The sequence below is a fragment of the Schistocerca serialis genome, chromosome 1 (genome assembly GCF_023864345.2).
Source record: "Schistocerca serialis cubense isolate TAMUIC-IGC-003099 chromosome 1, iqSchSeri2.2, whole genome shotgun sequence".
Classification (NCBI taxonomy): domain Eukaryota; kingdom Metazoa; phylum Arthropoda; class Insecta; order Orthoptera; family Acrididae; genus Schistocerca; species Schistocerca serialis.
In genome coordinates this window covers 309,450,865-309,522,953 of record NC_064638.1, presented here as the reverse complement: position 1 = coordinate 309,522,953, position 72,089 = coordinate 309,450,865, and the positions used below count along the sequence as shown (strand labels likewise).

The 72,089-nt window shown below is 42.1% G+C and overlaps 1 protein-coding gene across 1 annotated transcript; it reads right to left on the bottom strand.

Annotated features, from left to right (window-relative positions):
* Positions 1–18,956: 18,956 nt before the first annotated feature.
* Positions 18,957–60,562, bottom strand: LOC126469692 (trichohyalin-like). The gene is made up of 3 exons (XM_050096899.1): positions 60,340–60,562; positions 42,402–45,061; positions 18,957–19,019 (listed from the first exon to the last, which is right to left on the bottom strand). Exons 1-3 carry the CDS (start codon positions 60,560–60,562, stop codon positions 18,957–18,959), a joined length of 2,946 nt encoding a protein of 981 aa, XP_049952856.1.
* Positions 60,563–72,089: the final 11,527 nt, after the last annotated feature.

Sequence of the window (72,089 nt, the reverse complement as noted above, 5' to 3'; positions counted from 1 at the left end):
ATTGTTTATGAGGGTAGCATTTGGAATGTTTAACCTGAAGTACTGAAAAGTGTCACTTTGCATGCATGGGGGTAAACTATCTAATGTCATGTGATTAGCCAATATAGTGTGAAGACTGAGCCAAGATTGATATGTGCTGCCTGTGATTTCTTACTGTCGCAAACTGTGAAACAACTTCATTTTTAGGCTAAGGAAAATATTACAGAAATTTCCTGAAATTGCTACATCACTAACTCATTTGTTAAAAAAGGGTTCAAAATTCCGATGGATAATCGACTGCCAAGCCATATTTGAGAAACTGAAAGAGGTGCTATCAACCAGTCAGGTGTCAGTATTCCTGAATTACATCTTAGGTGAGGACAATTTAGACAGGCTGAGTGGAGAATGTTGCTGCAGGTCGTAAGATGTACTCTAAGTCAGGATATGAATGGCAAGGTACACCCAGTAGCCTGTCCATAAATGCAGGTGAATGGAGACAAACAGAATTGCTCAACCACACAGAATATGTTGAGTGTCATATACAGTATTACACATTTTTGTTGTCACCTGTATGGTAGGAAGTTCAAATTTATAACAGATCATGAGGCATTAAAATGGTTATTAGAGGTGAAGAATCCTTTGAGCAGATTAAACTCATCTGGTATTAAAGTTAAGTGAATTCGATTAAGAGGTAGTTACAAACCTAGCAGGAAGCACAGCAATGCCAATGGCTCATGTAAAAAGATTGGGGCCATACAACTGCTTGGCAGAAGCTTTTTAAAGTGGCAGATCGCTGATGCAAACCACCATATATTCAGGACACAGCCACAGTTCACTATGCACGATGGGCTGGTGTGTGGGATAATGAGGTATTGTGGTACCTGCAGTGTTGAGTGATGAAGTGTTGAAAGAAGTACCCAATCATGTATTAGCAGGTCACAGAGGATTAAGTACAAGTGATCGTCAAACAGCTGGACATTACTCGTGTAGGATGAGAAGACATGATGCTGATCTGTATGCAAGTAGTTGTACACAATGTCCCAGTCTCAGTCATCAACCAACACTGGTGCAAAGATTACTGAAGGCATCCAAGCTATATGAAATGGAGGGAATAGATATTTTGGGTCCAGTCAACCTAACACTGGCACGTAACCGCATGTGTTAACCAACATAAACCACTTTTCGCATTACATTGCAACGGTTGCAATCCTGAATCAACAAGCATGAACAGTGAGACAGCAATGGCAATCTGGAACTGGTTATTGAAGTTTGGCACTCTAAACAGAGAAATTACGTATTAGGGCATCAACTTTGCATCTGAGTTGATTAAGCAGCTGTGCCATGTACTGTGAGTCAAGAAGCTAAGATCTACACTCCGTTCCCTCAGTCGAATGGAATAATGGAACACAATCATTATCCTACTGGAAAAATGTTAGGTTATTATGTGAACTGCCCAAACCTATGTCATAGCTACATACAATTCTACACTGCATGACAGCAGTCATGCTCTTGCCATATGAAGTGGTATGTGGTAGAAAGAGGCTGTCCCCTTTTGGAATGATTAATGATTACATCTTAACTTGGTACAAAATGGGGAATCAGCAAAGAAGTTTTTGGAGAAACGTGTAATGAAAGGAAAGCATTCGAGCAGCAAGAACAAATGGTATAACTCATTATTAAAGTATCTGAGCATAAAATCAGTCCAGTGGCTTATAATGGCGAATCCTGACACACTAAAGAGTAAAACAAAAAAATTCCTTATGTGATACATTGGGCTAAACCAAATCAGAAATGACATCACCAATGAATTACAGTTACCGATAAGAACTTCCATTGTTCCTGGAGGACACCTTAAGCCTTTTAAGGGTACTTTAGGCATTTTACTGTGAGTGTCAGTGTTGTTATCTGCAGGTAAAGTTAAAACTGAGAATGGAAGGAAGGAATGGAAATTGATGAGCAGTGTGTATGTGGAATGCCTTACAGTCGTATCATGTCAACAGATATTGACTTATTAGGGAAATATAAATGGTTCTGTGATGAAAAATGTGATTGTTATGTCACTGTCTTATTGTAGTGGGTTAGTTGTGATTTAGGGAGTTATGTTGCACTGTTGTTAAGTTTTGTTACAGATAGTTTGAAAGTGAATGGGAGTATGCTATGGTGACATGGAGCTTGATGTAGTAATGAACCATGTATGACCAGCCTTGCAATAGGGGAAGAAGGGTGATGTGAATTTCGTTCCCATGTGAAATTTCCACACTGCACCTCTTTAGTAAAGATGTAATGGATGTACTACAGAACCAATGGAACAGAGTTTGTCAACATTTTATCGTATGGCAACCACAAGATTAATACCAATAGAGCTTTGCTTTGTGCATTAGCTTGGTTCCCAGTGGCAAGTTTGGATGTGCATTACCAGTGTCCATGATCCCCATCTACACGGTGAAATGGGAAACCAGGGACAAATTTGTGATGGATAAGCTCCATTTCTCTCTCTCTCTCTCTCTCTCTCTCTCTCTCTCTCTCTCTCTCTCTCTCTCACACACACACACACACACACACACACAGAGAGAGAGAGAGAGAGAGAGAGAGAGAGAGAGAGAGAACTACAGTATGATCAACCAGGATGGTTCACACCAATGTGCAAGTGTGTGAAATGCACTTGTTCCTTTACTGGCTACAGCAGAATTTGTAGAATGCCAAAGGGATGTTCTGATGCTACCCTTACACTTTCAAGCGGTAGGTATGCATTAGTGAACTGTTATTAACAGCTTATAACCAAGGTAATGACGAGGCTTGTATTACAAAATAGTGGAATATTAGTCAATGATCTGGCCCTGCAATATAGTGTGTATGGCATTCTGTCTCGCATTCTGTCTCCCAGTTACCATCACTGGAGAAACCATAGTGAAGCTGACACAATGCTCACAGAATTGGCCAGAAAAACAATTAGATGTGTTCACAACCCAGAACCTGACCTATTTAAATGTCGCCCTAAAACCAGACCTAATTCATTCACTGAATGAATTTATAACTTCACAGAAGGGCCAAATTATGACTGAGCAAGCATTACACAACATGTAAGGCAGTACTGTGATAAGCAGCAAAATAACATTATGATCAAGAGAATCTCAGCAGCTAATGGCCTGGATTTCATTGTAATTTCATTCTTTGAGAGCTGCAAGATCACCAATGGCATCTGTTCTTTCGGACATGTCCAAACGAACAGATACTATATTCATATACATAAGTCTTACCAGCCAATGATCTTCTTCAGTGTGGATTCACTAACAGTGCTCAAGCTCTTACGAGAATCGGTAGATTGACTGCTGTGAATAATGATTATAGTGGGTAGGGGCACTACATATGTAGTGTGTAGACAGTAAGTTGGAAATGTGGGTCTCATGGGGAGCGTGCCAGAGATAAGTCCCTGCAGTCGCACTATCCTCTATGTCCTCGATGGCTCAGTCAGTTAGAACGTCTGCTATGTAAGCAGGAGATCCTGGGCTTGAGTCCCGGTCAGGGCACACATTTTCATCTTTCCTAGTTGATATGAGTTTCAGGGAGAGCATAAGGGAAATATTGACAGAAATGGGAGAAAGAAATACAGTAGAAGAAGAATGGGTAGTTCTGAGGGATGAAGTAGTGAAGGCAGCAGAGGATCAAGTAGGTAAAAAGATGAGGGCTAGTAGAAATCCTTGGGTAACAGAAGAAATATTGAATTTAATTGATGAAAGGAGAAAATATAAAAATGCAGTAAATGAAGCAGGCAAAAAGGAATACAAACGTCTCAAAAATGAGATCGACAGGAAGTGCAAAATGGCTAAGGACAAATGTAAGGATCTAAGGATGTAGAGGTTTATCTCACTAGGGGTAAGATAGATACTGCCCACAGGAAAATTAAAGAGACCTTTGGAGAAAAGAGAGCCACTTATATGAATATCAAGAGCTCAAATGGAAACCCAGTTCTAAGCAAAGAAGGGAAAGCAGAAAGGTGAAAGGAGTATATAGAGGGTCTATACAAGGTTGATGTACTTGAGGACAATATTATGGAAATGGAAGAGGATGTAGATGAAGATGAAATGAGAGATACGATACTGTGTAAAGAGTTTGACAGAGCACTGAAAGACCTGAGTCAAAACAAGGCCCCGGGAGTAGATAACATTCCATTAGAACTACCGATGGCCTTGGGAGAGCCAGTCCTGACAAAACTCTACAATCTGGTGAGCAAGATGTATGAGACAGGCGAAATACCCTCAGACTTCAAGAAGAATATAGTAATTCCAATCCCAAAGAAAGCAGGTGCTGACAGATGTGAAAATTACCGAACTATCAGTTTAATAAGTCACAGCTGCAAAATACTAATGCGAATTCTTTACAGACGAATGGAAAAACTGGTAGAAGCCGACCTCGGGGAAGATCAGTTTGGATTCCATAGAAATGTTGGAACATGTGAGGCAATCCTGACCTTACGACTTATCTCAATAGTAAGATTAAGGAAAGGTAAACCTACGTTTCTAGCATTTGTAGACTTAGAGAAAGCTTTTGAGAATGTTGACTGGAATACTCTCTTTCAAATTATGAAGATGGCAGGGGTAAAATACAGGGAGCGAAAGGCTATTTACAATTTGTACAGAAAACAGATGGCAGTTATAAGAGTCGAGGGATGTGAAAGGGAAGCAGTGGTTGGGAAGGGAGTGAGACAGGGTTGTAGCCTCTCCCCGATGTTATTCAGAAACAACAGAAAAATTCGGAGTAGGTATTAAAATCCATGGAGAAGAAATAAAAACTTTCAGGTTCGCCGAGGACATTGTAATTCTGTCAGAGACAGCAATGGACTTGGAAGAGCAGTTGAACGGAATAGACAGTGTCTTTAAAGGAGGATATAAGATGAACATCAACAAAAGCAAAACGAGGATAATGGAATGTAGTCGAATTAAGTCGGGTGATGCTGAAGGAATTAGATTAGGAAATGAGACACTTAAAGTAGTAAAGGAGTTTTGCTATGTGGGGAGCAAAATAACTCATGATGATTGAAGTAGAGAGGATATAAAATGTACACTGGCAATGGCAAGGAAAGCGTTTCTCAAGAAGAGAAATTTGTTAACATCGAGTATAGATTTAAGTGTCAGGAAGTCGTTTCTGAAAGTATTTGTATGGAGTGTAGCCATGTATGGAAGTGAAACATGGACAATAAATAGCTTGGACAAGAAGAGAATAGAAGCTTTTGAAATGTGGTGCTACAGAAGAATGCTGAAGATTAAATGGGTAGATCACATAACTAATGAGGAGGTATTGAATAGAATTGGGGAGAAGAAGAGTTTGTGGCACAAGTTGACAAGAAGAAGGGACCGGTTGGTAGGACATGTTCTGAGGCACCAAGGGATCACAAATTTAGCATTGGAGGCTAGCCTGGAGGGTAAAAATCGTAGAGGGAGGCCAAGAGACGAGTACACTAAGCAGATTCAGAAGGAACTAGGCTGCAGTAGGTACCGGGAGATGATGAAGCTTGCACAGGATAGAGTAGCGCGGAGAGCTGCATCAAACCAGTCGCAGGACTGGTAACAACAACAACAGTTGATATTTATCAATGCCTGTAAGCAGCTAACGGTCTGGATTTCATTGTAATTTCATGAGTCTAAAGTTGTGTACTTAGCACCCTCCAACCAGCGGATCAAATGGTGGCATTCAGATCAAGCCTCAGGTTATGCAGCAGCTCACCTACCTTCATTTGTGTGGGAGAACTTTTTGCTGCCCACCTCTGCTTGTGTGGGCCCCCACTGCTGCTGCTGCAATCAGTCTCATCCCTTCTGGGTTCACAGTGTGATTCTGTGTCCCTTGGCACACCCCATCCCAGTCAGCCAGGCAGCATCTAGCCTGCATTGTGGTTCAGCACCCATTGCTGTGGTCGGCATTTTTGCCAGTTTGCTGCCATCATCACTACAATGGTTATGCGATGCTGCAAGGTGCCGGGTCACCCGCTGCCAGCCGCACCTCTTCAGAGGATGCCTTCAGCTTATGTCCTGCCATCTTGGCTTCTCCAAGTACCATCATGAATTTTGGAATTTGGTGAGCAACAAATGAATGCTTTAACAAAGATGTTTTCATGATAGTATGTTGAACAATTACCAGATATCCCCTCACTGCATCACTCTTACCCTGCTTACGGTGGTGAAGCACTGCCCTTCTGGCATCTGTCAACCGTTCCCACTAACCACCACAGAGGTCTGTCAGCCTGGTCTCTATATTTCCAAATTAGTTCCTGTAGCATATCAGCCTGACCTTGAGAAGCTTTAATTTCTTCTGTAATGATTAACTGATGAGAACCCATACAATATAGCAGTATTATACAACAGGCAATACCAATTTCCTAAACGGGTGCACTGGCTTTTCAAAATCTCGCACCAAACTAATATTTCATTTGTCTTTCATGTGTGGCTTGATCGACATGTGGATATGTGACTGGCAACAAATCCACTCAATCTTTTAATCTATGGCAATGAATTGTGTTTTGGAAAAACGCCAAACTGAAGAATAGTTCAGACTCAATGTTAAACTTTAGGTGCCCTCCACCCCGCCCCCATTACAAGTGGCCTCTTAAGTCTGGAGAAAGGATGAGGTCTTGCAACACACTTCAGTGTGAGCACTTGCCTTTTCGATTACCAATCTGATGCGCTCATTCTATTTCATGTCACTTTGGAATGCTATGCCTAGGTACTTAATTAACATGACTGTGTCAAGCAGAAGATTACTGCTGTTGTATTTGAACACAACAGGATTGTTTTTCCTATTTATCCATGTTAATTTATATTTTTCTACGTTTAAAGCTAGCTCCCATTCTTCTTTTGAAGTCATCGAGCATCCTCCTTCAGTCACTCAATGATGAAACCTTTGCATATACCACAGTATCATCAGCAAAAAGCTGTAAATTGCTGCTCATCTGGTCTGCCAGATCATTTATGTATTTAGAGGATAAGAGTGGCCCTACCACACCTCCCTGGGGTACTCCTGATGATACTTTTGTCCCTGATGAACACTCACCATCGAGGACAATGTACTGTTTTCTATTACTTACAAAGTCTTCAAGCCACCGACATATCTGGAAACCTAATCCGTATGCTTGAACCTTCATCAAAGCCTTTAGTAGGGCACCATGTTAACCACTCCCTGGAAATCTAGGAATATAGAACCTGCCCGTTGTCCTTCATCCGTGGTTTGTAGGATATCGTGTGACAAAAGACCAAGCTTAGTTTCGCAGGAGTGATACTTTCTAAATGTGTGTTGATTTTGAACAGAAGCTTTTCTGTCTGAATTAAATGTATTACATTCAACCTCAGAATGTAGTCAAGAATTCTTCAGCAAACCGATGTTAAGGATATTGGTCTGCAAATTATGTGGGTCCGGTATTTTATCTTTCTTATATACGGCAGTCACCTGCACTTTTTCCAGTCGCTTGGGACTTCATGCTGGGCAAGAGGTACGGGGCCAATGCCACAGAGTACACTGCATAAAACCTCTTTGGGGTTCCATCTGGACTTGGCAACTTATTTATTTTCAATTCTTTCAGTTGCTTCTCTATGCGAACATGTCCAGCATTTGAAAGTCTGTGCAAAAAAAATTTTGCTTTCCTTTTGCTGTTTTCTATTGCCACACAGGACTAGCTGGCGAGTAACTAGAAAGAGGTCTTTGATCCACTTAGTGATTTTACATATGACCAGGTTTTTCTTAGGTTCTCAGCAAGATCTTTTGCTAAGGTATGATGATGCAAACTTTGATCTTTGATACGCTTTACGCATTGACCTTCTAATGGGTGAACAGATTCCTACTAACTTTTGCTAGTTGATGTTTGCGCATTCTTTTTTTTTTCACTGAGAGCAGAACATACTCTGTTTCCTCAGCACTTTCACTTTCAGAATGTGATTATTAAGCCATGGAGAATCTTTTCAACCTTAATTCACTTATCTTGCACACACATATCCATATTGTATTAACTGTGTGTTTAAACTTCACCCATAATTCCTCAAAGTCCATTGTATTGGAACTAAATGATGTCCATTCACTGTTAGTGGGAGCTTTTTTAGCATTAATACTCTCCTGGCCTTGTAGATATTTTTATTGACTTCAGTAACTATCTCACTATGATCATGATCCCTTATCCCTGTCTGTGCGGAAACTGTCAATAGGGTAACGCCTGTTTGTAGCTTAAAGGTCTAAAATATTTCTTTATTGTGTGGGCTGTCTAACTTGTTGTTCAAGGCAGTTTATGGAAAATGTGTTCAACAATACATCACGGGACTGACTGACTGTACCATCTGCAGTGAATCCATATACACCCTAGTCTTTACTCAGTAAGTTAAAGTTGCCTCCAGCTAATACTGCATGACCTGGATATTTCTGCAGTGAACTTTCTTTGAATGGTTCTACAACTGTTATGGCAGAATAAGGTGGATGATCAAAACAACAGATAATTAACGTGACTTCACCTAGGCCTACTACTCGTGTCCAGATAACTTCATAGTTAAGACTCAATTTCGACCTCAATAGCCATAATATTTTTGTTGACTGCAAGGAACGCTCTCCCTCCTATGGCATATACTCTGTGTTTTCGATATATGTTCAATGCCTTGCTAAATATACATACCAAAAAAAATTTTGCATCACCTTGATTCCGAGAATTCTGGAACCTGTACAGAAAATTGGAAGAGAGATCAACACAAACATAATTTCTGCAATTTTATTGCTCATGAAAACCACACATTGCATGTTGTACCACCTTCAGAGGTGGTGGTCCAGATTGCTGTACACACTTGTACCTCTAATACCAAGTAGCACATCCTCTTGAACTGATGCATTCCTGTACTCATGGTGGCATACTATACACAAATTCATCGAGGCACTGTTGGTCCAGATTGTCCCACTCCTCATCGGCGATTCAGCGTAAATCCCTCAGAGGGTCACATCATCCATAAACAGCCCTTTTCAATCTATTCCAGGCATGTTCAATAGGGTTCATGTTTGGAGAACATGCTGGCCACTCTAGTCGAGTGATGTTATCCTGAAAGAAGTCATTCACAAGATGTGCACAATGGGGGCGTGAATTGTCGTCCATGAGGTTGAATGCCTCGCAAATATGCTGCTGATATGGTTGCACTATCGGTCGGAGGATGGTATTCACATATCGTACAGCCATTACGGTGCCTTCAACAACCAGCAGCGGTATACGTCGGCCCCACATAATGCCACCCCAAAACAGCAGGGAACCTCTACCTTGCTGCACTCGCTGGACAGTGTGTCTAAGGCGTTCAGCCTGACTAGGTTGCCTCCAAACACATCTTGACGATTGCTTGATGGCATATGCGACACTCATTGGTGATGAGAACGTGATGCAGTCCATTCGGAATGTTGCTGGGACCATCTGTACCGCACTGCATGGTGTTGTGGTTGCAAAGGTGAACCTCGCCATGGACATCAGGAATGAAGTTGCACATCACGCAACCTACTGCGCACAGTTTTAGTTGTAACACAACGTCCTGTGGCTGCACAAAAAGCATTATTCAACATGGTGGCGTTGCTGTCAGGGTTCCTCCGAGCCATAATCCTTAGGTAGCGGTAGTCATCCACTGCAGTATTAGCCCTTGGGTGGCCTGAACGAGGCATGTCATCAACAGTTCCAGGAACTCCTCCATGTCCGAACAACATCGCTTTGGTTCACTCCGAGACGCCTGGACACTTATCTTGTTGAGAGCTCTTACTGCCACAAAGTAACAATGCAGATACATTCAAACTGTGGTATTGACCGTCTAGGCATGGCTGAACTACAGACAACATGATTCGTGTATCTCCTTGCTGGTGGAATGATTGGAACTGATAGGCTGTTGGACCCACTCTAATAGGCACTGCTTATGCACGGTTGTTTACATCTTCGAACAACTTTAGTGACATCTCTGAACAGTCAAAGGGACTGTGTCTGTGATACAATATCCACAATCAACACCTATCTTCTAGAGTTCTGGGAACCGGGGTGATGCAAAACTTTTTTTGATGTATTTTGAGTTTCTACTTCATGTTTCAGCCAGCTCATGGTTTCAAGGATAATTCGAGAGTGACAACTTTCCTGGTGGGCAACAAGTTCAAGAACTTTGTTACAAATACTTTGACAATTTACTGTTAAAATTTTAACAGTCAAAGTATGTCTACTTTGTATGTGATCTGATTTTGCTCTCTGTACATAGATTAGTGAGTGTTCATCAGAGGTCTTAAAACTACCGATTAGCCTGTAGAACTCTCATGTGCACAACATGACCACTCTCCTACCCAAGTAGTTGCTTTCTTTGTGTAGTGCACCCCACACCTATCAACGGGAGTCCTATAATTCTTCATCCATAATGTAGGTCTAAAAATTTGCAGCCAAGACTTACACAGAATTGATGAAGCCTTTGTTTGAGACCCTCCAATTGGCTCCAAACCAAGGACCCCTATCAATTCTAGGAATGATGCAGCAAATTATGAGCTGTGCTTGCAGCCTGCGCCAGCAGTCTTCGCTACTTCTGTCACCCACTTGTAAGAACTGAGGATGACCTTAGAACCCAAGCAACAGACGTCACTGGTGCCCACATGAGCAACAACTTACAGATGAGTGTATCTTTTAAGTTCAATAGCTGCAGGCTGGGCTGCCTCCTCATCTCAGATGAGGCCCCTCGGTAGACATACAAAGTCCACATTGGATTTCTATTCAGCCCTGGACACTTTTTCTCTAAGGAACTATTTAACATGTCTAGCATTGGAGCTCCCACTAACTAGTAAAATTCTCCCCCATGTGTTTGCTTGGACCCTGTTGAAGAGCAGCTACCTCTCCACTTGCAAGGTGGGTGGGTGAGACCAGATGGTCAGTTTCCACATTGACTGTCAGCATCAAGTGATGTGAGAGCATTACAACCCGCAAATCAGCATATGGTGAGTACAGATCCCTACGATGGTTATGCCTCAGCAACAGTGTGTGCCTTGGCAGTAGAGCCCATCGGCGAAACAAGCAACTTTTGAGGTGTCCCATGGGATGCACCAGATGCTCTGGCCTCACTACACCACAGCAGCTTGCAGATGGCTGACCATGATCATAAGCATCTTTGGCTGCTTGCAAACTGTGGTCAACTCCTCCTGCATGCACACACTCTATCCATCATACTAACTAAAGAATCAAACCTTGAACGAACAGAAAAGCTATGTATGTGACCTGCTAAACTCCTGGAGTTTCAACAACAGAGGCTAGCAGCTCACTGACCTTTGGTCAACGATTACTGGCAAAAAAGTCTGCTGCACTAAGACTAAATGATTGAGCACATTACTGCTACTAAAATGCGATATTACACCTCTCAAATATAAAAATACACAATAAATTTATGAACTGAACTATGCAAGTACACAAAAGCAAGCAAAGACTTTAATAATTAAATTACGAACACAGCAGAAAATGTGACTTGCTAGTCACCTATGCTTCACCAAAGAAGGCTAATGGCTGACTTAGAATGTGTTTAGTAGTAGCTTTTCATCTGTTGTGTACACAGACGATCTGTACATAAAGATAACATTATGAATTAAGAAAGGTTGCTACTCACCACGTAGGAAGGGGTTGAGAGGCAGACAGGCACATTCAAAACTATATTTGAAAGCAGACTAAGCTATTGGATAAAGCCCGTCTTCAGATTCAGAAAAACACACACACACACACACACACACACACACACACACACACACACCTCACACACACGTGGCCTCTGTCACCTCCAGATGCTGGTGCCTGACTCCCAACTGTACAAGTGCAGTGAACAGCAGTTTTGGCTGGGGGAGAGCGCTGGGGTGGGGTGGAGATGAGGCATGGAGTGAGGAGGCGGTATAGCAGGGTAAGTTTTGGGAAAGATGCTATAACGCTGCTTACAGGAGTGTGGGAGAGTGCAAGGACATTTTGAGGAAGGGGCAGCATTGGCGGGGAGAGAGAGAGAGAGAGAGAGAGAGAGAGAGAGAGAGAGAGAGAGAGAGGGGGGGGGGGGGGGGGGAAGAGAGGGAGGAAAGCTGATACTGGTGGGGAAAATCTAGATAACTCCGGTAATGAAGCACTCATTGAAGCTGCCTCCTGGCCACTGTTTGGTAGCGGCCACTGATGAGGAGAGACGGTTGTCAGTAGTCACGTCCATGTAGAATGCTGCACAGTGGCTGTAGTGAAGTTCGTATATCACACGGCTGCTTTCACAGGTGGCCATGTCTTTGAAGGGGTAGGAAATTTTTGTTGAATGGGAGGATGCAGAGGACATGCCTTGCCTGTAAGTCTGTTGCAGGGACATAGGCCACGGAGTAAGGAGTTGGGAACAGGGTTGGAATAGGGACATGTACAATGGGTTGACACAGGATTACTACTCTTGGGAAGGTGGAGAATATATTACTCATTTCTGGACAAAATGAGAAGTAGTCAAAACCCAGGTTCAGAACATGATTCATTTGCTTCAGTCCTGGGTGGTTCTGAACCACAGGTGTGATGCTCCTTTGTGGCTGGTCAGTGGGTGTGTGAGGGATGGTAGGTGACCGGGGAGACAGGGCATGGGAAATCTGTTTCTGGGCAAAGTGTGGAGGCTAATTTCAGTCCCTGAAAGCCTCAGTGAGACCCTCAACATTTTTTGGAATGGGACTGCTCATCACTGCAGATGCAATGACGACAGCTGTAGAAATAAAGGTATTCCGAGTGTTTTTTTGGTTTGATGTGGACAGAAGTACTCGTGGAGCCATCCATGAGACAGAGTTTAACATTAAGGAAGGTTCCTAGTTATCCGATTTCCTCTCCAATGCCTTCATGAACCTAACTTTTCCTTCACACCTTGTCCAGAAGTAAATCTCCAGTTCCTTGACTCCCCAGTTATCTACCAGGATGTACACGTCAACAAGAAAATTTTTTTTGCGGGTTTCCCTACTTAAAAATACACTTTTCTGAGGTGAAAATACATTTTTTCCATGTTAAGTGACAATATAATTTCCATCGGATCTGCCGAACTTACCAATCCTTTAAATGGTAAAGTTTTCATACACCAGCGTAGAGCTTCCCAAGACTTTAGGAAACAAAACTCAGCAAAAAACAACCATACTTTGGAAAGATATTCAATACGTGGCAACATGTACACTGCATACTTTCATATTACGGAACTGTAAATATGACCTCCACCGAATACGGCACGGCAGCTTCCAAAGCATTGAAATCTATCATAGCTCCTGCCATGAGGTCTAGCCAGCCAATGAGAGCCGAGACAGCTGCACGAAAAGTTAAACGTTCACATACAATATTGGTCTTTTTTAATGCGTATCACCCTTTAACACACCCTTTCAGTTATATCAAACACAAATGTGGCAGTACATTTTAAGGGGATACGGAATCGGATTTTGGGTTAAAAAATCGAATTTTTTTTTATTGGCGTATTATATTCTGCCATGTTTCCTCTTTAAAATGACGTATCATACATAGCTCTACTACAATTATAACTATTTTATTTTTATATATTTGTGAGAACGGGTATTGCGCTTTAGTTATACACGTCTCTCGTGGCTGACCATGAACTTTTTGGCAGTACCTTTAAAGTGACATGAATTCAAATATCCCGGTTTCCAGCGACTATTTATACACTAGTTGCCCGAAAATGTTTCTCTCTGGTTTCCTCAAGTTACTCTTTGACTTTGTGGCGGGACTGTTTTGTAAACAGTGTGATATAAGAAAGTAGTTGTTGTTGAGTTATTTCGTATTTAGTGCTTCATTTTTCGCAGTGAAAATGCCTAGAGCTAAAGCAAAAGTATTTAAAAAGCGTGTGAACTGGCAAAAGAAAAGAAATAATGATTCATTAGCAAAGCAAAGCAGTTCATCATCATCACTGTTGGAAAATGTGAATCCACTTATTACTGATTTGCCGAACGAACTTACACCAAATGAAAACAGTGCTTCTCATAAAAAACTAAGAGATTTGGAAGAGAAATATAATTTACTTGATAGAGGGAATGAAGTTTTTGAACTCATTGATACGAATATATTGTGTGAAGCTCTTGAAAACAGTTTGTGCTGCAAAAAATGTCATGGAAACGTTTCTCTGAAAGTAGAATCCCATGTTGGCCTGGCTGCCCAGTTTAATTTAATATGCAGTGTTTGTAAATACAGCTGTAAGTTTCCAAGTTCGGTTTCAGTAACTGTAAATAATGGATACAAGAAAACTGAACTTTATAGTGTAAATATTAGGTTAGTTTATGGATTGCGAGCAATTGGTAAGGGCAAAGCAGCTGGTGATATGCTATGTGGTGTTCTAAATCTTCCAAGTGCACCTTCAAAGTTTGAAGCTTACAATTATGTACTAGGATCTGCAGTTGAAGATGTAGCACAGAAGTCAATGCAGGTTGCTGTGGAAGAAGCAGTGGAAGAAAATGACGGCAGTCGTGACCTCACAGTGGCGTTTGATGGCACGTGGCAGAAAAGGGGCCACACCTCCAACAATGGTGTTGTAACAGCAACTAGTGTTGATACTGGCAAGGTTATTGATGTTGCAATAATGTCTAAATACTGTAGGTGCACAGGCAGGCTGAAAAATGAACACAGTGATGACTGTATTGCTAATTATTATGGTAGTAGTGGTGGCATGGAGGTTGCTGGGGTGAAGAAAATTTTTCATCGCTCTTCACAGTGGTATAATGTTCGCTATGTCAAATATCTGGGAGATGGTGACTCTAAAGCATTCAAAGAAGTTTTGGAAAGCAAACCATATGGGAACAGTGTAAATATAAGCAAACTTGAATGTATAGGACATGTGCAGAAGAGAATGGGTGCCAGGCTGAGAAGGTTAAAATCAGTTATGAGAGGGAAAAAACTAGATGATGGGAAAACCTTGGATGGCAGAGGAAGATTGACTGATTCCATAATAGACCACATTCAGAACTGCTATGGCCTTGCAATCAGGCAAAATACAGGCAATCTTGAAGAAATGAGGAGAGCTATATGGGCTTTATATTTCCACACCGCATCCACGGATGAGCATCCACAACATGGTTTGTGCCCCAAAGGTGAAAACAGCTGGTGTAAATACAATAGGGGACTAACAACAGGAGAGAAATACATTCACCACCACAGTCTACCATCAGCCATCATGGCAGAAATAAAGCCCATTTTCAGAGATCTGGCTGACAGAAGTCTTCTGATGAAATGTCTTCACGGAAAAACGCAGAACCCCAACGAGTGCTTGAATAGTGTGATATGGCATCGTCTCCCAAAAACAGTGTTTGTTGGAATTAATACACTACATTTTGGTGTGTATGATGCTGTGGCAACCTTCAATCTTGGAAATATAACTAAATGCCAGGTCCTTCAAAAGTTGGGTATGTGTGTTGGTTCCCGTACGGTACGTGCTATGTTCTTTTTAGATCAGCACAGACTAAGGCATGCTGATAATATAATCAAGACATTAGTGAAAAAAGCAAGACAGGTGCAGAGGGGTGCCAAAAGAAGACTTGAAGATGATTATGAAGACTGTGAAGGGGGTATTAGCTACGGATCAGGAATGTTTTAATCTTCTTTCTCCGTTTCCCGTAAGTTTACTTTTTACTTCATCTAGGAACATTATCTCAGGTACTGGTCAACCTAGAAGTCTGAAATTTTTATGACGTAGTGACATAGGTCCCTATTACATACTGAAACAACGATTTTTTAATTACTTGATTTACAAAAGACTTAGGGGTGATAGTCTAGTAAAAAGCGATGGAAAAAATTTACTTAAAAATAAATGTACAATATCTCTGTAAGAAAATACTTTGACAATAAACTGTTGTTTCAGTATTGTTGTAACATATGAATGCACATACAGTAAAATTTTTACCTCTCTGTCTCCAGTAGTTTGTGAGAAAATGTTCCCTATAGTAGGCATATATTAACATTGCGGGGATAGGTGATTCCGTATCCCCTTAAATAATGGCATAAATGGCTGATCTTCTAGGTCGAAAAGTTTTCTAGATGGCTCATCCTCAAACTGTTAAGTTTTGAATGAGAGTCAGATGATCTATGATTTAAGACATTCATTGCACATTCTCTCATGTAACGTAATTCATACTCCATAACAAGAAATTTATTGTTGAAGTAACGCTTCTAAAACCAGCATTCAGAATATTTTCCCGTGTATGTTAAGAGTCCCACACACGAACAATGGAATTCAGTGATCCCTCAAATGCTATACTGCTTGTAATCTGAAACATTGACACCCCACACACAAGTGATTTGTCAAGCAGTTCCAGTCAGTATTATGGATGTCACCCTCTCAAGACATTCTGCTAAGGAAAATGAATTACTACTTTTAGCAGCAGTTGTAGCTGATTTCTGTATCCCCAGGAATACACCCAAATCATAAATTTAAAATAAATGAAAATTATAATTTATTAAATTTGCTTTGAAACATTTATCTTAGGAACTATAGGTTACTTTGCATAATATATTACATTTCCCACTGATGCCAAATGGGTTATGGACATTTTTCCAGTGTGTCAATACAATTCATTTCATGTTTATTTGTCTTCAGTTCCTTTTTATTAATTTGTGTTATAATTTAACTGCAAGTATTTACATAATTTACTCAATGTTTCTATAGGGATGATGTCAATTACAGCATTACTGGCACCCATAATCCTTGTTGTGAATTGTGTGAAGGAGAGTTACACTTCATGACAAGGGATTTGAGTATAACTGTATAATAGATATGCCCCAAACATTTAAATTAATATGTTCTCTTAACATTACAGTAGGTACGCATGTGATTCTGTTTAGAAGTTAAGAACCTTAATAATGCATATAATTATTTCATAAACAACTCAAAATTTTAAGAGAGAACCCATTGGGCAATGGCTATGAACTTCCCATCATTTCTACTTCAACAGAGTGATTAAAAAAAAGTTTACAAACTGACATGGCACATCGAGCATACAACAAGGATCAGTAATCACATATAAACATGGAAACCTGGGCCTAGAAATGCCTTGAGAGGGCATTACAGTCACGAGAGGGTTGGTATCATCAGAGATTGTTCAATTGGACCACACATACTCCCAGACCGACTTGATGGTCACATGTATCTTGTAAGTTTCAGCCAGAAATGCTGAATGATGTTTCCACACTTATTCGTTGCTGCATTCGATTTCAGCATGATGGAGCCCCCACACATTTCAGCATACAAGTTAGGGAACATCTGCACACAACCCTTCTTGGAAACAGGATTGGTTGTGGTGGGCTAGTCGCATGACCATCATTATTATCCAGCCTGTCCCCAACTAATTTTTTCCTGTTGGGGTCTCTGAAGGGCCTTGTGTATCAAACACATTGCCGGAGGACCTAGTGAACAGGACTGGTGCAGCAACAGGATGTCTTCAAGATACACCAAGAATCTTTGATGGAGTGCCAATGACAGGTGGGTCTCGACGCATCTGGACAAAACAATGAGCATCTCCTGCAGTGGGCGTGCATTTGTAGCATGCAACTAAATAACTGCAACACCACTGAGGAGCCTTTGGATAACCTTTGACCCCCACCGGTAATGTAGGTTAAGGTCTCATGTATCACACAATGTAGCCATCCAACCTGGCGGGCTCTCGTTTACAAGCAACTGATAGGGAGGGGGGAATCTGAATTTTATGTGACACTCAAAAGCTTAAAAAAAAGTTTATTTTTATAGTGTGGTATAGTGGATAGGCTAACAGCCATGTATACAGCAGGTTGTAGGTTCGTGTCTCATCAGATACACAAACTTTATTTAAATTTTTAAATCTTCATCAAGATGACTCGGATCATCATTTTTACTGAATTAACTGATTTAAATGTGATTTTTTAATTCAATTCCATTCCTTCGTCACACAATTTTAATCACAGTATCAACTTCTTCATTTGCTCTCATTTTTCTTCCTATCATTCTTTCTCCACTTCAAATCCTTGTTTGTATGTTTTTAATTAATTTTACGTATTAATTTTGATTTAATTTCTTTTGTTGTGTCCCAATTTTTTCATCCACATTATTGCATCCATTATATCTATTTCTCACCTTCCTTGTATTTCGTTTTAATTATAAACCCGTCTTCCGTTCAAATCTTCATCTGTGTTATTTTGTCCAGAGTGCATAGGTATTTAGGTTATGTTTTAAATGTTTGCATCACAATTGCTGAGCAAAAAAAATTGCACAATTGTGTGTGAGTTGTGCCTGTGTTATCCTAAATCTGAAGGAGGACTTCATCCAATAGCGTAGTCTCCTTTTGAATGTTCCTGCCTGCTGTTAAATGCATCGTCCAGTTGGTGAGTAGCAATTTATTCAAATTTATAATGTCATCTGTCCTGGATTTTCCACGGGTTGATTCATACTCAAAGACAGATTTGTGCGGGGGGAGGGGGGTGAAAAAGAAATTGTAGTTACAAGGTAGTGCTGTATGTGTGAAGAATGAGTCCAACATTGTCAGGGAATTTGACAAAAAGAAAATGCATAGAAATAAAAAAAAATAAAAAAAATAAAAAACACTCAGGATATGGCCCAAAGTAGAAACAGCAGAACAGGATAAAAGTGAAATCAACATTGAAAAACAAGCAACATTTCAGTCTTGACCTGCTTTGTTGTATATACCCTGCTATGCAATACTAGAAAATTGCCTTTCTCAGTTTCTGAGGAAATCCCTTTCTGCTTTTCTGCAAGTAAAAGGAACGTCGGACATCAAACATAATCTTTTATGTGTGTATTTCTTTGGCATCCTTTCAGAATAAACTTCTCCAAATTAATGTATTGTGTTATCATTTTCAAGATCTATTACTTTACAAAAACATTTGAAACTTTATTGCACAACACAATGCCTTGTTGGGACAGGCATTTAATATAAACTTGTGATTTCTTTTGCTTAAATACTGACTAATTTAGTTGCTGTAAACTTTCAAAATATGGAAAAAAACACTAACCTGTTTTACTTAATTCTGACAGTAAAAATACTGATGAGTGTTCTTTAAGTTCTTTCTCCTGTAAAACAAAAAGTAAAAACATGTACAATTAAAACAATTAAATTTGTGAGGAAGAGAAAATATTTAAATTTGTTGAATGCTTGTTCCAAATAGAGAAAACTGTGTGTGTGTGTGTGTGTGTTTGTGTGTGTGTGTGTGTGTGTGTGTGTGTGTGTGTGTGTGTGTGTGTGTGAGAATGTGTGCGCGCGCGTGCGCACATGCATGCGTGTGCATGTCCAAGTAAGCTTTCAGCCACAAAGTGCCTTCTTCTGAGGTAGAGAAAACACACATTCATGCACACACAATTCACACACATATGACCACCATCTCTGGCTGCTGAAGCCAGACCATTTTCAGCAAGAGCTGCTCGTTACTACACAGGCAACAGTCATGGGTGGCTAAACTGTATGGAACAGACATCTCAGTGAGATCCTTGGTATATTTTGAGGGGGATTTCTCATCACTACAGATGCGAGGGCCCAGGTGACTATGCTGTATGGAAGGGACTTCTTGATATGCAATGATTGGCAGCTATCAAAGTGGAGGTATTGCTGGTGGTTGGTAGGTTTGATATGGACAAAGGTACTGATGTAGCCATCTTTGAGGTGGGGGTCAACATCGAGTAAAGATGGACTGTTGGATTCAGCAGGACCAGGTGAAGCGAATAGGGGAGGAGGTGTGGAGGTTTGAGAAATGTGGATAGGGTGCCCTCACCCTCGATCCAAATAATGAAGATGTCATCAATGAATCCAAACCAGATGAGGGGTTTTGGATTATGGGTGTCCAGGAAGAATTCTTCTAGATGGTCCAAGAATATGTTGGCTTGGGATGATGCCATGTAGGTATTCACTGTCATACCACGGACTATTTTGTACATGATGCTTTCATAGGCAAAGTAATTGTGGGTGAGGATATAGTTGATAATGGTGACCAGGAGGGAGGTTGTATGTTTGGAATCCGTCAGGCGTTGGGAAAGGAAATGTCAATAGCTGCAAAGCCACAAGCATTAGGGATGTTAATGTAAAGGGAAGTGACATCAATTATGATGAGAAGGCCACAGTGTGGTAAAGGAAGGGGATACGTGAAGAGTCAGTGGATGACATTGGCTGGTGTCTTTCATATAGGAAGGCAGGGTGTGGGTTTTTTCACTCTAATTTCTATATGTGGCCCAAAGAGTCAGCCTACAGGAATTGTGAAATGAACCCTGTTGTTCAGGACCATGTGCCACAAAGGGCACAGATTCACCACGAGATGGGAAACTCACAGGCATCTATTGTCTATTGAGGCCTAAGCACTGTAGTGTGCGAGTGAGACAGACGAGAACCTATGTCATAGGGAAACCCAGGAGAAAGCGTTTGTGGCCGAGGAGACATTGTAATGTTAAATATGGCGGATCTAAGATCGGCCGTAAAGGGGAACATTTATGAAAACTATTTAATTCAGTAGTAATGCAGGAAATCAAGCCACAGTAATTTTAATCTGCCATCCTCCATAAATTTTCATGGTGATCCCAATAAAACTTGAATACTGATCATATCTATAATAGCTGAGGATTTACTGTTAAAGTGAAATTACCAAGTTTTGAAACAAAGAGCTGAATGCTAAAATCTGAACGCTTTGTAGAAGCGCATCATTAAAATGACAAACATTGTGCATATCAACTCTGTAACTTCACTTGCTTAAAAGATATAGCGAAAAGCAGCGCGATTCGTCATGGGGACATTTAGTCAGCGCGAGAGCGTTACGGAGATGCTGAACAAGCTCCAGTGGCGGACACTTCAAGAAAGGCGTTACGCAATACGGAGAGGTTTATTATCGAAATTACGAGAGAGCACATTTCGGGAAGAGATGGGCAACATATTACTACCGCCCACATATATCTCGCGTAATGATCACAACGAAAAGATCCGAGAAATTAGAGCAAATACGGAGACTTACAAGCAGTCGTTCTTCCCAGGCACAATTCGTGAATGGAACAGGGAAGGGGGGATCAGATAGTGGTACAATAAGTACCCTCCGCCACACACCGTAAGGTGGCTCGCGGAGTATAGTTGTAGATGTAGATGTAGTGAATTTAAATTACCAGTATTTTCAGTTAAGCATCAAATCATGATTTCCTCTACACAAAACACATTGAACGATGACAGCATGACATCTTATTGAATCATTAGGTAACAGAATATTTGTTGTAAAATTAGTGCTAATACTTTTGTTCTTTATTTATTTATTTATTTATTTATTTATTTATCAGGAAGTACATGGGTGCAAGGCTACTGTCCATGGCATTCGAAGCTAAGAAGGAAATTGTATTGGTTTTATGTAATAGAATTTAACATTTATTATGTAATGGATATGATTGTTACTTTATTTAGAATGTGAAAGTGGTCAAGCTTTGATTATTTAAATATGTTAAAATGTAAAATAATGTAGAATAATCTGTAGCCAATCACATGGACGGCTTCAGGGAAGGGAACTGTGCTAGTCAGCTGAGCAAGGATGTTTGGCAGGTGGGAAACGCGGCCGGGGATGGGCAGAGAGACAGTGCAGGTGAAGACGCGAAAGCGGACGGTCGATCTTTAAGTAGCGAGGAAGTGAAACGACTTAGAAAATTTTGCATTGTGTGGTATTGCACGTCGTAGTCTCTCAGCAGTGAACAGCCGCGCACATGATGTGAACTCTAACTTCTCATGTAGATAACTTGTACTGCACAATGAGATTCTGAATGATCGAACTGTGTCAAATTGATATGCTCTAGAGTGTAACAGTAACTCTAAATACAACCACTTTCGCTAATAGTTTGCTTTCTGAATAAACATTCTAACCAAATCACAACTGTGTGTCCTACATCATTTATGAGACGTTCATTTAGTTCCTAATATTATTATTACTGTTATTATATGTTATGTTAACCTTGTATTTCATAAACTTACCATCAGCCACACAAATTAACCGAAGGGACACAAGGGTCTAATTTAGGGTGTGTAATGCGACACATGCGGTTCATCAACCCATAGATGAGTTTGAGCCAAGACATTTCGACAAAGAGGAATCGTATGTGAGCCCGAACATCTTTGTCTACAACAGCAGAGATTCTCTCATTGGGGATGCAGTGACTGGCCACAAGGAGTATCCTGGGTGGTTGGGTTTATGGACTGTAGGAAGCATGGAGAAGGTAGAAGTGCAGGGAGTGGTAGAGTTGAGGAGGGACAGAGAGAGACTCAGGGGAGAGGCTCTGGGATGGGCCTAAGGAATTGAGGAGAGACTGGAGACCCTGCTGGATTTCCAGAATGGGGTGTGGCAGGGTTTGTAGATGGATGAATCTGACAGCTGGTGGAGTCCTTCTGCCAGGTAATCCTTGCAATTGGAAACCATAGTGGTGGAGCATACGATTGTAAGGCTGGGATCAGTTTTTAGATGGTGGATTGTGGTACTTTCTGTGGATGTAAGGTTAGCTTGCATGTTACGGCATTTGGGGGATGATTGTGAGGCAAGGTTCAAGGTTAAGACTTTCTGGAAAGTTTACAGGGGATAATTAGGGGGCAGTGGGGCTGGATCATGACTGGACGGAGAAATGAACCGAGTCAGGCAAGGTTCAAAATTGGTTGAGCCTGATTAATGGAGCTGGTGGTCGAAAAGTGTTTCCACTGTAGGGAATGGGAAAAAGAGAGAAAGTCTCTAACAAGTGAAGCAGGACTGTATTTTGGAGTGGAACAAACTGTAAGGCCCTTGGAAAGGACTAATGCTTCTACAGAACTACAGCATTTGGAGGAAAGGTTGGGGTGGTAAATATAGGTGGGTTACAACGCAGGGTTTGTCAGCTCTGAGAGGATGTGGGTGAGGTTTAGAGATTGTTCTAGAGGTGGTGGATATGGTAGTCCAAGGTGGGAGTAGAAGGTGAACACATTGAAGAGTTTTTTTGAGTTGGTGTCCTGTTCTAGTTCCTGGACGGCAAGAGTTTCAACGTGATAGATGGGATGCAGGAATTTGAAACTGCAGAGCAAGACAATTTTATGGATGGAGAGGAGACATTGTGTGCAAGGTCTGGCCTTGGAAGCCAGAGACTGTGGTCATGTGTGTATGAGATGTGTTTATGTGAATGTGTGTGTTATCTACTTCAGAAGAATGCCTTTTGGCTGAAAGCTCTCTTGTTCAGCAGTCTTTTTGTTGTGCCTGTCTGCGTCTCAGCATCTCCAGTATATGGTGAATACCAATGTCATTAATCCATCCTGGATTTTACATGCCCATTAATGACAAGGTTAGTTTCTTTTTAAATGCACATGATATCTATAATATTCTTGAGTGTCAGACTGTAAGCTATGAAAACTTTTAACATTTTCATTTTTAACTGTAAGGAACCTCGGTTCCATTTGAACTCATACTGCTACTGCACTGGCCTATCATCTGGTCCATGTTTCTGTGGTTTGCATCCCAAGCCTTAGAAAATTATGCAACCACCATTTGCCTGCTCAAGTAAATCAAAATGTTATAAATACAAGTCAGTTTCATAATAACATCCACTGGAAAATTAACATCATGGTAATAAATCAAACAAATATTATACTGTTGTAGGGATAATAGGTTTCCAAGTTCAGCGTGTACAACAACATAAAATTGCTATATGTGAAGATTTTGTTATTGTTGCCACATTTATATACACACTTAACAATTTTTTTATTTCTTCTCCTCCAAAATAGAACTTCATGCAAGTACAATCACATTACTCAGGAGGAGGAGGAGGAGGAGGAGGAGGGAGATTAGTGTTCAATGTCCTGTCAACAATGAGGTATTAGATATGAAGCACTAGCTCTGATTAAGGAACAATAGGGAACGGTATCAGCCATGCCCTTCTAAAGGAACCATCCCAGCATTTGCCCGAAGCAATTTAGGGAAATCACAGAAAATCTAAACCTCAATGGCTCGATGTGGGTTTGAACAGTCATATTCCCGAATACGATTTCAGTGTGCTAACTAATGCAGCACTTCACTCGGTCAATTTACTCAGTCTCTCCTAATCTTGAAATTCATTTCATTGGTTCTTCAGACAACAAAAAGCACTTGTCAACATTTCTTTCTACACTACTGGCCATTCAAACTGCTACACCAAGAAGAAATGCAGATGATAAACGGGTATTCATTGAACAAATATATTATACTAGAACTGTCATGTGATTACGTTTTCACGCAATTTGGGTGCATAGATCCTGAGAAATCAGTACCCAGAACAAACACCTCTGGCCGTAATAACGGCCTTGATACACCTGGGCATTGAGTCAAACTGAGCTTGGATGGCGTGTACAGGTAAAGCTGCCCATTAAGCTTCAACACGATACCACAGTTCATCAAGAGTAGTGACTGGCGTATTGTGAGGAGCCAGTTGCTTGGCCACCACTGGCCAGACGTTTTCAATTGGTGAGAGATCTGGAGAATGTGCTGGCCAGGGCAGCAGTCGAACATTTTCTGTATCCAGAAAGGCCCGTACAGGACCTGCAACTTGCGGTTGTGCATTATCCTGCTGAAATGTAGGGTTTCGCAGGGATTGAATGAAGGGTAGAGCCACGGGTCGTAACACATCTGAAATGTAACGTCCACTGTTCAAAGTGCCGTCAATGCAAACAAGAGGTGACCGAGACGTGTAACCAATGGCACCCCTTACCATCCTGTCGCCGCGTGATACGCCAGTATGCGATGACGAATACACGCTTCCAATGTGCATTCACCACGATGTCACCAAACACAGATGCGACCATCATGATGCTGTAAACAGAACATGGATTCATCCGAAAAAACGACGTTTTGCCATTCGTGCAGCCAGGTTCATATTGAGTACACCATCGCACGCACTCCTGTCTGTTATGCAGCATCAAGGGTAACCGCAGCCACGGTCTTCGAGCTGATAGTCCATGCAGCTGCAAACGTCGAACTGTTCGTGCAGATGGTTGTCGTCTTGAAAACGACCCCATCTGTTGACTCAGGGATCGAGATGTGGCTGCATGACCCGTTACAGCCATGTGGATAAGATGCCTGTCGTCTCGATTGCTAGTGATACGAGGCCATTGGGATCCAGCACAGTGTTCCGTATTACCATCCTGAACCCACCGATTCCATATTCTACTAACAGTCATTGGATCTTGACCAACGCGAGCAGCAATGTCGCGATATGATAAACCGAAATCACAATAGGCTACAATCCAACCTTTATCAAAGTCGGAAACGTGATGGTACGCATTTCTCATTTCTCCTCCTTACACGAGGCATCACAACAATGTTTCACCAGGCAACACCGGTCAACTGCTGTTTGTGTATTAGAAATCAGTTGGAAACTTTCCTCATCTCAGCACATTGTAGGTGTCGCCACTGGTGCCAATCTTGTGTGAATGCTCTGGAAAGCTAATCATTTGCATATCACAGCACTTTCTTCCTGTCGGTTAAATTTCGCGTCCATAGAACGTCATCTTCGTGGTGTAGCAATTTTAATGGTCAGTAGTGTACCTTTTTCTTTTATTACAATATTATGAAAAGGGTAGTTGGTATGCACCATATTGCAGAGATGCTGAGTTGCAGACAAGCACAACAAAAAGACTGTCAGAAAGTTGAGCATTCGGCCAACAATGCCTTTGTCAAAAATAGCGCGCGCGCCCACACGCTTACACACACACACACACACACACACACACACACACACACATGTGACCACAGTCTGGCAGCTGAAGCCAGGCTCTGACCAGGAGCGCATGATGGGAGAGACAAACAGGTGATGGGGGTGGGAGGAGGCTGGCCCAAAGAGGGTTAGAATAGCAGGGTAGGGTTGGGCAGACGGTAAAGTAGAAGCTCCGACATGCAGCACCTTACCATCCCCATCCCTACCCTGCCACCCCTGCCCCCCCCTCGCTGCAACACCCTACTCCCACCTGCACCACCCGGTTGCCTCTCCCATCATGCACTGCTGCTCACAGTATGGCTTTAGCTGCCAGAGACTGTGGTGGTGGTGGTGGTGGTGGTGGTGGTGGTTTTGTGTGTGTGTGTGTGTGTGTGTGTGTGTGTGTGTGTGTGTGTGTGTGTGTGGGGTCTACTTTTAACAAAGCCCTTGTTGGCCAGAAACTCGACTTTGCCTACCTGTGACGCAGCATCTCCGCTATACGATGAATAGTAACTATACTTTTCGTAATATTGTTACATTCCGTCCTGGATTTTCCACTGTTTGAATTTTCTTTTACTAGACTTTTCAAAATTTGAAGATTTTAAATATTTGCCAGTTCGGGTCTAGGCTGTCGTAAACATGTATAAATACTGGCGCACAATTTCATAGCTATTACAGATATTTCCAATTATTCCTGGATGATTGAACATCATTTGAAAAAGGTTACACTATTGGTGGTTAGTCAACTTCTTGCAGGTGTACTGAGATCGAGCTGCAGAATACAATGGTAAAAAACACCAGTACTGGTAGCTAACACATCAAATGGCAATAAAAAGAAAGAAAAATTAAGAACTACTATCCAGATATATGACACATGAGATATAAGCAGTCACATTACGAAGAGTGGCAATATACGCAAAAGCACATGTACTTACATATTTACAAAACAATACAAGCCATTTGATCATACAAAATATCTGATAAGGGTTTGAAAGAGTTCAACCACATGCCAAGCATAATGAATATTATAATTTTTATTGTTTATTTGCACATCTTAATCATCACCAAACATTACTGTGAAGACTGTAAAACTTACAGTACAAATAAATATGAAAGTTCTGGTAGAATGTAAACAATTTTGGAGTAAAGGAGAGTACTCACCGAATAGTAGAATGTTGAGTCATTGACATTAACACACAAAAGAGAAAGAAAACTCGTGAGCTTTCAGATTAAATCCTTTACGTGGGCAATTTCACCACCCTTGTAACACTGAAATGTATCTACAAGAATGGTGGGCAGATCCCCATCAAGACTGAGGGCTGCCCTAATATCAGTATACAGGACACATATTGCCATAATATCCTGAACTGAAAGTGGCACGCCACAACTTCACAGAGTGGTGGATCCTCCCCCAGAGGAGGAACCATGTGTTAAAGGGGTATGTCCAATGTGCAGTCTGATAGGCACAACCTCCTTCCATTGGTGAGGCTGACATGAAGTCCGCCATACCTTTGTGGTCGATCTGAGTGACCACAGTTTGTTTTCTGCCACCTGCAACCATTCAGTCTTCCACCGATGCATGATGAATCTGTCAGAAAATGAGTTGAAGGTGTGTAATAGGCTGGGACATTGATGGACGACACCATCCTAACATGATACCTTGGCAACTTCATCAGCCACATTGTAGCCATGCATGCTGATGAGGCCAGGTACCCAGCAAACGATCACCACCTTGCCACGGTGTTGGAGCCGCTGTCAGGAAGCGAGTCTGAACAAACAATAAATCTTATACAGTAATATCTGTGAACCCTCTCCAGTGCCATCAAAATGCCATATAATTCCGCATTGTAATTTGTAAACTGTTCCGGAAGATGCACTTTAAGAACCCTATCGGGGAAAACAACAGAACAACCGAGGACATTCTCTTGCTGGGATCCTTCTGTATAAACAACAATAAAATTGTCGTAGGTAATTAAAATGGACGAAAACAACATTGTAAAAACATAATCTGGAATACACAAGTTTTCTTGCACTGTGTCAAGCTTAAAATCACTTTGCGCCTCTGAAGACAGCAAGGAAGCAATGCGTTCCATGCCTGGCTGTGTATTTTGATGCCTGATAGATCCAGATTTTTGAGACAGTCTGTAGCATGTATCCCATATGACTTGCACGCATGTAGCTTATTCCTGAACAGCCATTCAGAGGTGGGTTGGACTACTAAACTAAATGTCAATGATGGAGGTGATGCTGAAATTTTCTGCACATGTTGAGCCAAAAAGATACTTTCTGAATGCGGAGAGGTGGTTCATTGGCCTCTGCACGCACTCTGAAGCAAGTTGTGTCCAAAATGCTCCAGTCGATATCCGAATGCCCTCATCGTGTACAGCACCTAACATCTTGAGGTAGGAAGGATCAATTGACCATGTTGACATAATGTAAATGTGATTGAACAAATGCCCTACAAAACTACAGGAGGAGGCAACTGTCGACTCCCCATGTTTTTTCACTAAAGCATTTCAATATATTCAATGACTGGATGCGCTTTGTTCCTAGGTCTTTCAAGTGTGAGAGCCAAGTTAATTTCAAGTCAAATAATAAACCCAAAAAGCACACAGTTTCTCGAAAACATATCCTGACGCAGCATCTTGGAATGCATTATGTTGCCGCCAAGTTCCTCCAAAGGCTCATGAGTGAAGACCAGAAAGACCCTCATCTCAAAATCCAAGGAGAGCTTTTGGATCATGCAAATGAGAACAAGACCTTCCTTAAATAAATCAAAAGTGATGTTGAGACAAAGATTCAATCTTCACAATGGGCTGGGAAAGGTTGTGCATGACAAAAATAGGCTCATCATGTCAGATCGAGTGTCAAAGCAATGCTGATAGTTTTCCTTGACCTTGAAGGACTAGTTCATCATTAATTAGTGCCACAGGGACAAACTGTTAATCGATGGTAGTATTGGGACAGGTTGCGACACCTGCGAGAAAATGTGAGAAGGAAACAGGCTGAAATTTCGTGAGACAATTCATGGCTCTAGCATCATGATAATGTACCCAGACATTCATCGCGGTTGGCGCATTAGTACCGCACAAAAAATGAAATCATTGTGCTGCCTCATCCTCTATACTCCCAAGGCCTGGGCCCCTGTGGACTTTTATTTACAAAGTTGAAAACCTCATTGAAAGGACAAAGATTTGCAGTGACAGAGAAAAAAGAAAATTCGCAGATGGTGCTTCACACGATCCAGGAAGTGGCATACCAAGACTACTTCAGAAAGTAGAAATAGCGATGGTAGTGGTGTGTATCCATTATGGAGGAGAGTATTTCAAAACACACCATGCACAATAAATAAAAGGTAAGCGTAGAAAAATTTTGTGGACAAAGCTCTGGAATTTTTCGGACAGACCTCATATATTACTGTTAACCATCATATATCACTGTTAACCAGTGTTGAGCATAATTAGTTATCATCTAAACTACAAATCCAGTATCTTGTTATGAAAGTAACACAAAGTCATTATCAGGCACTCACTGTGGTCATTTAAAACATACCTAACAAATGCAAGAAAAACATCTGTGAATAAAAATTTCTTGCATTGAGAGCAGGTGATAGTAGTGGTAGTGGTGGTGGTGGTGGTGGTGGTGGTGGTAGGTTGATTTGGGGGAGGAGACCAAACTGTGAGGTCACTGGTCTCATCGGATTAGGGAAGGAAGTCGGCCATGCCCTTTCAAAGGAAACATCCTGGCATTTGCTTGAAGAATTTTAGGGAAATCACGGAAAACCTAAATCAGGATGGCCGGAAGCGGGATTGAACCGCCGTCCTCCCAAATGAGAGTCCAGTGGGCTAAACACGGCGTCACCTTGCTCGGTGATGATAGTGGGCTGGCAGACGGCTGTATTGAATGCAGTGAGCCTGGCCAGAAAAATCCATGGGCTCAGAGTGCTGCATGATGCAATACTCTCATCACCCAATATCACACTGGACTGGAACCAACGAACCATATCTTTTACCAGGTCTCTGATCATCTATCATCATGTCCGTAAGTGGTAGACATCCAACTCACAATCCTTCCCACCCCTCCTAAAGTGGTATCGCATCGTCCACAGAATCTATAAGGGTTGAATGAAAAGTAATGCCTTCACCTTCATCAATTGGATTTGGATGGGAATATTTTAATAAATCAATAAAAAAAAATAATCCTTAGAATGTGATCTTTAATTACCAACAGTAACTTTCCAAAAATCACCAGCCAATTGGATACATTTATGCCAACGATGAACAAGTTTTCTGGAGCTGTTACGGAAGAAGTCGACACACTGTTTCCAAAACCACAGTCTCACAGTTCTCTCAACGTTTTCATCAGAACCATAATAATGTCCCCGCAGATCGATTTTCATTATCAGGAACAGATGGAAGTCAGATGGTGTTAAATCCGAACTGTAAGGAGGATTCAGTCTCTGAAGTTCTGCTGTGGCCGCAAATGAAACGTGTGGTTTGGCATTGTCATGCTGCAGAAAACCTTTCCCTTTTCATTTCAGACCTTTGTTGGCTGTTGTTTCAGAGTTCTCAGCGTTGTGATGTAACGCTCTGAATCTGTTGTTGTTCAATGATCAAGGAAATCAACAAGGATAACACCATCTTCACCCCAGAACACTGTGGCCATGATTTTTCCAGCTGAGGTTGCGCCTTGAATTACTTTTTCTGGGGTGAGTCTTTGTACCGATATTCCATAGACTGACATTTTGTCTCTGGATTGTAATGGTCTACCCACGTTTCATCTCTTGTCACAATTTAATGGAGAAAAGCGTCACCTTCATTCTCGTAATGTGAGAGGAGTTCCTGGCAAATTTCAAGTATCTGCATTTTCGTTTCAGGAGTCAGCATCCGGGGTACCCATAATGCTGAATCAATCTGTCAATATTTTGCTAGTGAAGTTCGGTGGTTGCTGTCACAGGATATCCAACTCTTTGTGTGTCATGCAGGTCAGATGTTCCTGCCTCAACATCTTTAAACTTACTCGCCCAACGATGCACAGTATTCGCATCAACACAATCACCAAAAACTGCTTTCATTCTCTAATGAATCTCCTTTGGGGTGACACCTTCTGCTGTCAAGATTCAGTGACAGGACGTTGCTTAAACCGCATTGACCGACCGTCTGTGCAGGGTTCCATACTTTACACTGTAGCAACACAACCGTTCAATGCTAAGGCTTCCCGCCAACTGGAGCTGTAGAGAAGAGGGTATGGAACAAGCCAGTACCTGCCACATACCAATGCTGCCAACTGTTGAATAATTATGAAGGTGAGGCATTGCTTTTCAGTCAACCCTCGTACACAACTTCCTCCTCCACCCCTATGCCACTCCCGATCCCAATTTCTTGCAAAGGAATCATATCCTGTCCAATCCAACCACTCAGCATTTCCTACTCCAGTCCTCTCACAGGATTATCCTACACCATCATAGATAGAGCGACCTGTGAAAGCAGCCATATCTTAGACCAACTCTGCTCACAGGATTATCCTACACCATCATAGATAGGGCCACCTGTGAAAGCAGCCATATGATAGACCAACTCTGCTGAAATCACTGCACAGCTTTTTATGCCAGCAAACTACGGCCAAGAGCAAAAATAGCCACCCAGTGACACAACATACAGCTGAGCACAACATGCTCAATTTCAACCACTGCTTCACAACTGAGTCCTTTCGGATTCTTTCCTCCTGCACCAGCTTTTCTGAACTATGCAGATGAAAGTTATCCTTGCAACACATACTTCACTACCGTAACCCCCCTGTCTTGAGTATCTGTTAACCCAGCCTCGCCACACCCTCCACCCAACAGTTTCCACTCCCTCTGTCCTGTCACTCCCTCTCAAACCAGCCCTGGTACCTGTGCATGATATGTCATGGCTGTGAATCTGTAACCCCACCCTCCAGCATTCTTAGCCAGAAAACCTGCTGCTTTGATCCGAGCCACTAGTTACTCACCCCAACCCCTCCTCTTTCTGCCTCCCGTCTCTCTCCTCCTGTACGCAGCCCATCCGACAACTCCCACCCTACCTTATGCACCTGTACCCTATGCACCCCCTGAAGTGCAATTCTGGCCTTGGTATTTAGTACTTTTGCTTAAACTGGTAGGTATTAACATTAAGAAATATTTCAGGAGTCATAATTTAACAGCATTATCTGGTTTATGTGCTATCTAATCCAAATTTCCATTCTGGAACTTCAGTTTAAAAACATTCATCAACTGAATGCAAAGGCTGCAGTCTCAGTGTACTATGAATTTTCCAGTGGTCATGACTGTGCAGGGTGATTCAGAATGAACAGGATAAAAAGAAAGTATTGCTGTGACTACAGTAATGACTTTATTTCAGAAATACACAGAGAGATACGAGGTGCGGCTAGAAAAAAACCGGACTGATGCTGGAAAAAACATTTATTTACAATTATTTACAATTTCATGTTATCTCCTTCAATGTACTCTCCTCCTCGGTCTCTACACCGCTCCATACGAATTTTCCACTGTTCATAGCAATGCGGCAGATCATTTTCGGTAAGTCCATACATTACTTTCGTCTGTTTTTCTTTTACTGCTTCAACAGTCTCAAATCTAGTTCCTTTCAAAGCTGATTTGACTTTAGGGAAAAGAAAAAAGTCACAGGGGACCAAATCAGGTGAGTAGGGTGGATGATCTAAGATGGGAATGTTGTGTTTTGCCAAAAACGTCTTCACCGACAACGCACTGTGAGCTGGGGCATTGTCTTGGTGAAGGATCCATGACTTTTTTCTCCACAAATCGTTCCGTTTTCTCCGTACTCGCACACGTAGGGTAGCCAGGACGCTAATGTAGTAATGCTGATTCACTGTTTGTCCCTCTGGTACCCAATCAATGTGCACAATCCCATGATGTCAAAAAAAAAAAAAAAAAAAAAAAAACAATCATCATTGCCTTGAATTTCGATTTTGACATTCGTGCTTTTTTTTGTCGTGGAGAACCAAGAGTTTTCCAATGCATCGATTGGCGTTTAGTTTCGGCATCGTAAGTAAAAAACCACGATTCATTGCAAGTAATAACATTTAGTAAGAAGGTGGGATCACTTTCAATGTTTTCCAGGATGTCAGAACAAATCATTCTTCGGCGTTCCTTCTGTTCAATTGTGAGACACTTTGGAACCATTTTTGAACACACTTTGTTCATGTTGAAACTTTCATGAAGAATCTGCCTAACACTTTTCTTGTCAACTCCTGTTAACTCAGACACTGCTCTGATTGTTAAACGGCGATCTGTCGAACAAGTTTACCGATTTTTTTCAATGTTTGCGTCAGTTTTTGCTGACAATGGTCTGCCAGTGCGAGTGTCATCACTGGTGTCTTCGCGGCCATCTTTAAATCGTTTAAACCACTCAAACACTTGTGTTCGCGATAAACAATCATCGCCGTACACTTGTTGTAACATTACAAACGTTTCACTTGCAGATTTTCCTAGTTTGAAACAAAATTTGATGTTAAAACGCTGTTCTTTCTGTACACTCAACATTTTCCAACGCACAGACAAAACGTCAACTACTTAAAACAGACGCCACAGGCAGACCGAGTGCAGGAGGCAGATGAAACTCGAGCAGTAGGCGGAGCGAGAGTCACGTGACAGGCCACGCGACTTTCAGCCTTATTGCAATCATTTTATTGTTTCACCAGTACTAGTCCGGTTTTTTTCTAGCCACACCTCGTATTAAGGTTATCTCTCACAGTTTAGGCTGTCAATAATGAAGTAATGGAAAATTGCCATTGTTGTTATTAAAGAAATATGTCTGCTTGTGTCTGTATATGTGTGGATGGATATATGTGTGCGTGCGAGTGTATACCCGTCCTTTTTTCCCCCTAAGGTAAGTCTTTCCGCTCCCGGGATTGGAATGACTCCTTACCCTCTCCCTTAAAACCCACATCCTTTCGTCTTTCCCTCTCCTTCCCTCTTTCCTGATGAGGCAACAGTTGGTTGCGAAAGCATGAATTTTGTGTGTATGTTTGTGTGTCTTTCGACCTGCCAGCGCTTTCGTTTGGTAAGTCACATCATCTTTGTTTTTTGATAAATTTTTCCCACGTGGAATGTATATATATGTCTGCTTGTGTCTGTATATGTGTGGATGGATATGTGTGTGTGTGCGAGTGTATACCTGTCCTTTTTCCCCCTAAGGTAAGTCTTTCCGCTCCCGGGATTGGAATGACTCCTTACCCTCTCCCTTAAAACCCACATCCTTTCGTCTTTCCCTCTCCTTCCCTCTTTCCTGATGAGGCAACAGTTGGTTGCGAAAGCTTGAATTTTGTGTGTATGTTTGTGTTTCTGTCGACCTGCCAGCGCTTTCATTTGGTAAGTCACATCATCTTTGTTTTTAGATATAGTTTTCCTATGTGGAATGTTTCCCTCTATTGTAACGACACACACACAGATATATATATATAAAAACAAAGATGATGTGACTTACCAAACAAAAGCGCTGACAGGTCGATAGACACACAAACAAACATACACACAAAATTCAAGCTTTTGCAACCAACGGTTGCTTCGTCAGGAAAGAGGGAAGGAGAGGGAAAGACGAAAGGATGTGGGTTTTAAGGGAGAGGGTAAGGAGTCATTCCAATCCCGGGAGACTTACCTTAGGGGGGAAAAAAGGACGGGTATACACTCACGCACACATATCCATCCACACATATACAGACACAAGCGGACATATTCAAAGGCAAAGAGTTTGGGCAGAGATGTCAGGCGAGGCGGAAGTGCAGAGGCAAAGATGATGTTGAATGACAGGTGAGGTATGGGTGGTGGCAACTTGAAATTAGCGGAGATTGAGGCCTGGTGGATAACGGGAAGAGAGGATATATTGAAGGGCAAGTTCCCATCTCCGGAGTTCGGATAGGTTGGTGTTAGTGAGAAGTATCCAGATAACCCGGACGGTGTAACACTGTGCCAAGATGTGCTGGCCATGCACCAAGGCATGTTTAGCCACAGGGTGATCCTCATTACCAACAAACACTGTCTGCCTGTGTCCATTCATGCGAATGGACAGTTTGTTGCTGGTCATTCCCACATAGAATGCATCACAGTGTAGGCAGGTCAGTTGGTAAATCACGTGGGTGCTTTCACACGTGGCTCTGCCTTTGATCGTGTACACCTACCGGGTTACAGGATTGGAGTAGGTGGTGGTGGGAGGGTGCATGGGACAGGTTTTACACCGGGGGCGGTTACAAGGGTAGGAGCCAGAGGGTAGGGAAGGTGGTTTGGGGATTTCATAAGGATGAACTAAGAGGTTACGAAGGTTAGGTGGACGGCGGAAAGACACTCTTGGTGGAGTGGGGAGGATTTCATGAAGGATGGATCTCATTTCAGGGCAGGATTTGAGGAAGTCTTATCCCTGCTGGAGAGCCACATTCAGAGTCTGATCCAGTACCGGAAAGTATCCTGTCACAAGTGGGGCACTTCTGTGGTTCTTCTGTGGGAGGTTCTGGGTTTGAGGGGATGAGGAAGTGGCTCTGGTAATTTGCTTCTGTACCAGGTCGGGAGGGTAGTTGCGGGATGCGAAAGCTGTTTTCAGGTTGTTGGTGTAATGGTTCAGGGATTCCGGACTGGAGCAGATTCGTTTGCCATGAAGACCTAGGCTGTAGGGAAGGGACCGTTTGATGTGGAATGGGTGGCAGCTGTCATAATGGGGGTACTGTTGCTTGTTGGTGGCTTTGATGTGGATCGACGTGTGAAGCTGGCCATTGGACAGATGGAGGTCAACGTCAAGGAAAGTGGCATGGGATTTGCAGTAGGACCAGGTGAATCTGATGCAACCAAAGGAGTTGAGGTTGGAGAGGAAATTCTAGAGTTCTTCTCCACTGTGAGTCCAGATCATGAAGATGTCATCAATAAATCTGTACCAAACTTTGGGTTGGCAGGCCTGGGTAACCAAGAAGGCTTCCTCTAAGCGACCCATGAATAGGTTGGCGTACAAGGGGGCCATCCTGGTACCCATGGCTGTTCCCTTTAATTCTTGGTATGTCTGGCCCTCAAAAGTGAAGAATCTTTGATTTACTGTCCTACACTCGTACTCTCTGCTGGAAATATCACTTTGCCACGAAGAAAAATGATCCTAATCCTACTCCTAATGATCCAGCTCCCCAAAACACTATCCAAATTGAACCCTGCCTGGAACAGTTCCGTCCTCCATCACAGCGGGACACACCTCCTCTTCCTCAAAATCACCCTCTCCAAACCCTCCAGGAATTTCTGACTTCCAGCCTTGCCTCTCAATCCTTCTTAAAAAACCTTAATCCTACTCCCAACATCACCACTGCTGAAGCCCAGGCTATCCGTGATCTGAAGGCTGACCGATCCATCGTCATTCTTCCGGAGGACAAGGGTTCCACGACCCTGGTACTTGATCGTCGAGAGTATGTGGCTGAGGGACTGCGTCAGCTTTCAGACAACACCACATACAAAGTTTGCCAAGGTAATCCCATTCCTGATGTCCAGGCGGAGTTTCAAGGAGTCCTCAGAACCTTAGGCCCCCTGCAAAACCTTTCACCTGACTCCATCAACCTCCTGACCCCACCAACACCCCGCACCCCTACCTTCTACCTAAAATTCACAAACCCAATCATCCCGGCCGCCCAATTGTAGCTGGTTACCAAGCCCCCACAGAACGTATCTCTGCCTACATAGATCAACACCTTCAACCCATTACATGCAGTCTCCCATCCTTGATCAAAGACACCAACCACTTTCTCGAACGCCTGGAATCCTTACCCAATCTGTTACCCTCGGAAACCATCCTTGTAACCATTGATGCCACTTCCTTATATACAAATATTCCGCACGTCCAGGGCCTCGCTGCGATGGAGCACTTCCTTTCAAGCTGATCACCTGCCACCCTCCTTAAAATCTCTTTCCTCATTACCTGAGCCATCTTCATCCTGACTCACAACTTCTTCACTTTTGAAGGCCAGACATACCAACAATTAAAAGGAACAGCCATGGGTACCAGGATGGCCCCCTCATGTGCCAACCTATTTATGGGCCACTTAGAGGAAGCCTTCTTGGTTACCCATTCCTGCAAACCCAAAGTTTGGTACAGATTTATTGATGACATCATGATCTGGACTCACAGTGAAGAATAACTCTAGAATTTCCTCTCCAACCTCAACTCCTTTGGTTCCATCAGATTCACCTGGTCCTACTCCAAATCCCATGCCACTTTCCTTGACGTTGACCTCCATCTGTCCAATGGCCAGCTTCACACGTCCATCCACATCAAACCCACCAACAAGCAACAGTACCTCCATTATGACAGCTGCCACCCATTCCACATCAAACGGTTCCTTCCCTACAGCCTAGGTCTTCGTGGCAAACGAATCTGCTCCAGTCCGGAATCCCTGAATCATTACACCAACAACCTGAAAACAGCTTTCGCATCCTGCGACTACCCTCCCGACCTGGTACAGAAGCAAATTACCAGAGCCACTTCCTCATCCCCTCGAACCCAGAACCTCCCACAGAAGAACCACAGAAGTGCCCCACTTGTGACAGGATACTTTCCAGGACTGGATCAGACTCTGAATGTGGCTCTCCAGCAGGGATACGACTTCCTCAAATCCTGCCCTGAAATGAGATCCATCCTTCATGAAATCCTCCCCACTCCACCAAGAGTGTCTTTCTGCCGTCCACGTAACCTTCGGTAACCTCTTAGTTCATCCTTATGAAATCCCCACACCACCTTCCCTACCCTCTGGTTCCTACCCTTGTAACCGCCCCCGGTGTAAAACCTGTCCCATGCACCCTCCCACCACCACCTACTCCAGTCCTGTAACCCGGAAGGTGTACACGATCAAAGGCAGAGCCACGTGTGAAAGCACCCACGTGATTTACCAACTGACCTGCCTACACTGTGACGCATTCTATGTGGGAATGACCAGCAACAAACTGTCCATTCGCATGAATGGACACAGGCAGACAGTGTTTGTTGGTAATGAGGATCACCCTGTGGCTAAACATGCCTTGGTGCATGGCCAGCACATCTTGGTACAGTGTTACACCGTCCGGGTTATCTGGATACTTCCCACTAACACCAACCTATCCGAACTCCAGAGATGGGAACTTGCCCTTCAATATATCCTCTCTTCCCATTATCCATCAGGCCTCAATCTCCACTAATTTCAAGTTGCCACCACCCATACCTCACCTGTCATTCAACATCATCTTTGCCTCTGCACTTCCGCCTCGACTGACATCTCTGCCCAAACTCTTTGCCTTTGAATATGTCGGCTTGTGTCTGTACATGTGTGTGTGTGTGTGTGTGTGTGTGTGTGTGTGTGTGTGTGTGTGTGTGTGCGCGCGCGCGCAAGTTTATACCCGTCCTTTTTTCCCCTTAAAGTAAGTCTCTCTGGATTGGAATGACTCCTTACCCTCTCCCTTAAAACCCACATCCTTTCGTCTTTCCCTCTCCTTCCCTCTTTCCTGACGAAGCAACCGTTGGTTGCAAAAGCTTGAATTTTGTGTGTATGTTTGTGATTGTTTGTGTGTCTATCGACCTGCCATCGCTTTCGTTTGGTAAGTCACATCATCTTTGTTTTTAGATATATTTTTCCCAAGTGGAATGTTTCCCTCTATTATATATACAGGGTGTTACAAAAAGGTATGGCCAAACTTTCAGGAAACATTCCTCACACACAGTAAAGAAGATATGTTATGTGGACATGTGTCCGGAAATGCTTACTTTCCATTTTAGAGCTCATTTTATTACTTCTCTTCAAATCACATTAATCATGGAATGGAAACATACAGCTACAGAATGTACCAGCGTGACTTCAAACACTTTGTTACAGGAAATGTTCAAAATGTCCTCCATTAGTGAGGATACATGCATCCACCCTCCGTCGCATGGAATCTCTGATGCGCTGATGCAGCCCTGGAGAATGGCATATTGTATCACTGCCGTCCACAATACGAGCACGAAGAGTCTCTACATTTGGGACCGGGGTTGCGTAGACAAGAGCTTTCAAATGCCCCCATAAATGAAAGTCAAGATGGTTGAGGTCAGGAGAGCGTGGAGGCCATGGAATTGGTCCGACTCTACCAATCCAACGGTCACCGAATCTGTTGTTGAGAAGCGTACGAACACTTCGACTGAAATGTGCAGGAGCTCCATCGTGCATGAACCACATGTTGTGTCGTACTTGTAAAGGCACATGTTCTAGCAGCACAGGTAGAGTATCCCGTATGAATCATGATAACGTGCTCCATTGAGTGTAGGTGGAAGAACATGTGGCCCAATCAAGACATCACCAACAATGCCTGCCCAAACGTTCACAGAAAATCTGTGTTGATGACGTGATTGCACAATTGCGTGCGGATTCTCGTCAGCCCATACGTGTTGATTGTGAAAATTTACAATTTGATCACGTTGGAATGAAGCCTCATCCGTAAAGAGAACATTTGCACTGAAATGAGGATTGACACATTGTTGGATGAACCATTTGCAGAAGTGTACCCTTGGAGGCTAATCAGCTGCTGATAGTGCCTGCACACGCTGTACATGGTACGGAAACAACTGGTTCTCCAGTAGCACTCTCCATACAGTTACGTGGTCAACGTTACCTTGCACAGCAGCAACTTCTCTGATGCTGACATTAGGGTTATCGTCAACTGCACGAAGAATCGCCTCGTCCATTGCAGGTGTTCTCGTTGTTCAAGGTCTTCCCCAGTCACGAGTCATAGGCTGGAATGTTCCGTGCTCCCTAAGACGCCAATCAATTGCTTCGAACGTCTTCCTGTCGGGACACCTTCGCTCTGGAAATATGTCTAGATACAAATGTACCGCGCCACGGCTATTACCCCGTGCTAATCCATACATCAAATGGGCATCTGCCAACTCTGCATTTGTAAACATTGCACTGACGGCAAAACCATGTTTGTGATGAACACTAACCTGTTGATACTACGTACTGATGCGCTTGATGCTAGTACTGTAGAGCAATGAGTCACATGTCAACACAAGCACCGAAGTCAACAATACATTCTTTCAATTGGGCCAACTGGCGGTGAATTGAGCAAGTACAGTACATACTGATGAAACTAAAATGAGTTCTAACATGGAAATTAAGCGTTTCCGAGACATGTCCACAGAACATCTTTTCTTTATTTGTGTGTGAGCAATGTTTCCTGAAAGTTTGGCCGTACCTTTTTGTAACACCCTGTATATTCCTCCAACACAGTCCAAAAAGTTTGGCGATGGGGACAACTGGGCAATAGCTAGCGAACACAAAACCTTTGAAATAACTGAAGAAATCCTAACTTCTGATCTAGACAATTTAAGCCAATATTTCCATAAATGAGGGTTACAACTCAAATCAAACAGAGGTTCCACATTTTCATCTGCCCAACAGATTGACGCAGATAGCACTTCATGTCTATTTTAAGGGAGACAAACTTCAATACTCACTGAGTATCAGCACTCTGATTGTTAAACTCAACAACACAGCACTATGCACCTGTCTAGCTTAATAGGCCATATGCAAAAATAATATACATAAAATCTAACTAAGCCACTCACATTGTTAATGGATCAATATGATCTACTCCCACATACTAGTCACCTATCTTGAGCCACATTCCAACTACTGATATCAGATGGAAGAGTGTGCTATTGTGTGAATACCAGAAGATTGCTGATAACCCTGATCTTAAAATATTGAATAATTTATTCTGTACAGAGTAAAAAAAAAAGATTAAGATCAAGGCACTCCACTCTTCACAGCTAGAACTCTTAAGGAAATTGAATTCAATGTCATTGATGAATGGAAACACTGCTGGCAAGAAAATTGTTCTTCAAAATGTCTGAAACTGCCCTGCATCCAAGAGAAACCCTCTGGATTGACCAGCCTCACCACAATTTGGACTACCCTGAACTGCATCCAAATGGGTCATGGAAGATGTGCGGACACTCCCCAGGCAGGGCAAATCTTCAACACCATCTCGTGACTGTGGTGCAGAGTGAAAGACAGTTGTTCACGTTGTATCAATATGTCCCGCATGTGCCTAGAAGGTTTCTTCTGAAGAATTCCTACTACACAAAAAACCTTGCCACTCATCATTAGTTGTTATAGTTTGGGTTACATTATGCTGGAGGGCTGTGTGAAATGTTGACATGTAGTAGTTTAGTAGTATTTTTATATACAAGGGTTGTAGCTTAAATAGTGGCAACTATTTATTCACAACCGATACAAAAAAGTTACATGTTTGCACCTGTTACTGTCCTTCAAAGTAGTCACCAATGTTGTGTAGAACCCACCGCCAGCAATGTGGAAGGCGTAGTATACCATTAGCAGAGAATGTTCTGTTGATGGTGCAAATGGAGTAGTCGAAAGTTATGGTGATTCTCGTGTACAACTGTGATGGTGTTATCCTAACGCATTACATTCCTTCACGGCAGACTGTTAATGCGCAGTATTACTGTTTGTTTTTGGAGCACCACTGTGACCAGCTTTACGAAAGAAGTGGCGACACTTTCTGTATAACCCACCAATCATTTCGTATGACAATGCGTGGGCGCATACAGCACAAGCTGTGGCTGCTCTGTTCGGTCGATGGGACTGGGAAGTACTGTACCATCCACCATACTCCCTGGACTTAAGTCCTTGTAACTTTGATTTGATTCTGAAGATGAAGGAGGCGCTTAGTGGCATTCACTTCAGAACTGTTCCAGAGATTCAACAGGCCACTCCAATCGCACCATCAACAGAACAGGCTCTGCTAACAGTATACTACGCCTTCCAAATTGTTGGCAACGGGTTCTACACAATGCTAGTGACTACTCTGAAGGGCAGTAACAGGTGCAAACATGTAACTCTTTTGTATCAATTGTGAATAAATAGTTGCTACTATTTAAGTTCCAACCCTCCCCTATTTAGCTATTCTTGTGATTCATAATGTATGCCATATGACAAGAAAATAAAATCAAGTTTTAAAGCCCAATCAGTTCAAGTGTAGACTATCCTCTGATATGCAGTTATCTACTTAACTTATTTAACTCTAAAAAAACTGCACCAAAGTGTCACAATGATCTTGAATACAATCAACAAGCCACTGAGCAGGGACCATGGAGGTTGCTTTGTACCAATTTTATCAATTTTCAGCCTCCTACATTTGGATACAAAGCATGGAAAAGCATTCGTCTATATACCTCAGTACACTGCCTATCCTTAAGATCCCTATGTGAAATGTAAATTGGATGTACCATAAGGTCACACAATCTTCCTACAAATTTCAATTACCTAAACTTATTCAAGATGGTTCCAGAAAAATGATGTCACCCTTTTTTCAAGAATTCCTATTTAAGTGCCTTAACCATTTACGTTACTTCTTTGCCTCCCTTTCTCCTCATATAAGATAGGTCTAACTTAACCTCATTTCTAAGTGACTATGCACTACAATTATTTTTCCTTCCAGCTTATGAAGAATGAACCTGCAATTCTAAAATTTAGACATACTGGTGAGTCCACTTGTGTCCTTGTGAATAAACTGTTTAATGTTTTAATAATTCAAGGAGCTATGTAACAAATTGGAACAGGAGAGAAATTTAGTGAATAGACCCAAAGATCAGTAATCTAATACTGTGGAAGATATAAAATGATTTATACGTACCATAGTCTTCAAAACAAAATGTGAGATCAGCGTAATTTTTACTCAACAGTCTACATAACAAAGCAAGTGAGACATGTACTCACGCAATGAGAAGTTGAAGTTGATAGTTCTTGAAGTCCCTTTACCTTCCACTCTTGCTCAGTCACTACACACTGATATTGTTCTGTTGGTAGCCACTTAACTTCTTTTGTTACGGTGTCCTGAAATGTTTGCATTAGAATTTCTTGGCTAAGCTCTGCTGACAATCGTAGGGCTTGTTTTGTGAAAGACTGCTGAAATCTTTCCACTGGCCCCTCTTGTGCTCGTTCCACAGCTGGTTGCTGACAATCCTCACTTTCAGTTAGCCCCTTGATTTCTTCGATTACTGACTGCTGGGGTTGTTTTCCTGTAGGATGTTGGCCTTGTCCCCCTTGTAGTTGCTCGTCTTGTTTCACAGTTTCCTGTTGCTGCCCTTGATTTAGTGTTAGTTGTCCTTGTTCATATCTCGGGACAAGTTCTGACATTTTCTTTACGGTGATTTGCTGTATATGCTCCCCAGCAAATGGCCTTGTTTGTTCTGTGTTAGGAACCAGCCCCTCTTGTTTGTCGAACTGTTTCCTTCTTTTTGCTTTCAGCTTCAGTTCTTTGTCACAAACAACTTGATTTATTTGTCTTGTCAATTTCTGATTTTTGTTTCCCACGTCTGGTTGCAGTTTATTAGGTACAGAAGATTGTTGTTGACCAGACACAATCTGAGGCTGTTGATAATTTGTGGTGTACAGCCCTTGATTAACAATCGTTCCCTGCTCTTTACCAGTCCTTAACTTGTGATGTTTGTGTGCTGTAAATGGTTGGTCTATTTTTATCAATTGCTCCTTTTGTTCTGCACAGTTTGACTGCTCTTGTCCCAATACTATTTGTTGTTTTTTTATTGGTGTAAGAGAGGATACTTTCTCCATTGCAGATTGTCGAACTGCTTCGCCACTGAGTTGGTAATGAGTGATATGCCACCCATGTACTGTAATGAGCTGTTGATTTTGCTCAACAGTGGGCTGCTGCAGATCTTTCGCAGAACCAAAAGGATGTGTGTGATTATTTCGGTGTTGGGCTTCTATTGAAACAAGCTGTTGTCCTTTTACATTGTATTCCTGCCTTTGTTTTTCACTCAACTGCTTTATGATATGTTGCTCCTCACATTCACATCTGAGTCTATTTACCATAGGAGGTTCTTTGATTTCTGGAAAAAGCTGCAGTTCACTTTCTGCGGACTGTTTTCTTCCTTCATTCTGGTAGAGTTTTTGGCCTTTCCCAAATGACAGAGCTGCATGCAGTGTTGCAGGAAGCAAGTGGCGTAATTTAACAGGAAGCTGCTGGCATATTCCAACAGAAGTCTCTTGATTTATTGTATTTTGTCCTTCAACTCTTTCAACAGAATGCAGTTCATCATTTATTGAAGGGAGATATTCTCCTGACTTTCCCATATCTCCCCGTTTTTCTTCTTCAATTGACTGCAGAGGCTTCTGGACATTAACTTGCAATCTATTTTCTATAGGGAATAGTTGTTCTCTATCAGATGAAAATGGACAATCTACATCATTAGTGAACTGCCGTTCATTAATGGTCACAGATTTGGGACTACCGTGTGTGCTCAAGTGGCCCCCATTATTCATTGGAAGGTGCTCCATAGTGTGTGTCTGCTGCTCTGTCCCTCTGATGTGTTCTATGAAGAAATGATTCTCTTGTTTATTTCTTAGTGGCTCCTCTTTGTTTACAGTAGGCTTCATTCCTTGGTTCAGTGCATCTTGCCGGCCTCGATCCTCTGCTAGCTGTCTTGCTTGATCAGTTATGATTTGACCTTGAACATCTGTGAAACTCGATTTTTGTGCTGTCAAGAATTTCTCTCTCTGTACGACTCTGTTTAGGTGCTCATGTTCTGTTTGCAGCTTTCCCTGTAGACCTGCATGCTGCTGCTTGGCACATTCACAGTGTTGTGTTCTACTAGCTGACTCCAATGACTGGTGACCTTTATCTTCTGGTATTTGCTGTTCCAATACCTGTTGTTCAGTTTCCTTAACATTAATTGTTCTTTGATTGTGTGCTTTGCAATCCTTTTCTTGGCAGAAATGATCTGATACTGAGTCTTGTTGGACTTTGATCAATGTTTGTTGTGGTTCATTTTCTTTGTACAGCTGACTTGCTTTGAGAAGAAAATCACATTTTGGTGGATAACAGTTCTGTGAAACAGTTTTCTGAAGCTGAAGTAACTGATCTTCTGGAAGGTTCAGTTTTAAATCCTTGCCACTACTACAATACTTTAATCTATCATTTCCACCACTCAAATTGAGACAGATTCGTTGGTGCTCTTTTAATTCGTTTGATAACCTCGATTTCTGCATTGCTTCATTCACTAGCACTTCCTCTTTTTCTACATTTTGTAATTGTTTTTCTTCTGTCAATGAACATGCCTTATCCCGCTGTGAAAGATGACCAAAGCCTACCAGCTGATCATGTTGATGTACTTCTTTTGACTGGAATTCTGTGTTGTCTTTTGGATGGTGAAGATGATGTTCCCCAGTCTTTTCTGAGACACATTTTCGTGTCTGGTTATGCTTTGATGATAGCTGCAAAACAGGACTGACAGATGTATTTTGCAACTGACTCTGTTGTATATGTTGCTGCTGCTGTTCCTGCTTTTGCTGCTGCTGCTCTTCCTTCGTCACTAACTCATTGTTTTCATCCTTCAACAATCGCTCTGGTTCAGCTTCTGCAAGAGAAGAAGATCAGTTAGGTACAGATAATAGAAAAAAAGTACTGTATACCAGAATCGTAAACAAACCAGAATCGTAAACAATGTCTTCATCACTGTATTTAGAAAGAAATTATGGGATGGAGGCTAGGGAGAAATTTATAAATCAGAGAATACAGATGGAAAAGTTTACTTTTTCTTAAACCAATTCCTGTACCACTTTAAGCGATGTTTACTGCTAAAATGAATATGATCAAAATTGAACAGAAGCAAGGATAAACGGTGGATAACTCCTGCAACTGAAGTACCTTGTGGTAGAAGAGAGAACTCGACATATTTCAAAGAAGAAGCAGTAATGAAGATCTGAAACTTAATTATCACCAGTACTGTCAAATCCACCACACTGTCATTAAGAAAACAAAGTTAATGTTCCACCGTTCAAAAACTAAAACACTTCAAGAATAATACAAAAAAAAGAAACAAACAAAACTATTAATGAAAATGAAACTGACCCCAAAAATAGCTCTTGCAGAAACTGTGAATGCACCAGCAACAGGTATTAATTTCAAAAATAAACCATAAATACAGAAATCATCAGATCACTAACAAGGGAAACTTCCCATCGCAGGCCCCAACAGATTTAGTGGTAAATTGGCCCATTGGATAGACCATCAAAAACTGAACACAGATCAAGCATAAAAACAGGAAGAAGGTGTACTGAACTGTGGAAAAAGGAAGAAAATAGACAGTGTGAATGGTCTGAACTCTAAGTGTGCAGTATCGACCAGTGCTAATGGCTGTCGTGTCGTGGTTATGTGGTCACGGTGTAGAACTGTGACGGAGGGGTTCTGGGTTCAAATCACACTCTGTTCCTTTTATTTTCCTCCATAAAATTACAAACTTTCTGTCCAACATCAATGCGTCTGTTCGCTGTATTCAAATTTGTGTATGTGTTGTGGCGTAATGTCACTTGCAACAGTGATGTGTATTGAAGGGACCACCAGACATAACTCATCTTTATTCTATACAGATACCACATCTTATGCCTCCTGCGTTCCGTTTTGGAAGTTTTGGCTCTTCAATTTCCTTCGTTTTAACATAGTTCACACCCGTTTATTTATTGTTTTCATTTCTGTGTGGCATCTCGCCTGCTCTCACTATTCATTACAAAATATTAGGCATGTGGTCAGAACCTATTACTGTTGCATGTAAATGTGATGAATAGTGAAAGCAGGAATTGTAAAAATTACCATTGTACAGTAATCTCATATTTTAATGTATCTTACTGGATCATCTGTTTAATAAGTCTTTTTACAGAAAATGGAAAAACTGGTGGAGCCTGGCCTTGGGTTCTGGAGAAATGTAGGAAGACACAAGCCAATACTAATCCTATGACTTACCTTGGACGAAAGGTTGAAGTAAATCAATCTTACATTTATAGCATTTACAAATTTAGAGAAAGTTCTTGACAATGTGGACTGGAACCTGCTCTTTGAAAATTTGAAGGTACCCGGTATAAAATACAGGGAGCAAAAGGTTATTTAAAACTTGTACTGAAAGCATACAGAAGTTGTAGAAGTCCATGGACGTGAAAGGGAAGATACAGTTAAGAAACAAGTGAGACAGGGTTGTCACCTGTACACTATGTTACAGAGAGCGAAGAGCAGTGGAAACGAATGGACAGTGTCTTGTGCAGAGTTTATAAGATAAACAACAACAAAACTAAAACAAAAGTCGTGGAATAGAGTTGTATTAAATCAGGCAATGCTGAGTTAATTACACTAGAGAAAGAGACACTAAAGAAGTAGACAAGGTTTGCTATTTGTGCAACACAATAATTGATTATGGCCAGGAACGGAAGGTATCAAATGCAAGCTTGCAATTTAGAGGGGGGGGACTGTTCCCCAAAAAGCAAAATATGTTAAGATCTAAAATAAATTTAACTGTTAAGAAGTCTTTTTTGTTGGTACTGTCTGACGTGCAGCCTTATATGGGAATGAATCATGGACAATTGGAATTCTGACAAGAAGAGAATAGTAGCTTTTGCAATGTGGTGCTACAGAAGAATGATGAAGATTAGCTACATATATCAAATAATGAATGAGGAGGTGCTGAATCGAACTGGGAAGAAGATAAATATGTACCGCAACTTGACTAACAGAAAGAAGCAGTTGACTGAACATATCCTGATGCATCAGGACTTGAACCTAAGACTTTCAAAAAAAAAAAAAAAAAAAAAAAAAAAAAAAAAAAAAAAAAAAAAAAAAACCGTCTCAGGTTGAAGGGGCTACGCAGACTCCCACAACATCGAAGACAGGCAGCATGAGGATAAGGGAGGAATCTAAGACTCCCTCCTCCCTGGATAAGCGAGTCCAGAAAAAATCGAGGCAAGAAAAATAGGCAAACAGACCTACAGTACTGCAGTCTCGGTTTTTAAGATGGCAGTTATCCAGGAAGGCTCTCCACTGGTGGTCATCAGCTCGCAGCAGGAGTAATCTGTAGAGATGGCCCTCTTTGAAAAGATTGGGGGAGGGGACACTGATCCAGGACCCAACTTCAGAAGGGTCTATCTACAGCATGGTGCCCTCATTTTTGTCTGTGAAGGGGTGCACACGGTGGAATGGCTTAAGGACAAGGTGCCCGTGATATCCACGTGGGAAGAGCAAAGCTGCTGGTCAAGATGGCAGTGGAACTTCTTAAGACCGCAAAGGTATCAACATGGATACCAAAGATCCTTAAGGATGTCTCTCCTTAGACTCTGTTCAAGAAAATAGGGGCTCAAAACCCAAAATCTCAACAGAAGACTGCAGAGTGATCAACCAGAAGGTTTTACCGGAAGGACGAACCCTGGTGGTGGAGGTCGGAGAGAAGTCCGTGAAGGCGATGCGAGAGCAGGACCTTGGATAGTTTTTAGGGTTCTCGGAGGTCACTGTCAGGGTTCTCAAAGGCAATGATGGCAGCAAGACAGAGACTGGAGCACAGTAAAGGGGCCTCTGCTGCTCTAAGCTGCTGCCTGGGGAGGCAGGAAGTGGATGTGGCCTTGATACAAGAACCCCACTTATATAAAGGGGGCATATCAAGCCTCAGTGGCACTGGAGATAAGCTGATTTATGCTAGAAATCTAAGAAACTTCAGTACATGAATCTATGTACAAAATGGAATTTCTTTTATGCTATTGATGGATTTCTGCTCCAGGGACCTTGTGACCATTAAAATGCAGCAATGTGAGGAAGGTACAAAGTGTACAAAATTGTTTCCACCGTTTTGTCTCCAACATTTGTGGCTTTAATGAAACAAATTGGTTACACATGTACCATTCAAAGTATTTTCCATCGCTGGCCACTACTTTCTCCCATCTTTCGGGCAGTGTACAAACCCTGTGTCAAAAAAATTGTTCATCTTTTGGAACGATCCATGAACCAATCCAATTTGTGACTTCTTCAGGAGATCGGAAGTGTCGGTCAGCCAGGCCATGTGCCATTTATCTAAACAGTTCCTTCTTTCTGAATCATGCGCATAGCCTTGAGACATTTTGAATTGGCTTGCAGTGTCAATCCCACAAATTGTGCCAATTCTTCTCGAGTTTGATGCGAGTCTTCACTCAACAGTGTCTCCAATTCTGCATTTTCGAAAACATTCTCTCTTTCACCACATATGCCTGTCCACTACATTAAAATCACCATTCTTGAAGCATTGAAACCACTCACGATATGTTCTTTCACTAACAGCATCCTTACCATATGTACTTGAGAGAGCATTTGATGAGACTCAACCGTTCTTTTCTTCATATTGAAACAAAAACATTTTCAATTAAGAACAACTTCATGATGCAGATAATAATCAACTAATGTTTGAATGAGGTTATGTTGACCGAGGTCCAAGCTAACTGCCTGACGTCTGCAATCTGTTTCTTTTGACCTCTACTTACCATTGTCGCCATATATCGGCAAATAGCGGAAGCAAAGTTGTAAACCTTGTATAATGAGGGAAATTATTTTGGCCTCAGCTTAACTTTCTTACGAAGACAGCTCTCCACCTCCTTTGGAGGTGAGGAGACTGGTAGAGGCTTGCCATCGGTAAGGTGACTAACTGCTGGTGGGATGCGACGCCTATGCCCACAACCTAGTGTGGGGCAGCAAGGACAACAACAGTAGAGGTGAGTACCTTCTTGAATTTCCTTTAGCTACTAACTTTGAGGTACTGAAGAGGGGCAGTGAACCTACATTCAGGAGTAGCAGAAGGGAAGAAGTAATTGACATACAGCTATGTCAAACAATGGCATATGGTGTTACAGTCATCCTCATCAGACCACATGTACATTAAATTCAAGGTTGAAATGGGAATCAGACAGACCATGACCAATAGGAATCCCAGGAAAACAGACTGGGAGACATATAGGAGGGACCTTGACTTAGGCTTATTGGAAATTAAAACGTCGATAAGGAATCCAGAAGAGTTTGAGGAAGAAACAGAGGCTGTTACCTCTGCCATAGTGACTTCATATCGGAACAACTGCATAATCACCAAGAAGTGCACAAACAGGAGTGTGCCTTGGTGGAATAATAACATGGAAATTCAAAGAAAACAGGTATGAAGACTGTTTAACATTGCGGGACATAAAGTACAAGGGGCTAAATATCATGAGGCCCTAGTCAACTACAACCTTGCAATAAGACAAGCAAAAAAGACATCCTGGAAGGCATTCTGTGAGGAAGAAGAGAGAACAGCTGCTCAAGCCAGACTTAACAGAATCCTCACTAGAGTACCAATCAAACCAGGAGATATGTTGAGGAAGGAGGATGGCGAATATACAAAGACAGCACATGAGATGCTGGAACTGCTCTTCAAAACTCACTTTCCTCAATATGCTCTGCTGGACAACACAGACCAGAATGTGATCCAGGAGAGACAATGGTTCCCAGGCACTCAAAGAGAGGACTGGGAATCGGCCAAAGAGTGTGTGGACTTTAATAAAATCCAATGGGCGGTGGGAACATTCCAACTGTTCAAGTCGCCTTGCCCAGATGGAATTTTACCAGCTCTCCTGCAACAGGCAGGTGAGAATCTCATAAGAGTCCTATGCAGGTTATTCAGAGTTAGCCTAGCAGTAGGAATAGTTCCCAATGTTTGGAGGGCAGTGAAGGTTGTCTTAATTCCAAAGCGAGGGAGAATTTATCATACCACGGCCAAGAATATGAGACCAATCAGTCCGTCCACCTCCATTCTCAAAACACTGAAAAACTTGTTAATGTATACGTAGAGGAGAGGAGGTTAATTAGGATCTCTCTACATTCAAACCAACATGCATATCAACCAGGTAAATCATGTGAGACATCTGTCCACCTACTCGTTGGGAGGATGGAGAAAGCACTTCACTTCCAAGAAATAGCCCTATACATCTTCCTGGATATCGGGGGGCCTTCGATTCCATGGTAAGAGCAGCATGACCTAAGGACCACTATATGTAGGTGGACCAGGGCCATGCTTCATGGACGGAAGGTAGAGGTTACCATGATGAATGAAACGATGGTAATTAACACTACTAGAGGCAAGACACAGTTAGAAACATGGCACAAGGAGGATTGGACATTGTGCAAAATTGGTGCATTAAACAGGATCTGAGGGTTAATCCTAAGAAGACTGTTGTGGTTCCATTTACGAAGAAGCATATCCAACACTCAAGTTCGAATCTAAAGCTATTCGATGAAAATCTACCTGTGAAGGGGATAGTGAAATATCTAACGTGGACCCCTCACATTAAGAGTATCTGCCCAAAGGCAAAAAGTACTCTAGTCAGTACCAGAATGGCTTTTGGTAAAAACTGGGGGATAAGCCCCAGAGGTATGCACTAGATATACACCATAATGGTTAGACCCAGGATTTCCTACGGGGCAGTAGTGCAGTGCAAGAAGGTAGAACAGCGGGTTGCAGCTAAGCAGCTCGCTAAGGTGCGGAGACTGGCCTGCTTAGCCATAACAGGCAGAATTAGCAGTACACCAACCACTGGGATGGAAGCCACGCTGGACATGCCTCCACTACACCTTTTGGTCAAGATGGAGGCAGCAGCTGGGGCATACAGACCTAAAACTGCCAAAAACTGGATCTCATCGGGATATCCAGAATTACACTCTACCATAGTGAGTGAGGTAAACATATGAATGACTGGGGTAATACCAGCGTGACTATATAATAACTCACAATTGCTTCAACAAGCCTTAGAATGTAATAAATGGAAGCAGGGAGCAGCAGGAAAAAACAGACGCCATAGGGGGACATTGTTTGGTTCACCACTGGGTTAAAACCAGACCAAGGTGTTGGGGCAAGGGTGTACGGGGTTCAAACGGCTCTGAGCACTATGGGACTTACCTTTTGAGGTCATCAGTCCCCTAGAAATTAGAACTACTTAAAACTAACTAACCTAAGGGTATCACACACATCCATGCCCAAGGCTGGATTCGAACCTGCGACCGTAGTGGTCACGCAGTTCCAAACTGTAGTGCCTAGAACTGCTCAGCCACTCCGGCCAGCTGTACGGGGTTCAGCCAGACTGGAGGGCATCATCTCTCTAGGAAAACTGGCCTCTGTATTCCAATCTGAAATTACTGCAATCAGGGCATGCTTGGAAGAGAATAAGCGTAGGTGCTACAATGACCATAGCTTGGCGACTCCATGGAGTGTTCTGTGCACCACGACCAGATAATGGATATAATTGGAAGGAGAAACAGCCTTGGTCGTATTTTTTTGTTTTATTATCCGCAAAATTGATTTTCGGTCACTTAGTGACCATCCTCAGTGCTGTAAGATACAATGAAAATTGTTAGGCACTGGTATTAACAAGCTTACAGCGATCGCTCTAAGCTTGTTAATACCAGTGCCTAACAATTTTAATTGTATCTTACAGCACTGAGGATGGTCACTAAGTGACCGAAAATCAATTTTGCGGATAATTAAACAAAAAAATATGACGAAGGCTGTTTCTCCTTCCAATGACCACAGCACCTACATCTATTCAGGCAGCCCTGAAATCACTGGCAACTACTGCAAAAAGATCTAAAATTGTTGCAGAATGCGACAGGGCTCTGGTGGAACTATGTGAAAGCAATAGGGTAAACCTAGTGTGGATCCCTGGCAACTCATGGATCTGTGGCAATGAACAAGCCGACAGATTGGCCAGGATGGGTGCAACGACTCCATGCACTGGACCGGAACCTGTCCTGACAATCATCAAGGCTATGATCAAACTAGGACTATGGAACTGGCTCAGAAAACAGCACTTAGAATATTGGACCAAGGTCCACGAACAAACACATGGTAAGGTAATGATGCCCAAGCCATGTTTTAAAAGAAGCTCTGTAATCCTGGGATTGAACAGAAATGAGATCGAACTCATGACTGGACTGATGACCTGCCATGGGAATTTCAAAAATATGCCTACACACATTGGGTATAATGGAAGAAGACCCTAAATGTACGATCTGTGATGAGGGTGAAACTGCATCACACCTAATCTTCGAAAGCATGGCATTGGAGAGAAAAAGAGACAGAATCTTCAGGACAACTAGCCCTGAAGAAATTGTGTGTAACAAAAATCTAGTAAAGGCACTCCTTGCACTATTTAAGGGCATTGGTTGGCTTTACTAGATACACTGAGAGCAATACCGAACAATAAACTCTGTTTTGATGTGAGCAGTGGTGGGTTAGACCTAAGCTGTTTTAGATTCCCTGTCAAAATCAAATCAAATCAATGAGGAAAAGAAAACATTCATAGAAATTAATAACGAGGAAAAATAAAAGGTATGATACTAGAAGCTAGTTGTTTGGGTATTACACACTAACTCTGATGATTTTTTAAGACAGATTTTTTTGTACACTTTCAGCAATAAATGCTTATGTTATCCACAATTTTAAAAAGTTTGTACAGAGTCAGGCATGAGAAAGACTTCGTAACTTATGACATGATAATGGAAAGGAATATTTAAACAAAAGATTGGTGAAATTCTTTAAGAACAAAGAAGTTAACCATCAACCCACAGTTCCCCACACTTCAGGACAAAATGACGTAGTGGAGAAATATAATAGAACAACTGGGGAAAAGGCAATATAGAATTATAAAATCCAAGGAATCTTTAAAGAAGAAAGAAGTCAGTAAAGTAATGACAAGTCAGGAACATTTGATTGATCGCTGAAACCAAGCCAAATATTTATTCCATTCACAGATAAGGAGAAAAATACTGAGATGCAAGACAACACAAGGGAGATCACTTTGGATAAAAGCATTTGAGAAGAATCATGCTCAGAAGAAATAAATGAAGATTCTGAATCGTCTCGAGAGGTACTCAGATCTTCCCAAATACCAAGACCAAGGTAGATGGATGATCATGTGTCCTATCACGATAAAGAATCGTCAGAATAAGAACCATAAACTCTGAAAGAAGAATTGCAATCTACTGACTTGCATAAAGGTTTCAGGCAACTCAAGACGAATTAAAGCCATATGCAGAAAATCAAACTTCGGAAGTAGCAACCTTGCCTCCGTACAGAAAAGCTTTTGACACCAAGTGGGTCTTTGAGACAAAAAGAGACATGGGCAAATAGTTCACCATAAAACTCATATGGTAATCAAGGAACAAGCAAATTCAAGAGGTTTAGACTATGAAGAAACGTATACACATGTGCGAGATGTTACAGTTCACTCAGACATTTATTTAATCTAGCTGCTAAATGGATCACTGGACATTGATCACTGTGATTTACTGACAGCTCTTTGCAGCATGACTTTAAAGTCAGGTAATGAGGTACCTTGAACACGATGACAACCTCCATGCCTACCAGCATGGATTCCGATAACATCGACAATGTAAAACGCAACTCACACTTTTCTCACATGACGCACTGAAAGCCGTGGATCAAGGCAGTAGGGTGGATGCAGTACTACTTGATTTCCAAAAAGCATTTGACTCAGTAGCATATCTACACTTATTGCCAAAAGTATTTTCGTATGGGGGTATCAAGTGAAATTTGGTGAGGATTTTTTGGTAGGAAGGACACAGCATGTTATCTTGGATGGCGAGTTATCAGCAGATGTAAAAGTGGCTCTAAGTGTGCCCCGTGGGTGTGTATTGGAACCCTTGGTGTTCATGCTTTACATTAATGACCTTGCAGACAAAATTAATAGCAACCTCAGACTTTTCACAGATGATGCAATAATCTATAATTAAGTATTACCTGAAAGAAGCTACACAAATATTCAGTTAAGTCTTTATTAAGATTTCAAAGTAGTGCAATGATTGGCAATTTGCTTTAAATCTTCAGAAATGTAATATCATGAATCCGCAAAATGAAAAACTAGTTTCCTATTATGACTCTCATTTACATGAGTCACAACTGGAATTAGTCAACTTCCACAAATACCTCAATGTAACACTATGTAGGGATGTGAAATGAAATGATCACATACACTTAATAGTGTTGTTGTGGTCTTCAGTCCTGAGACTGGTTTGATGCAGCTCTCCATGCTACTCTTTCCTGTGCAAGCTTCTTCATCTCCCAGTACTTCCCGCATCCTTCTGAATCTGCTTAGTGTATTCATCTCTTGGTCTCCCTCTACTATTTTTACCCTCCATGCTGCCCTCCAATGCTAAATTTGTGATCCCTCGATGCCTCAAAACATGTCCTACCAACCGATCCCTTCTTCTAGTCAAGTTGTGCCACAAACTTCTCTTCTCCCAAATCCTATTCAATACTTCCTCATTAGTTACGTGATCTACCCACCTTATCTTCAGCATTCTTCTGTAGCACCACATTTCGAAAGCTTCTATTCTCTTCTTGTCCAAACTAGTTATCGTCCATGTTTCACTTCCATACAAGGCTACTCTCCATACAAATACTTTCAGAAACGACTTCCTGACAGTTAAATCTATACTCGATGTTAACAAATTTCTCATCTTGAGAAACGCTTTCCTTGCCATTGCCAGTCTACATTTTATATCCTCTCTACTTCGACCATCATCGGTTATTTTACTCCCTAAATAGCAAAACTCCTTTACTACTTTAAGTGTCTCATTTCCTAATCTAATTCCCTCAGCATCACCCGACTTAATTAGACTAAATTCCATTATCCTCGTTTTGCTTTTGTTGATGTTCATCTTATATCCTCCTTTCAAGACACTGTCCATTCCGTTCAACTGCTCTTCCAAGTCCTTTGCTGTCTCTGACAGAATTACAATGTCATCGGCGAACCTCAAAGTTTTTACTTCTTCTCCATGAATTTTAATACCTACTCTGAATTTTTCTTTTGTTTCCTTTACTGCTTGCTCAATATACAGATTGAATAACATCGGGGAAACGCTACAACCCTGTCTCACTCCTTTCCCAACCACTGCTTCCCTTTCATGCCCCTCGACTCTTATAACTGCCATCTGGTTTCTGTACAAATTGTAAATAGCCTTTCGCTCCCTGTATTTTACCCCTGCCACCTTCAGAATTTGAAAGAGAGTATTCCAGTTAACATTGTCAAAAGCTTTCTCTAAGTCCACAAATGCTAGAAATGTAAGTTTGCCTTTCCTTAATCTATTTTTTAAGATAAGTCGTGGGGTCAGTATTGTCTCACGTGTTCCAACATTTCTGCTGAATCCAAACTGATCTTCGCCGAGGTCAGCTTCTACCAGTTTTTCCATTCGTCTGTAAAGAATTCGCGTTAGTATTTTGCAGCTGTGACTTATTAAACTGATAGTTCGGTAATTTTCACATCTGTCAACACCTGCTTTCTTTGGGATTGGAATTATTATATTCTTCTTGAAGTCTGTGGGTATTTCGCCTGTCTCATACATCGTGCTCACCAGATGGTAGAGTTTTGTCATGACTGGCTCTCCCGTGGCCATCAGTAGTTCTAATGGAATGTTGTCTACTCCCGGGGCCTTGTTTCGACTCAGGTCTTTCAGTGCTCTGTCAAACTCTTCACGCAGTATCTTATCTCCCATTTCGTCTTCATCTACATCCTATTCCATTTCCATAATATTGTCCTCAAGTACATCGCCCTTGTATAAACCCTCTATATACTCCTTCCACCTTTCTGCCTTCCCTTCTTTGCTTAGAACTGGGTTGCCATCTGAGCTCTTGATATTTATACAAGTGCTTCTCTTTTCTCCAAAGGTCTCTTTAATTTTCCTGTAGGCAGTATCTATCTTAACCCTAGTGAGACAAGCCTCTACAACTTTACATTTGTCCTCTAGCCATCCCTGCTTAGCCATTTTGCACTTCCTGTCGATATCATTTTTGAGACGTTAGTATTCCTTTTTGCCTGCTTCATTTACTGCATTTTTATATTTTCTCCTTTCATCAATTAAATTCAATATTTCTTCTGTTACCCAAGGATTTCTATTAGCCCTCGTCTTTTTACCTACTTGATCGTCTGCTGCCTTCGCTACTTCATCCCTCAGAGCTACCCATTCTTCTTCTACTCTTCTACTGTATTTCTTTCCCCCATTCCTGTCAATTGTTCCCTTATGCTCTCCCTGAAACTCTCTACAACCTCTGGCTCTTTCAGTTTATCCAGGTCCCATCTCCTTAAATTCCCACCTTTTTGCAGTTTCTTCAGTTTCAATCTGCACTTCACAACCAATAGATTGTGGTCAGAATCCACATCTGCCCCAGGAAATGTCTTACAATTTAAAACCTGGTTCCTAAATCTCTGTCTTACCATTATATAATCTATCTGATACCTTTTAGTATCTCCAGGATTCTTCCAGGTATACAACCTTCTTTTATGATTCTTGAACCATGTGTTAGCTATGATTAAGTTATGCTCTGTGCAAAATTCTACAAGGTGGCTTCCTCTCTCATTCCTTCCCCCCAATCCATATTCACCTACTACGTTTCCTTCTCTCCCTTTTCCTACACTCGAATTCCAGTCACCCATGACTATTAAATTTTCATCTCCCTTCACTACCTGAATAATTTCTTTTATCTCGTCATACATTTCATCAATTTCTTCATCATCTGAAGAGCTAGTTGGCATATAAACTTGTACTACTGTAGTAGGCATGGGCTTTGTGTCTATCTTGGCCACAATAATGCGTTCACTATGCTGTTTGTAGTAGCTAACCCGCACTCCTATTTTTTTATTCATTATTAAACCTACTCCTGCATTACCCCTATTTGATTTTGTATTTATAACCCTGTAATCACCTGACCAAAAGTCTTGTTCCTCCTGCCACCGAACTTCACTAATTCCCACTATATCTAACTTTAACCTATCCATTTCCCTTTTTAAATTTTCTAACCTACCTGCCCGATTAAGGATCTGACATTCCACGCTCCGATCCGTAGAATGCCAGTTTTCTTTCTACTGATAATGACGTTCTCTTGAGTAGTCCGCGCCCGGAGATCCGAATGGGGGACTATTTTACCTCCGGAATATTTTACCCAAGAGGACGGCCTCATCATTTAATCATACAGTAAAGAATCATGTCCTCGGGAAAAATTACGGCTGTAGTTTCCCCTTGCTTTCAGCCGTTCGCAGTACCAGCACAACAAGGCCGTTTTTGTTAATGTTACAAGGCCAGATCAGTCAATTATCCAGACTGTTGCCCCTGCAACTACTGAAAAGGCTGCTGCCCCTCTTCACGAACCACATGTTTGTCTGGCCTCTCAACAGATACCCCTCCGTGCCACCTGTATCGCTGAGGCACGCAAGCCTCCCCACCAACGGCAAGGTCCATGGTTCATGGGGGGACTTAATAGTGAGTAAACCAAATTGCAGACTTGGATTTACTGGTAGAATACTATGGAAATGCGATCAATATACACAGATGAGTTGTAGGCAATTACTCATGTGGCCTATCCTACAATACCACTCACTTAAGTGTATGGAACCCATACCAGAGAATACTAACATGGGATACTAGGCAAACACAGAGAAAAGTGTCACAAGAGTCACATGTTTGTCTGAGCCATGGGAGTGTGTCATGCAGATGATGCAGAAACCGAACTGGTAGACTCTAGAAGATCAACATAAAATAACCAAGTAAGTCTAGTTTCAAAATTTCAAGCAGTTTTAAATGATGACTCTAGGAACATGCTACAAATTCCTATGTGTCACTCTCAATACAGATCATGCAGACAATATTATATTAATTACAGTGTGCACAGTGACATTTAAACAATTATTCTTCCTGTGCTGCAAATGTGAATGGAATATCAAAAACCCCAATAACTGATACAATATGATGAGCTCTTTGCTGTGCACATTACAGTGGTTTGCAAAGTATAGATGTGGATACAGACATAGAAAGGAGAAATTTTTATTTAAAATACCCATGGTTTACTATATGATAAAAACATTAAAAGGCAAAGGCATTACATGGCTTAACCCTCCAGCAGGCGCGTCAACTTTCATGACTCTACTAGTCGCGATGTATCTCGTGGATACATGCGACGATTTTTGTGGTTTTTTGTTTGTTTACAGGTTCTTTTTCTTTTGTTTTTGTTTTAAATTGCAGTTACCTTTATTGTTACGGATTTTACAAATACAGAAGTGAACATCAGGCTCATTACACTTGCAAATTATCAGAAATATTTGACATTTTGTAATGGAGAAGAACATGAAATTCTTTTAAAAATTGATTTTATTATAGATACAAATAAATTATTGAACTAATCAAAGCATGTGTCTTTTTACCGATTGCCCTCTACAGAAAGACATTGTTCACAAATCATTTTTGCGTGCTTTTGCAAACAAAGATGCGAACCGCATTTTTCACATGCATACTTGCTGAGACACGTCTTTTTTTTGTCTCCCTGTAGCATGACTGGTACCTTTTTCTTTTCATGTTTTCTGATTACAAGGATTGTTCAGCGTTTTCTTGCTCTTTTCCTTTAGGTTTGTACTTTACTATCATTGACTTTATATCATCAGGTAGTCATAATAAGAGCTCTTCTTTTGAGATGATCTTGCAGTAGAGTCAGAGCCAAAGTTTTGAGATACTCGCGCCGATTTGAGTATTTATTCTTGTTGCCCAAGAAAATTACTCTTGAGTTGATGCCTGCAGTGTTCAACAGGTGGAGAAAAATCACCATAGGCCATCATCTTGTTGACCTAGTTATATTGTAGGTTGCACAGAGTTTGTCAACTACATCAACTCCAGATTTGGTGCCATTATAGTGTAGAATAATTGCTGGTTTTTTCTCTAAACCTTCCGAAACCTCACTTCACGATACATACATACTCGAAAGGAGGACTAAAGTTTTCCCTTTTTTCGGGACATACGACACAAGGGTTTCATTCTTGCTGTAGCCAAATACGCTGTCATATTACTGTCTACTTTTTGGTGCTACGAAATTCAATGGCAGTTCCTTCTTGTCTTTTCTAATTGTGCCTACAAACGACAATCCCCTTTTATGCAGTTCTCTTACCAACTCCAAAATAGTGAACCAGTTATCTGCTGTAATGTTTCTACCCGTCCCATATATTGGCTCGGCAAGTCTCAGAACTACTTCTTTGGCGGGGTTGTTATTCTGAAAGGGTCCTTCTGGTTGTAATCCACAATATATTTCCATGTTGTAAGTATAATAAAGCTTGGCATCACATAGGCAGAAAATTTTGATACCATATTTAGATGGTTTGGATGGTATGAACTGGCGAAATCTACACCGGCCTCGAAATGCTGGTAGCTGCTCATCAACTGTGACGTTCTGACCGAGGGAGTAATGTGTCTTGCAGTTATTCAAACACATGGTGAACATTTCCCTCACTGCTGCTAATTTGTCTGTCTTGCGCCGTTTTTGTCTTGTGGCTCCATCATCAAAACGAACACATCTTATTAGGAACAGGAAACGTTTTTCGGACATGGTCATTCTAAAAATATTCAGACCAAGGTCATCTGCTCTCCAGAAGTCGTGAACATTCTGTCGCCCACCACGGAACACAACAGCAAGGTATAACAAGCCAAGAAAGGCTTTTATTTCGATTGCATCTGTGTCCTTGCAGTCACTCTTGCGAGCAAAGTTTCCTTTTAGATCAGCTATACGCCTGTTAGTGTTGACCACAATTAGATCTAGGATATCATTACTGATGAATAGGCTCCAGCAGTCAATTTCAGCTACCATTTTGTTTGCGTCTCCAACTACCCCAGGCAGTTTGGTTAGTATATTATGAGGCCGTGTCTGTGTTGCTTTCCAAGGCACTTTCCTCCATTTAGTTCCATCCTTACCTAAAATAAAAAAATAAGTACATTACACCATTATTAGATATTGTTATTATTACATCTGAAAGCATATTTATTGTCTTTTCTACTCACCAAAATAGTAATGTTCATCAGTTTCCTGCGCTTCATTATTTTCCTCTTCATCAAATTCATGATCTGTGTCTGAGTCTACAGATCGTGTTTCGAGTATATCTTCGGTTTCTGAATCAGTTTCTGCAAGATCATCTTCATCTTCAATGGATACCTCGTCGTCGAGAAGAAGGCGATGTACTTCTTCCAAATCCTTAGGATTTTCTAGATCATATCGTTTACTCATTTTGAAAGAGAGTACACGTAGCTACAACGAAACGTTGCTTCATTTAGAAGACAACAACGCAACTGCCGACTTGCGTATGCTGCAAACAATGCAACAGCTGCAGTCATTAGCGGCGACAAAGCGTTACCCGAGTAGGCGCGCTGTATCTGAGAGATACAGGCAGTACACGTTCGCACACTTGACTCATTTATGACCTTGTCAGTATCGGGATAAGACTGAACTTCCTGTGAAGCAATAAGAAAGGTATGACACAAGATGTCGTGGGCCAGCAAACCGTTACCACTGTTCATTGCGGTAATATTAGAGAAAAAGTAGGTCATGTATCTCACAGATACATGCGCGACTGTCGGAGGGTTAAGAAAGCAGCCTACAGACAGGGAATTCACTTTTGGAACATCAAACTGGATAAAGCTCGACTAAGTTTAAATTTCAGCTGGTCCACAGCTGACCCCTGCTTTTACCACAAAAATCTTGGAAGTGTTATTTTCATTTCATCGGTTTACGTGTATGATATCATGATGATTTTCACACACACTACATTCATGTAAGAGAAACTAAAGCAACAATTTAAACTAAAAGAACTTTGAGAAGTATCCAGTTGCTTAGGGATCATATAAGTTGTATATATGGACAAGAAAAAAAAGATTCCAGGATTTTCCTGGATTTCCTGGTTAAAAATAAACTTTTTCTCACATGAAAATAAACCTCTTCCAATGAGTAAAATACACTTTTTCCATAACAAGTGATAGTATACTTTCCCTTGGGGCTGCAAAAATATCAATCCTTTGAATGGTAAAGGTTTTATACACCAGCGTGGAACTTCAGAGACCGAAATAACTCGGGGAAAAAAGTTTTAAAGATCTATGATTTGCAGCAACATTTGCACTGTATATTTTTATATTATGATACGCTGCAAATTTTTGTATTCATATTATAAAACAATAGATTCAAAATGACACTTTAGTTTCCGCAGCATTGAAATCAAGATTGAAATGCCCTTTTGTAAGCCAATCATAGCTGATGTCACATGATCTCGCCAGCCAATGGCAGCACATATTCAGACCACAGGAAACGCGATGTAGTCAGCTAATAGAAACATCCCTAAAATAAAAAAATTAAGCATTATGAACACACAAAAATGAAAAGTTAATCATTTAAATTAATGTACATAGTGTAGCTACATGGAAAGCTAAGCTTTCACATATAATATTGATCTTTTTTTGAGTGTGTTACACTTTAACATGCATCACACAATAGTGCCAGTAAAATTTTACATAATGACATTAATGCCTAGTCTTCTGGGCTTAAAATTCTTCTACATGGCTAGTCCTCAATGTGTTAAGTTTTAAATGAGAGTCAAACGCTCTGGGATTTAAGAAATTCATTGGACGTTTGCACACGGAACATACGAAAATGCATAATTCGGCTTAAAGTGCACATTCATATGTCCAGATTCACAATGAATTAGGCCCCAACCTGACACTTAAACTTTTCAGTGTGGTTTTTGAGATGCAAATTTTCTTCAAGTACCAGTACTGTACTATCTCATGTTTGGTTCTTTATTATGGCATAATGCTATATGTGTCAGAAGTTGAAAATGTGCACTTGAAATTCAGTGAACAGTTAAAACTAGCCAAAAGTGTGGAATGAAACACTTCATTCCTAATAAACTGACTGCCTCTGGGGAAAAGATTAATACGAGTCACATTTATTTAGCAAACCGACAAAAATAACTTCATTGACCTGCAAGGCAACTCACTGCCAAAAACATGTAAATAAAATAATATCAGAAAACTGAAACTAACAACAATGTTAGCCTTCCATTATTATGTGCATGTATTTTAATTCACTTGATAGTTCCCACCCACAGAAATCCATTATGTTTTCACTTGATGTGAGAACCATGAACGAAGATGAAACAGCGTGAGCCCGCGGGCACCCGCTCAAACGAACTTAATGTAAATATCTGTGACGTCACACTCGTCATCAGAAGTTTGTTGTTATGAAGTATTCCATAGTATTCCTCTTAAAGCCTTGGACAAACTTAGTTGTTTATCAGTTCTTACCAGTCAAAATTACAAAAATTTAAGTGAAGACCAAATCAGTGAAAAATTCTCATAATTCTAACAAATTCCTGGGTTTTTCCCAGAGTGTATACATCCTGTCGTAGGCATGAGCTTTTATGGATGGACCAGATCAATTACACAAATCAGATTTTACAAAAATGTAACATGATAGACTGCCATCTAGTATCCACACAGGTAAAAAACAACTAAGTATTAACTCATGAAATGAGCCCAAAGACAGTGGGAGAAAGAGAAAGAGCTGACGTGAAGAATCTTCCATACAGAGAAGCAATAGGTAGCCTAATGGATGCACATCTAGATACTAGACAGAATCTAGCATTTGCAATTGGAATAGTGAGTATTTCTAATAAGAAACCAGGAATAACCCACTGGCAAGCTACAGAAAGAATCCTATACCACCTAAAGGAAACTAAACGTTTCAAAACTACAACTTGCTTCGACAAGGACAATGACATCACAATTTACACTGGCGCTGACTGGTCTGTAGACTCTGGAGATAGAAAATCGACAACCAGTTTCCTTTTATGTCACAAGTTCCACAAATTTCATGGAACAGCAAAAAACAACCAGCAATATATCGCAAGACGAGTGAAGATAAGTATATAGCATAAATTCTGCTTATCAGGAAACACTTGGCTGCAAAGTTAAATATCTCCTTCCCCAAAACAAGGCATGGTTAAATTGTTGTGTGACAACAGTAAAATGACTTTTCAAAGACAAGTGGATACAAAGGTCACACTATACACACTGATACAACACATAGTTACATTAGGGAGTAAACTAATTCAGGAGAAATAACAGTGGAGCAAATTTCAAAAAATGGAATACTTGCAAATATGATAAAGTCATTGCTAAAACTGAGACATCATCAACAAACATAAAAATTTGGACTACAAGGATGAACTACTGAGTCATTGCCTCTAGATAAGTTGTCATTTACAATCCATGCCTCTACTAAACAATGTGGTTGGCTGGTTTAAAAGAGGGGGGAAGGGACCAAACTATCAGGTCATCAGGCCCTTGTTCCTAATAAAACAATGCCACAAATGTGAGAATAAAACAGACGAGACATATAACACAAAACGGAAAGAAAGGAAAAACCATAAGAACGAAGGAAAGGCAATGAACACTAAAAAGAACAAAAGAGGATGAGAAAACAACAGAGAGATGCTAGAAACAGAAGAGAGTCAAACAAGAAAGCAGATTACAGTGGTTGGCCAGCCACGAGAATAGAAAAGAAAAGCCAGCTACTCTGCAACACATTAAAACCTCCACCCTACAAGCACTAGGGTGGAGGACACAGAGGGAAAAAGGACATGCACTAAAACTTGAAAACAAATGATAAAACCACCCTCATGAATAAAACGTGAAACTAAATCAGCCAATGAGGCGTTGTCAGATAAAATGAGTGGCAACGAGTCCGGTGACCCAAGAGTTCGTCGTTGGGCAGTCAAAGTGGGACAGTGCACCAGAATATGGGTCAGTCAACTGGACGCTGCACCAACACAGAGGCGGGTCTTCACAGCGCAAGAGGAAACTAGGTCGCCCAAGCGTGGCCAATGCAGAGCCAGCAGAGGACAACCGATTCCCTGCAAGAGGCCAGCATGGAAGACTTCCATACATTCATAGTCTCTTTAATGACACAGTTTGTTGTGCATACTGTTATGCTATTCCATCTCCCAAAGCCGTAAAATCCTGCGGTGTAAGTCAGAACACAGGTCAGGTTCAGGATTGCCCAGCTCCAGAAGCGGTTTCCGCATAGCCTGTTTGGCCAGCCTGTCGGCAAGTTCATTGCCTGAGATGCCGACGTGTCCTAGGGTCCACACAAACACCACTGAACGACGGGGCCGGTCCAGGGCATAGGTGGACTCCTGGATGGACACCACCAAAGGATGACGAGGGTAGTACTGGTCGATAGCTTGTAGGCTGCTCAAGGAGTCAGTACACAGAAGAAAGGTGTCCTCGGGGCATGAACAGATATACTGAAGCGCATGAGATATGGCCACCAGCTATGCAGTGAATATGCTGCAGCCATCAGGTAAGGAATGCTGTTCAATATGGCCTCTAGTGGAAAAGGCGAAGCCAACATTAACAGTAGCCATCAAGCTGTCGATGTAAACCACTTCAGAGCCCCAGAACACTTCAAGAATCGAGAAGTGACAGCGGAGAGCTACAGGGTTAACGGAGTCCTTAGAGCCATGCAAAAGTTCCAGGCGAAGCTTCAGCCTAAAGCTACACCACAGAAGTGTATGTGAATGGACCTTGAGGAGAGGTGGTGAAGGGAAGGATTCCAGTTCAGACAGAAGCGATCGCACACGTCGTTAGCCCTGGCCTGTGCCGCCTATGTGGGAGGTGAACTGCCATGGTTGGGAAAAGAAGATGTTAATTACGATGTTCAGGAGAGCTATGAATGTCTGCAACATAACTGTCAAGCAGTTGTGCACGTCTGATCTTCAATGGAGTGACTCCAGACTCAACCAGTACGCTTGTCACCGGACTCATCCTAAAAGCTCCTGTTGCTAGTCGAACTCCACAATTGTGCAATGGGTTGAGAAAATGCAATGCTGAGGGCACCGCCAAACCATAAATCACACTCCCATAGTCAAGGCAGGGATGAACAAGGACTCTCAAGAGTTGCAGCAGCGTGGAGTGATCTGCACCCCAGTTGGTGTTACTCAGGCAGCAGAGGGCATTGAGGTGCTGCCAACACTTGCGTTTCAGCTGACAAATATGAGGAAGCCAAGCCAAACAAGTGTCGAAAACCAGACCTAAGGATCAATATGTCTCCCCTACAGTGAGTGGATCGTCATTACGACAAAGTGCTGGTTCTGGATGAACGGTACAATGCCGACAGAAACGCATGACAGACATCTTCATGGCAGAAAACTGGAAGCCATGGGCTAGAGCCCATGCCTGCACTCTGTGGATGGCTCCCTGTAGGCGACACTCGGCAACACCAGTACTGGAGCAGCGGTACGAAATTCAGAAGTCATCTGCATACAGAGAAGGTTGGTTGGTTGTTTTGGGGAAGGAGACCAGACAGCGAGGTCATCAGTCTCATCGATTTAGGGAAGGATGGGGAAGGAAGTCGGCCGTGCCCTTTGGAAGGAACCATCCCGGCATTTGCCTGGAGCGATTTAGGGAAATCACGGAAAACCTAAATCAGGATGGCCGGACGCGGGAGAGACGGAAGGACTGACAGCTGCTGCTAGAACGTTAATGGCCACTAAAAATAGACACACTCAATACAGAGCGCTGCAGGACTTCATTCTCCTGGATATGGAAGAAACTATGGGAGGCACCAACTTGGACAAAGGAAATATAGCATGACAGGAAGTTTTGGATAAAAATCGGGAGCGGGCTCCAGAGACCCCACTCATACAATGTGGCAAGGATATGATGTTGCATGCGTTACATCTGTCAAAAAAGACGGCAAGAAGGTGTTGTCATCTGGAAAAGGCTGTTCGGATGGCAGACTCGAGGGACAGAAGATTATCAGTGGTGGAGCGACCCTGGCGGAAGCTGCCCTGACATGGAGCCAGTAGGCTACGAGACTCCAGGACCCAACCCAACTGCCAACACACCAAAGGTTCCAGCAGCTTACAAAGAACATTGGTGAGGCTGATGGGCCGATAGCTATCCACATCAAGCAGGTTTGTACGGGTTTGAGCATCGGAATGATGGTGCTCTCCCGCCATTGTGATGGAAAGACGCCATCGCACCAGATCCCATTGAAGATGACAAGGAGATGGCGCTCGTAGTCACATGAGAAGTGTTTAATCACTTGGCTTTGGATTCGATCAGCCCCAGGAGCTGTGTCGGGGCAATGTGCAAGGGCACTGAGGAGCTCTCACTCTGTAAATGGGACATTATAGGATTACTGTGGCATGTAGTGAATGAAAGGACCGTCCCTTCCAGCCGCCGTTTCAGAGTGCGAAAGGCTGGGGGAAATTCTCAGACACAGAGGCTCGAGCGAAATGCTCAGCAGTCACAGTTGCGTCAGTAGATAACACACCATTTATGGTAACACCTGTTTGGGTCTGGTGCCTGGAAAGACCTTCGGTCTTTGCCCAGACTTGTGAAGGTGATGTATGGCACCCAATGGTTGAGACGTATCACTCCCAACACTTCTGCTCCTGTCGTTTGATAAGTTGGTAAACGCGAGCACGGAGCCGTTTAAAGTCTATGAGGTGCTCCAGGCAAGGGTGCCGCTTGTGCCAATGTAGAGCTCGCCGATACTCCTTAATTGCTTCAGTGACTTCCAGCGACCACCAACGGACAGCCGTATGCCAGGGGCACCATAAAGAGCAAGGGATTGTGTTTCCTGTCACAGAAACAATTGTTGTAGTCACCTGCTCAGCCATCACATCGATGTTACCGTGTGGGGGAGATTCAATGGTGACAGCAGAGGTGAAAGTTTCACAGTCCATCTTCTTTAAAGCCCATCTGGGCAGGTGTCTGTGGGCCTGACGCCAGGACAGTGACATGAAGATGGGGAAGTGGTCACTCCCACACAGGTTGTCATGTGCTCTCCAGTGGATAGATGGGAGAAGTCCTGGGCTGCAAATTGATAAACCAATGGTTGAGTAACTACCATAAGCCACACTGAAATGTGTGGCGGCCCCAGTATTTTAAGAGGCAAGGTCGAACTGAGACAGTAAAGTTTCGACATCTCTGCCTCAGCCAGTAAGCATGGTGCCACCCCACAAGGGGTTATGGGCGTTAAAATCACCCAAAAGAGAAAAGGTTTAGGGAGTTGATCAATCAGTACATTTAATACATTCAGGAGTTCTGCACCATCTGGAGGAAGATATAATCGCAGACAGTTAATTCCTGTGCTGTTCTTATTCTGACAGCCACAGCTCCTAGAGGGGTTTGTAGGGGCACAGTGTCACTACAGGCTGAGTTTAGGAGATAAATGCAAACTCCACCTGACACACTATTATAGTCACTACAATTGCCGTAATATCCCTTATAGCTGCGGAGGGCGGGGGTCCGCATTGCTGTAATATCCCTTATAGCTGCAGAGGGCAGGGGTCCGCACTGCTGGGAACCAGGTTTCCTGGAGGGCAATGCAGATAGCAGGTGTAAAGCTTAACAGTTGCCGTAGCTCAGCCAGGCGGTGGAAAAAGCAGCCTCAATTCCACTGGAGGAGACTGGGAAGGCATGGAACATTCAATGAGACAGTTTACGCTGCAGAGGCACCTGCTGCCACCGAGTTACTGCATGAGCAGTCAATATCCATTGTGTATGAGGGTCTCGTGAGACCTAGAGCTCCTCAGTGGATGCCAGAATCTCCACTCCATCCTCAGACACAAAGCTTGTAGGTAGTGGCAGTATGGGTGCCACCACAAGTTCCTTGGTCTTAGCGGTCTTCTTTTTGGATTTTCTTGCTGCTCCTTGGGTTTCCCTGGCTGGGAGGACTTCACTGGCTCAGTCTCCGGAACTGAGGATGAGCGTGAAGCACTACGACCAGCTGCTTTTGGGCTCTTCAGCCACTGGCGGTTGTCATCTTTCCCACTAGCAGAAACCTGGGAAGTGAGTGACCTGAGGGACCCCTTCCTAGCAAGAGAAGCCGAAGAAGATTTATGCTTCTCCAGCATAGAACTGGGGACAGACATCCCTGACGGTTGGGGGGGGGGGGGGGGGGGTTGCTCCCAAAGTAGGTGGTGCGGGAGCAACAGGAAGGGAAATTCCCCCCACCATCAAGGGGGCAGGTGTAGTCTTTTGGCTCTGAGAGGTGACTGGGGTTGGCAGAGCTGATGGTGCCAGTACTGTTGTAGTGGCAGCATAAAACGATGTCAAATGTGCAGGATGCAGGCATTCAAATTTCCTCTTAGACTCAGCAAAGGTCAGTCGGTCCCGGGTCTTGTACTCCATGATTTTCCTTTCTTTCTGGAGAATACTGCAGTCTGGTGAGCAAGGCGAATGGTGCTCTCTGCAGTTGACACAGATGGGAGGTAGGGCACATGGAGTATTATGATGCGATGGGTGCCCACAACCTCGACACATGTGATGCTAGAAGTACAGTGGGAAGACATATGGTCGAACTTCCAGCACTTAAAGCACTGCAACCGGGGGAGGGATATAGGGCTTTACATCACAGCGGTAGACCATCAGGTTGACCTTCTCGGGTAATGTATCACCCTCGAAGGCCAAGATGAAGGCACCGGTGACAACCTGATTATCCCTCGGTCCCCGATGGACACGCTGGACGAAATGAACACCTCACCACTCCAAATTGGCGCACATCAGATCGTCAGACTGCAAAAGAAGGTCCCTGTGAAATGTGACATTCTGGACCATATTTAAACTCTTATGGGGTGTGATGCTTACAGAAACATACCCCAGATTGTCACAAGTGAGTAACTGGGCAGAGGATGCCATTTTAATGAAGACTGACCAAGATCTCATTTTGGACATTCCCTTCAGCTGCCCCAAACTTGTCCCCTAAAAGATGAACAAAAAACTGAGGCTTCATTGTCATGAAAGATTCCTCATCAGCTCTCGAACATACAAGGTACCAGGGCAAATAAGATCCTCCGTCATCCTTAGCATGATGTTGGTCCCATGGTGTGACCAAGGAGGTATTTTCCATCTTTTGCCGCTGTTTTACTAAGGGTGACCATTATTTGTTGTATGTTCCAACTTCCAACAATTAACAAGGCCCTCCCTTCACACTTGCGTCCTCCTGAAATGGGACACAGCATGCTTTGCAACAGACGAAGTGTCTCTCACCAGCTCAGTTTCATTTTTAATGTAAAGTAGCACCTCGAACTTGTTGGTCAGGGGGATTGGTGTAATACCCCGAGTTCTGTCTGATCCTAGTTTTTCATTACTGGGCCATTAGATCTACCACTGAACATACCACTATCACATAAATGAGTGGTGACTGCTCCTCTACTCCCTGTAGAACAGACAGGATTTCAGCAGCTCTCCAAATGCACCCATTCACGTCAAGTTCCATGCACTTGACAGCAATCGAAGCAATTTTCTGCTGCTTACAAGCAGCCACACACTCATTCAGTTCTTCCTCTAACATTTCTGCAAGATATCAGTTTCTGGTAAAAAATCAACCACTGGATTTTCCATGACTATTAATAATAATACATGTTAAAGCATCTTGTCACTAATCTCAATTTCGATCTGGACATGTTCAGTTATCTACTGTAACTAAGATCTTTATGTTGCTCGCTGGTATTGTCACAATTTCTTTGTTCTTCTTCCACCAATTATACAGGGTGTACACATAAAATCAGTATGCCTCATACCCGAGATTCAAGTAATGATGAACTAACCAAAAAAGAATAGATAATAGTAATGTTAAAAAATATAGTTACCTGCTTATAAGAGAAACTGGAAGCAGTGACTATGGGTATCCAGGCATCTTTGACTTCATGTGACAACGTTACCAGCAACATGCTGTAATTCTGCAGGCATGATGACAATGATAATTTCTCTAGTAATGTTGTGTTTAAGATTGTCTATTGTGCAAGGATTGTCAGCATACACTTTGCTTTTCAGTGTGCCCCACAAATAAAAATCACACTCTTAAGTCTGCGATTCCTGGGGGAGGGGGGCATAGGCCTCTATTGACAAGTCTCTTTTCAGGGAAAACATTGGTGATGTGTGCCATACTAGTTGGATGTGTGAGCAGTTGCTCCACCTTGTTGGGATGCTACATACAACTTCCCCGCATCTGTTAATTATGCATACAAACAGTCAAATATTACTGGATGTCTGTCACTGTTTAAGGTGTAATCGAAAAACATGGGGCTAGTAATGTACATGCCGTACAACTCACACCAAACAGCTATCTTCTCTGAGTGGTGAGGTTCTTCATGCAGAATATGTGGGTTGTCTTGTGAACTCTGTCAAGGGTAAGTCAATTATTATCCGCAAAAAAGTTATAAAATTTTATTGTAATCAAAGAGGAAACATACAAGAACATCATTTTTTGTCATAGTCTCTTGTGTTTCAACGCACTTGGTCCATCATTGTACAAGTTTCCTGATGCTCTCATAAAAGAAGGTTATTGGTTGAGCTGCAAGCCAGGAATGCACCGCTTCTTTCACTGCTACGTCCAAGACAAATCAACGGCCCCTAAATGCCTGTTTGAGTGGACCATACAAGTGAGAGGAGCGGGCAAGATCGGGACTATATGGTGGATGATCCAGTACTTCAAATTTGAGTTTCCGGAGCATTTCAACGGTACGGGCAGCAGTACGGGCAGGCATTGTCGTGCAACAACACACCACCTTTTGACAGCAATCCTCGTCATTTGCTTCGAATTGCAGGCTTTAGCCTGGCAGTAGGCATCTCACTGTGACGTACACTGTTTATTGTTATGCCTCTTTCCCCATAACGTTCCAGTACTGGACTTCGTGCCTCCCAAAAAACTGTAAGCATCAGTTTTCCTGCGAATGGTTGGTTCTTGAACTTTTTCTTGCATGGTGAATATGGATGCTTCCATTCTGTACTCTGCCGTTTACTCTCCAGCTCATAATGATGGATCCATGTTGCGTCACCAGTAACGGATCCTGTCTAAGAAGTTGTCCCCTTCATTACCATAGCAATCCAAATGCTTTTTGCAGATGTCCAAGTGCATTTGTTTATGTAACTGTGTGAGTTGTTTTGGGACCCATCTTGCACAAACTTTATGAAACCCAAGTATATTCTGGATGATTTTGTAGGCAGAACCGTGACTAATTTGTAGACAATGTGCCACTTCGTCAATAGCTAATCGTCTGTCTAAGAGAATCATCTCACGTGAACACTCAATGGTTTCTTCATTTGTGGTGGTAAACGGTCATCTGGTTGCTACATTGTGCGTAACACTTGTGTGACCACTTCGGAATTTTTCAATCCATTCTTCGACACTCCGTTGTGGCAAAACACTGTTCCCGTACTGTACTGAAAGTCTTTGATGAATTTCAGCCCCTGACATGCCTTTCGACCACAAAAAACATATCACTGAGTGTTGCTCTTCTTTGGTGCAAATAGACAGCGAAGCAGCCATGATAGACCGCACGGCAGCGATAACGAAACTAATCTAGCAGCTTGAAAACTGCAAATATATAACAACAAATAAACAAAGCATGCGTCATCAGTGTAAAATGACAGTACTACCAAAATAAACAAAAATATAACTACATTGCGGATAATAATTGACTTACCCTTGTAAATCAATCGTTTGATGAGGGCTGCTTTCTGAACAGGCTGAAGTATGCGGAACTTTGACCTATCCACAAAAAGGGCAGACAAGAGGAGATAGCAAATTATCACCTAGTATCAGTACTACCAATTATTTCTAAAATATTTGAGCGAGTAGTGTGTAACCAACTAGAAAAATATAGCAAAAAATGTAACATTATTCTTAACAATCAGTATGGATTTAGGAAGCGCCAAACCACTGTGTATGCTATTAATGAACTAATCAC

Excerpts from the sequence above, each read along its gene's own strand:
- LOC126469692 (XM_050096899.1), bottom strand. The coding sequence starts at position 60,562 with ATGAGTAAACGATATGATCTAGAAAATCCTAAGGATTTGGAAGAAGTA. Across the intron at positions 45,062-60,339 it reads TGATGAACATTACTATTTTG|AAGCTGAACCAGAGCGATTG; the intron begins GTGAGTAGAAAA and ends CTTCTCTTGCAG. Across the intron at positions 19,020-42,401 it reads CAACTTCAACTTCTCATTGC|GAGAAAGAACTTAAAGAACA; the intron begins GTGAGTACATGT and ends TTTGTTTTACAG.